Below are 72,089 nucleotides of genomic sequence, written 5' to 3' on the forward strand. Positions count from 1 at the left end.
CATGCATTAAAACTACTTTTGACCATATAAATTTGACATGCAAGCTCAATAACAGGGTCACCTAAGCAGCAAAAATATGCAATGAATAAAGCACTAGAACAAAAACTAATTGGACCATTGGAGGAGTCACATATCAAAGAACCATCCCCAAAGCAGTTTTGTGAATGGAGCTTTGAGCAAGGAGATCGAAAATTGCAGCAAGATGAGCTTGGACTCAGGTTTGAGCTAGTTAGTGATGTTTTTGGGAGGAAGAAGGAGTGTGTTGTAGCTGGAATAAGTGGAGGGGAGCCACCATGGGCCCACGAGGCAGGGGGCGCGCCCAGGGGGTAGGGCGCGCCCCAGACCCTCGTGGCCAGGTGCTTTCTCCCCCTGTTGTGTTCTCAGTGCCAGATATTCTCAAATATTCTAGAAAAAAATCATATTTAATTTTCAGGGCATTTGGAGGACTTTTATTTTCGGGGTATTTTTTATTGCATTGATAATTCAGAAAACAGATGGAGAAATACTATTTTTTCTTTATTTAATATAAATAACAGAAAGTAAAAGAGGGTACAGAGAGTTGTGTTTTCTAACTTCATCCATCGCATGCTCATCAAAAGGAATCCACTAACAAGGTTGATCAAATCTTGTTAACAAACTCACTCCGAATTGCATGAAACCGGAGAATTTTCGAATAACACTAGGTTACCTCAACGGGGATATGCATGTCCCCAACAATAAGAATATCGTATTTCTTCTTGACAGTAGGAAGAGGAAATTCAAAACCTCCAATAGTAATGGTTGAATTTTTTCTAATAAAATTGATACTGTGGACTTGAGGTTGTTTCCTCGGAAAGTGTACCGTATGCTCATTACAATTAACATGAAAAGTGACATTGCCTTTGGTGCAATCAATAACAGCCCCTGCAGTATTCAAAAAGGGTCTTCCAAGAATAATAGACATACTATCGTCCTCGGGAATATCAAGAATAACAAATTCCGTTATAATAGTAACGTTTGCAACCACAATAGGCACATCCTCACAAATACCGACAGGTATAGTAGTTGATTTATCAGTCATTTGCAAAGATATTTCAGTAGGTGTCAACTTATTCAAATCAAGTCTACGATATAAAGAGAGAGAGTCATAACACTAACACCGACTCCAAGATCACATAAAGCAGTTTTAACATAGTTTCTTTTAATGGAGCATGGTATAGTTGGTACTCCTGGATCTGCAAGTTTCTTGGGTATTCCACCCTTAAAAGTACAATTAGCAAGCATGGTGGAAATTTTAGCTTCCGATATCTTTCTCTTATTAGTAACAATTTTTTCATATATTTAGCATAAGGATTCATTTTAGGCATATCAGTTAAACGCATACGCAAAAAGATAGGTCTAATCATTTCAGCAAAGCGCTCAAAATCCTCATCATCCTTTTTATTGGATGGTTTAGGAGGAAAGGGCATGGGTTTCTGAACCCATGGTTCTCTTTCTTTACCATGCTTCCTAGCAACAAAGTCTCTCTTTTCATAACATTGATTCTTTGATTGTGGGTTATCAAGATCAACAGCAGGTTCAATCTCTACATCATTATCATTGCTAGGCTGAGCATCAACATGAACATCATCATTAACATTATCACTAGGTTCATGTTCATTACCAGATTGTGTTTCAGCATCAGAAATAGAAATATCATTAGGATTCTCATGTGTGTCTACAACAGGTTCACTAGAAGCATGCAAAGTCCTATCATTTTTTTCTTTTTCTTCCTCTTAGAAGGACTAGGTGCTTCTACATTAGTTCTATGAGAATCTTGCTCAATTTTTTTAGGATGGCCCTCAGGATACAAGGTTCTTGAGTCACTTTACCTCCTCTAGTTGTGACTCTAACAGCAAATTCATTATTTTTACTATTCAATTCATTGAGCAAATCATTCTGAGCTTTAAGCACTTGTTCTACTTGAGTGGTAACCATAGAAGCATGTTTACTAATAAGTTTAAGTTCACCTTTAACACTAGCCATATAATCACTCAAGTGTTCAATCATGTAAGCATTATGTTTCAATTGTCTACCAACATAAGCATTAAAATCTTCTTGCTTAACCATAAAGTTATCAAATTCATCCAAACATTGGATAGCAAAGTTAGCAGGAGGATTTCAACTTTATCATATCTATAGAGAGAATTTATCTTTACTACCTGTGTCGGGTTATCAAGACCATGTATTTCTTCAATAGGTGATGAATTAAGACCATGTATTTCTTCAACATGAGGTAAATTATTAACATCTTCAGCTTTTATACCTTTTTCTTTCATAGATTTCTTTGCCTCTTGCATATCTTCAGGACTGAGAAATAGAATACCCCTTTTCTTCGGAGTTGGCTTAGGAGTTGGTTCAGGAAGTGTCCAATTATTTTCATTAGTCAACATATTATTCAATAGCAATTCAGCTTGATCAACTGTTCTTTCCCTGAAAACACAACCAGCACAACTATCCAGGTAATCTCTGGAAGCATCGGTTAGTCCATTATAAAAGATATCAAGTATTTCATTTTTCTTGAGAGGATGATCAAGCAAAGCATTAAGTAATTGGAGAAGCCTCCCCCAAGCTTGTGGGAGACTCTCTTCTTCAATTTGCACAAAATTATATACTTCCATTAAAGCAGCTTGTTTCTTATGAGCGGGGAAATATTTAGCAGAGAAGTAGTAAATCATATCCTGGGGACTACGCACACAACCAGGATCAAGAGAATTAAACAATATCTTAGCATCACCCTTTAATGAGAACAGAAATAATTTAAGGATGTAATAGTAGCGAGTTTTCTCATCATTAGTAAACATGGTAGCTATGTCATTTAATTTAGTAAGATGTGCCACAACAGTTTTAGATTCATAGCCATAGAAAGGATCAGATTCAACCAAAGTAATTAACTCAGGATCAACTGAGAAATCATAATCCTTATCGGTAATATAGATAGGTGAAGTAGCATAAGCAGGATCATATTTCATTCTAGCATTCAGAGATTTTTCTTTCAGCTTAGCTAATAGTTTCTTAAGATCACTTCTATCATTGCAAGCAACAAAGTCTCTAGCAGTTTCTTCATCCATAACATAACTCTCAGGAACAACAGGCAATTCATATATAGGGGGAGAATCTTCATCATCACTTTCATCAATATTATCAGTTTCAATAATTTCATTCTCTCTAGCCCTAGCAAGTTGTTCATCAAGAAATTCACCAAGTGGCACAGTATTATCAAGCATAGAAGTAGTTTCATCATAAGTATCATGCAAAGCAGAAGTGGCATCATCAATAACATGCGACTATCAGAATTAATAGCAGAAGCAGGTTTAGGTGTCGCAAGTTTACTCAAAACAGAAGGTGAATCAAGTAAAGAGCTAGATGGCAGTTACTTACCTCCCCTCGTAGTTGAGGGAAAAATCTTGGTTCTTTGATCTTTCAAGTTCTTCATAATGATAAGCATATATAAATCCCAAGTGACTCAAAGAATAGAGCTATGCTCCCCGGCAACGGCGCCAGAAAATATTCTTGATAACCCACAAGTATAGGGTATCACAACAGTTTTCGAGGGTAGAGTATTCAACCCAAATTTATTGATTCGACACAAGGGGAGCCAATGAATATTCTCAAGTATTAGCAGCTGAGTTGTCAATTCAACCACACCTGGAAACTTAATATCAGCAGCAAAGTGTTTAGTAGCAAAGTAATATGATAGTAGTGGTAACGGTGACAAAAGGTAATGGTAGCAAAAGTAATATTTTTGGGTTTTGTAGTGATTGTAATAATAGCAACGGAGAAGTAAATAAGTGAAGAACAATATATGGAAAGCTCGTAGGCATTGGATCGATGATGGAGAATTATGCCGGATGCGATTGATCATGTAACAGTCATAACCTAGGGTGACACAGAACTAGCTCCAGTTCATCAATGTAATGTAGGCATGTATTCCGAATATAGTCATATGTGCTTATGGAAAAGAACTTGCATGTCATCTTTTGTCCTCCCCTCCCGTGGCAGCGGGGTCCTAATGGAAACTAAGGGATATTAAGGCCCCCTTTTAATAGAGTACCGGACCAAAGCATTAACACATAGTGAATACATGAACTCCTCAAACTATGGTCATCACCGGGAGTGGTCTCGATTATTGTCACTCCGGGATTGCCAGATCATAACACATAGTAGGTGAATATAGACTTGCAAGATAGGATCAAGAACTCTCATATATTGATGAAAACATAATAGGTTCATATCTGAAATCATGGCACTCAGGCCCTAGTGACAAGCATTAAGCATAACAAAGTCATAGCAACATCAATCTCAGAACATAGTGGATACTAGGGATCAAACCCTAACAAAACTAACTCGATTACATGACAAATCTCATCCAACCCATCACCGTCCAGCAAGTCTACGATGGAATTACTCACACACGGCGGTGAGCATCATGAAATTGGTGATGGAGGAAGGTTGATGATGACGATAGCGACAGATTCCCCTCTCCGGAGCCCCGAACGGACTCCAGATCAGCCCTCCAGAGAGAGTTTAGGGCTTGGCGGCGGCTCCGTATCGTAAAACACGATGAATCCTTCTCCCTGATTTTTTTCTCCTCGAAAGTGAATATATGGAGTCAAGGTTGAGGTTGGTGGAGCTTCAGGGGGGCCACGAGGCAGGGGGCGCACCCAGGGGGGCAGGCGCGCCCCCACCCTCGTGGACAGGTGGAGGCCCCCCTGACATGGATCTTTCTTCCAGTATTTTTTATATATTCCAAAATAATTCTCTGTTGATTTTCCGGTCATTCCGAGAACTTTTATTTCTGCACAAAAATAACACCATGGCAATTCTGCTGAAAACAGCATCAGTCCGGGTTAGTTCCGTTCAAATCATGCAAGTTAGTGTCCAAAACGAAGGGCAAAAGTGTTTGGAAAAGTAGATACGACGGAGACGTATCAGAAAGGCATAAGGAATATTTCCCTTACAAGGAAAGCAAGACTAGGATTCCACTTGTAATAGAATAGTCCTGATCCTACTAGGACTCCACATGTAACCCGCCCCTTCAACTTATATAAGGAAGGGTAGGGCACCCCAAGAGGACAAGTTTAGACAGACAAACAAGTCTTAGACAAGATCAAAGTAGATGCTCTTGAGATAGAGGTAGCGAAACACTTCCCTTGTAACCGGGATCGTCATCATCATCAATATCAATCAAGAAGGATGTAGGATTTTACCTCCACCGTGAGGGGCCGAACCTGGGTAAAATCTTGCGTCTCTCGTCCCGCTCAACCCCGTTGAAGCTACCAGTTAGATGTGTTGGCCTCACGACTAAGTCCTCACACTAGGATATCTGTCGTGACAAAACTACGACATATACAAAAATAAAGATCTCAACTACATGGAACAAATTAGAATATATCATCTCATGTGCTAAAAGTCAAGTGGAGGACCTGGCTTACTCAATATGAGTTAGTGCAATCTTGACTATGTTGTCTTTGCCCTGGACTACACAAGAATAACAAGAATCATTTGTTGGTAGCACCATGCCTACCCAAGTTGAAATCCTAATGCCGACCACCGTCAATGTGAGGGGTACATGCTTGAAAATCAAGGGTCGTGGAGACAATGAAAATGTGGTAGGGCCAAAGAAGAATGAATTTGGGGTTACTCTATGCAGCCCACACACTTGCAGGACACATAAGGAAATCATTTTACATGACAGCCGTGTTTGGCACAAGAGAAAATGAAAATGTTTGCCTAAAATGGTTGTTAAATGGTTCTGTTCTTATGGTTTGTTGGCATGGTTGAAATTATGGTTCAAAGGACAAAGTGTGTTTGCCATCACACATTCTAAAACTGGACTAGTACATATGGTATAAATATAATTATTCCATTTTTTGTTGACGTAGTAATATCAATTGGCTGGTACAACTTCTAATACTATTGTTAGATGGATCTAAGATGCCTTTGGGTGTCTTTATAAAAAAAGATAGAATTTGGAAATGGAACGTAGAGGTTAATAATATAGAGTATAATTTGAACATAGATGGATACTGAAGTAACCAACATTTGTACCGGTGGTTCTAGAAAAACATATAAGTGACGGTACTGGATCACATGCAAAACTATTAGTTAAAACAGAGGGGGGTTTTGTGCAAAAATATTAAGCGTTTCAGTCTTGCTTGATCTGTACCATCCCTTGTAAAGCCAACTGTCCAAGCAGCTAGATCGAGTGATCTCACGTGAAGTGTTGATCCTACTAGTCTTCCCCTCACCATTGAGAAAATCCGCCTAATAATATGATTGCGTGCATCATGTGATGTAGAGGCCGAGGTAATCCCGTTTTTCAAAAATCATTGAGAAAATCCGCCTAGGTTTAGGAAAATAATGCCGAGCTCCGGCTAAAACACTTGGTTCGACCAGTAGTTTAGACTACCATGGAAAAAGATGCTTCATCTTTGAGCTGGTCTTCCGAGTTCCAATCCTCCTCGAGTTCGGCCATCGCGATGGAGTCGACATAGCTCTGTCATATTCATGTCATCTCATTAGAACAGTGAGGTTAGGTTTTATTGTTGTTGATACGTCTCCAACGTATCTATAATTTTTTATTGTTCCATGTTATTATATTATCTATTTTGGATGTTTAATGGGCTTTAATATACCTTTTTATATTATTTTTGGGACTAACCTATTAACCGAAAGCCCAGTGCAAATTGCTGGGGTTTTTTTTTGCCTATTTCAGTGTTTTGTAGAAAAGGAATATCAAACGGAATCCAAACGGAATGAAACCTTCGCGAGGATCTTTTTTGGAACAAACGTGATCCAGGAAACTTGAAGTGTACGTCAAGGAAGCAGCGAGGGAGCCACGAGGCAGGAGGGCGCACCCCCCACCCTCGTGGGCCCCTCGCAGCTCCACCGACTTATTTCTTTCGCCTATATATACTCTTATACCCTAAAACCTTCGGGGAGAGCAACAAAACACCTTTTCCGCCGCCGCAACCTTCTGTACCCGTGAGATCCCATCTTGGGGCCTTTTCCGGCACTCCGCCGGAGGGGGATTCGATCACGGAGGGCTTCTACATCAACACCATAGCCTCTCCGATGATGTGTGAGTAGTTTACCACAAACCTTTGGGTCCATATATAGTTATTAGTGCTACGTCTTGAGTTTGCGTTGGTTTTCCCCGAAGAGGAAGGGATGATGCAGCAGAGTAGCGTAAGTATTTCCCTCCGTTTTTGAGAACCAAGGTATCAATCCAGTAGGAGCCCACGCTCAAGTCCCTTGTACCTGCACAAAGCAATAGCTACTCGCAACCAACGCGATTAGGGGTTGTCAGTCCCTTCACGGTCACTTACGAGAGTGAGATCTGATAGATATAATATTTTTGGTATTTTTGGTATAAAGATGCAAAGTAAAAAGTAAAAGCAAAGTAAAAAAGCAAAGCAAGATTAAAGTGATGGAGATTGATATGATGAGAATAGACCCGGGGGCCATAGGTTTCACTAGTGGCTTCTCTCAAGAGCATAAGTATTCTACGATGGGTGAACAAATTACTGTTGAGCAATTGACAGAATTGAGCATAGTTATGAGAATATCTAGGCATGATCATGTATATAGGCATCACATCCGTGACAAGTAGATCGAAATGATTCTGCATCTACTACTATTACTCCACTCATCGACCGCTATCCAGCATGCATCTAGAGTATTGAGTTAAAAACAGAGTAACGCCTTAAGCAAGATGACATGATGTAGAGAGATAAATTCATGCAATATGAAATAAACCCCATCTTGTTATCCTCGATGGCAACGATACAATACATGCCTTGCTGCCCCTTCTGTCACTGGGTAAGGACACCGCAAGATCGAACCCAAAGCTAAGCACTTCTCCCATGGCAAGAACTACCAATCTAGTTGGCCAAACCAAACGGATAATTCGAAGAGACTTGCAAAGATAACCAATCATACATAAAAGAATTCAGAGAAGATTCAAATATTATTCATATATAGACTTGATCATAAACCCACAATTCATCGGTCTCAACAAACACACCACAAAAAGAAGATTACATCGAATAGATCTCCACAAGAGAGGGGGAGAACTTTGTATTGAGATTCAAAGAGAGAGAAGAAGCCATCTAGCTACTAACTATGGACCCGAAGGTCTGAGGTAAACTACTCACACTTCATCGGAGGGGCTAGGATGATGTAGAAGCCCTCCATGATGATGGCCCTCTTCCGGCGGAGCTCCGGAACAGGCCCCAAGATGGGATCTCGTGGATACAGAAAGTTGCGGTGGTGGAATTAGGTTTTTGGCTCCTGTTCTGATCGTTTGGGGGTACGTGTGTATATATAGGAGGAAGAAGTACGCCGGAGGAGCAACAAGGGGCCCACGAGGCAGGGGGCGCGCCCCCCCTAGGGCGCGCCCCCCACCCTCGTGACCGCCTCTTTTGTTCCTTGGAGCAGGGTCCAAGTCTCCTGGATCACGTTCGGTGAGAAAATCACGTTCCCGAAGATTTTATTCTGTTTGGACTCCATTTGATATTCCGTTTATCTGAAACACCGAAATAGGCAAAAAACAGCAATTCTGGGTTGGGCCTCCGGTTAATAGGTTAGTCCCAAAAATAATATAAAAGTGGAAAATAAAGCCCAATATAGTCCAAAATAGTAGATAATATAGCATGGAGCAATCAAAAATTATAGATACGTTGGAGACGTATCAGGCATCCCCAAGCTTAATTCCTGCTCGTCCTCGAGTAGGTAAATGATAAAAAGAGAATTTTTGATGCGGAGTGCTACTTGGCATAATTTCAATGCAAATCTTCTTAATTGTGGTATGAATATTCAGATTATAAAGATTCAAGACAAAAGTTTATATTGACATAAAAATAATAATACTTCAAGCATACTAATAAAGTAATTATGTCTTCTCAAAATAACATGGACAAAGAAAGTTATCCCTACAAAATCACATAGTCTGGATATGCTCCATCTTCACCACACAAAGTATTCAAATCATGAACAACCCCGATGACAAGCCAAGCAATTGTTTCATACTCTAACTTTTTCAAAACTTTTCAATCTTCACGCAATACATGAGCGTGAGTCATGGATATAGCACTATAGGTGGAATAGAATGGTGGTTGTGGAGAAGACAAAAAGGAGGGGAAGATAGTCTCACATCAACTAGGCGTATCAACGGGCTATGGAGATGCCCATCAATAGATATCAATGTGAGTGAGTAGGGATTGCCATGCAACGGATGCGCTAGAGCTATAAATGTATGAAAGCTCAACAAAAGAAACTAGTGGGTGTGCATCCAACTTGCTTGCTCACGAAGACCTAGGGCAATTTGAGGAAGCCCATTATTGGAATATACAAGCCAAGTTCTATAATGTAAAATTCCCACTAGTATATGAAAGTGACAACATCTGAGACTCTCTATATGAAGAACATGGTGCTACTTTGAAGCACAATATATGAGACTCGCTATATCATGGTGCTACTTTGAAGCACAAGTATGGTAAAAGGATAGTAGCATTGCCCCTTTTTTTAATTTTTTTGGGCCTTCTCTTTTTCTTTGGCCTTTCTCTTCTTTTTATAAGTGCATCTAGTGCCCCTTAGTGATTTTGGTGTATTGAAGACTTATAGGTTAAGGGACTAATGCGTGTGTGAGTGTACACAGGTCTATAAGTCTATGAGGAGTTTGATATTTACAGGAAAAGTCGACCCCTAAAAATGAATATCTTCGACTGAAGATTTTGGTATTTCTGAAGACTTTCATGAAGACTTTGAAAGTGAAGAAATTGGTGTGTCCGTGAAGACTTGATATTCATGCGAGGAATATGAAGCTTGAAGACTTTCATTTTCATAGTTTTGTTTTTCTCTTTCTTGAGTCATAGGAAACACCGTACTGTTAAAGGGGGTCGAGGAAATACTAAGGAAAAATTTCCATGTGATGCTCAACTCAAAATCCTACACCTACCAATCCCTTCGAGTGAAGCCATTGGAAATCTCATACAGTTCAGTCAATTTCTTCAGTGACAGAGACGAAGTTCTTCTGGTCTCTGAGGAATTTTTCCTGACTGAGGAGTTAGGAATTCGCCAATGCGGATTGCCTACACAGTGAGGAACATGATAGCCCTGAGGATTTTGCTACTCAACATTCCGACCGTTGCTGTGCTATGCGCCAGCTGTTCCAAAATATCTATCCACCTAACGGTCATATCATTGAAGGGCATTTATGTCTTATCATGTCGGGTTGCTCCCTAGGTTATAAATAGCCGCCCCCTACAACCACTAGCTGTTGGCTGCTCTGAGAGAAACTGACACTTGTCATTTGAGGGAAACCCATCCTCCGCGGACTTTGAGCGAAAATCATCAAGTGAGGAAAAAACAAAAACCCAAACACCTACAAACCCCAAGTGATTGAGCATCACTGAAGAGATTGATCCTGAGTGGATCCAACGCTTGTTACCTTTGAAGACTGTGCTTCTTCCAGACGGTTAGGCGTCATGGTCTAGAGCATCCAAGAGGAATTGTGGATCGCCGGGTGACCAAGTTTGTGAAGGTTTGGAAGTCGCCTGAAGACTTACCACGAGTGATTGGACGAGGTCTGTGTGACCTTAGTTCAAGGAGAATACGGTGAGGACTGGGTGTCTTGGACTAAGTGTCCTTGACTGGGTGTCCGGGACTGTGTGTCCTCGAGTTTAAATACTCAGCCGCTCCAACCAGACGTACAACTGAGACAGCAGTTGGAACTGGTCTACCAAAGCAGTGTCTTCACTGAGCTTACTGGTTCTATTTCCTCAACTCTTTTCATTTTCTCATAACTGTGCTGTATGTTGTTCATATCTGTGTTAGAAGACCTTGACTGAAGACTTTCTCAATTTCCTCAGTTCAATTTCTTCAGTCTGTTTGTCTTCATCCTGTGTTATCCTGTGATTACGCTTCCTGTACTCTGTGCCTGTCTTCATTTCATCATGATGACTATGCTTGTATTCTATTATGTTTACCTTTGAGTACTTATTCCGCTGCTAGTAGTTCTTCGCTAAGGAATTTCCTCACCGGCAAATTCCTCAGTGAAGAATTTCATAAAAATCGCCTATTCACCCCCCTCTAATCGATATAACGCACTTTCACTTTTTTCAGAGCAAGGTACTCCCTTGTTCTATGTGATTTTGGTTTAAACGCCTAGGGTTTTAGTTATGTCGACCCCAGGTATGAAGAAAGTGACATGCCCCATCTTTGATGGTCATGATTATCCCAAGTGGAAGGCCATGATGAGGAAGCGCCTCATGGCAATGAACAGCGAGCTGTGGACCGTCACTGAGATTGGTCTTACCGGTCTATGCAAGATGGCGGACACTGATGATATTCGCAAGTACACTCAACTTGACATCATGGCGAAGGATATCATTTGTTCCTGCCTATCCAGTGATGAATTCAGGCGCATTATGCATCTTTGCAATGCGAAGCTTATCTGGGACCGAATCTCTGACGTCTATGAAGGTCATCAAACTTGTCATGATCCCTGGTTTGAGGATTTCAAGGAATCACTCGAATGTTCAAATCAGCGCATCTCAGGAAGAATTTGTTCCTCCATGCTTGAAGTGCATTGAACGTGAATCTGCTAATTCTTCACCTGAATGTTCAAATGCTGCTAATGTTTCACATTCTTCACATGCCTCTGCTATCACTAATTCCTCATCTGAGGACATTGCTAGTATCACTGACGATGCAAGGCTGAAGGAATTGTACACGACAGGCATGTACAAAAGCCTCAAAGGGCATCAGGCTCTTTGTGATGTGCTTAAAAAGCAAATCCTCAACAGGAACCCTAGGAAAGAGGGTATCGCCTTTGAGAGGAAACTCAATGCTGATGATACATATTGGAAGCCTGAGCAGTACCCCAAAACTACATGGGTTGCTGCAAAGGGACCTCCAGTTGATCCATCTAACTTATCTGGATTTGCATGTGAATCTCCTCATTCTGATGATGAGTCAATTGACTCCAACTATAAGCTATTCAAAAATCAGAATGGTGAAGTATTTGCTAGATATGTTGGCACTAACTGCAGGAACGACTCCCCTATGAAGAAAATCTGGGTTCCCAAAAGATGCCTTGAAAATCTTCAGGTGAATGTCATCATGACGCCACCTATGAAGAATAGGAACCCCGGATCAAATTCTTCATATGGATCAAAGTCCTCATATGAACATCATCGTGCTAACCCGTCTGTTTCGCAGGGAAGATCTAAGGATTATGGATATGTGCATTATTCTTCAAATCATTATGTCCATAAGTCCTCGAAGAATTTCTCTGCTTACTCTTATGCTTACTCTAACCCCTCTTATGTGAAACGAAATGGACTGGCTTCTATGCCATCCTTCTCGTATGGAGCTCGCAGAATGATGAACTCTTTGCCACCCCTTCAGATGTGGGTGGTGAAGAAAAAGAACTAATCTCTTCTGCAGGGTCAGGTCTCTAGACGCACGTAATCATCTGAAGAATTTGCTGGAGACCTGAGCTTGCCTGAAAGGACGCAGGCTAATCATGAAGAAATGAACTTTCATTTCTCACGTCCTCATATTGCTTTATCAGTTCTTTTACTTGATGAAATTGATCTGATGAATTGATGTCATATTCTTCACTGATGAAGTATATGAGTTTGTAAGCTGCACTAATTCATCTGCAGGATGATCAACCCAAAGCCACTGAGTGTGTCGTGGTATTCTCACCGGGGGCTTGCGAGTCGACAGATGCCACAAGGGCTTAGTGTGTGGGTAAGACTGCTGCTGATAGGACCGGGAGCAGGTATGCGAGTAGCACGCGGTGGTTTACCCAGCTTCGGAGCTCTCCAGAGAGATAATACTCCTACTGCTGCATGTCTGAGTGTATCTATCTGGGGTGTACATCGGGCAATACAAAGTGCTCCAGGAGCTGTATCTGGGATCAGTGCCAAGTGCATCTGATCTGGTATATGCCTATGTGAGGCATGCTAGTGGCCGGCCATGCTCATGGCCGTGAGCATATGAGTGCTCATGCGTGAGTGTGTGTGAGTCCATCCCCTGATGGATGGATGGATGGAGCTAGCTTTTATAGTGTGAGGTAGGCATGGGTGGTGGTAGCGTTGGTTGTAAGCTACCTTGGGTAGCTTACAAACCAATCTATGTAGTGGCATGGCCTAGGCATGGTGCATGTCATGCTTGCCCCCTAGGGTACTTTATAAATCAGTATCCAGGGGACACGGTACACTGTAGATGACGTCGCGGTATGGTTGTCTTGTCCGCGGTATGGCCGTCTCGTCGGGGTCTTGGCGGTGTCGGGTCGGGCTGTAGTCGGCAGCCGGCTGGTTGGCGCAGTCGGCAGCCGGCTGGCTGGCGCAGTCGGACTGAGGGGCTTTGCTAGCCCCGATGTCTTGAAATATCGTCTTGCCATCCTTGGGGTACCCGTGGTCGATTACTCCGACAGTAGCCCCCAAGCCTCCGGGCAACTTGGCAAAGTTGGGCAGAGGTTTTTTGGCGAGTGTTCATGGAAATGATCATGAAAAAAGACAAAGTTAGTCCATGTGGATATATCAAATGTTTGCTTTTAGCATTGCAAGTTTTATGCGGAGGGTGCCGACTCGGTTTCGTCCGAGCCCCCTTAATCTTTTTCGTGTTCCCTCCGCTTTTTGGCTTGTGCTCTTGCTTTCCGGACAGCCGCTCTGCGGTCTGTGGCTAAGAGTGGGCCGCGAAGTGGAGTGTACAGTACTCAGAGTCTAGGAGCAGATTCAACCGAGTAGATACTTGTAAAGGAAAACGGCCGGGTCGCCCGAACCGTTTTTCTTCCCGAACGTTTTTCGCGTGGGTGGCCTCCAGCATTCACCCTTGCTAGCCCGACAGCCGCTCTACGGTCTGTGACTAAGAGTGAGCCTTTGGTACTGCGCACGCTACTAAGCCGTCTGCGGGAACTAACGTCTCAGGCCAAGCGGCCAGCCCCTGGGCCAACTCTGGCTAGCGCCGGGGCGAACAGTGATGCAACTGTAATAAAAAATGCGGAGATAGCACCCGAGCATCGCTCGAGGTTATCCGTGCTTGCGTGATGCAAAAATATGAGGGCGAGGAGCTCACATTGATTTTTGTGTAATCGCGGTCATCGAAAACAGCCGGCGCGACTCGGCGCTCGCGGAGCGCGTCGGCGCACCCGCTGGGTGTAGCCTTCGAGCCCCCAGGTGCTTGAAGGGGGGTTCCGGCCGGTCAGGATCGACCGGCTAGGCGGCGAGGCGTCTTGCAACATCCTTTTTCTTCTTTTCTGTCGGCTGGGGGAGCCGGACAGAACTCTTCTCTTGTCTGCAATCTTCGCGGGGGCGCGCCAGCGCACCCGCTGGGTGTAGCCCCCGAGATTCGGGCAGACTGCTGAGCAGTCGGGTCAGATCTCCCGGCAACTACTTTGTCTTCTTCTTCGCGGGGGCGCGTCAGCGCACCCGCTGGGTGTAGCCCCCGAGATTCGGGCCGACTGCTGAGCAGTCGGGCCGGATCTCCCGGCGACTACTTTGTCTTCTTCTTTTTCTTCTTCAGCCGGCTGGGCAGGCGGACTCCGACACAACAGTCGGGATTTTTACAGCCGGCCAGGCAGCCAGTGGTCGAACACACATCTGGCAGTCAGACGCACATTTCTTTCATATTTTCTTTTATTCCAGCCGACTCTCGGGCAGCCGACTCTCGGGTAGCCGGCCATCTCAACCGGTCACCCTTTTTTTTACACATCCGGTTTGACCAGCCGGGTTCTTTCTCTTTTCTTCTCTGCATGAGCAGCAGGCAGGAGCGGGACGCGGCAGAAGCCGGCGGCCGGGTCGCGGCAGAAGCCGGCGGCCGGGTTGCGGGCAAGCCGGTGGCCGCGGCGCGGCAAAAGGCGAGCCGGACGGGCGCTGGGAGCCGGCGGCCGGGTCGCGGGACGCCGGACGGAGCCGGCCAGGGGCGAGGCAGCAGAGGCCGGCCGGGACGGCAGGGAAGCCGGATGAGGCCGGACGCGGCCAGGCAGGGGAGGCCGGCAGCGGGGAAGCAGGTGGCGCCGGGACGCGCATGGGCGCGGGGAGCAGGTGTAGGGCCGGACCCGGCAGGCGCGACCCGGCCGCGGGCGGAGGCAGAGACGGACGGGATCGCGACGACGGTGCAGGGAGTTGCGCGGAAACGGCGGCTTGACGCGAGGGCGCAGACGCGCGGAGTCCGGGCCGCGGGACGGCGCACCCGACGACCGGGTGAGCCGGCTAGCGGCGAGCCGGAGCGAAGGACTGGCGCGCGGTCAGCCGGGGCAGAGGACCCGTCCCGGGGGACCCGGCGCGTGCTGGAGCCGGTGCAGAGGACCCGGCCAGCGACGAGCCGGACAGGCGCGACGACGGCGAGCCGGCGGGCGCGCGGGGGGAGCAGGCGGTGGGGAAGCAGGCGCCGGGTCGGCGCATGACTGCGCGGCCGAGGAAGCCCGGAACGGGGGTCGGGTCAGCGCGAAGGCGGCCGAGGCGAGGCGAAGCCGGCCTACGGGAGCCGGTCGAGCGGGCGAGAGCTGGCAGGCGCAGGAAGAGGCCAGGCTCGGGGGCGGTCCGGAGCGGCGACGAGGCGGACGGGCAGCCGGTCGAGGTAGGTCCGTGCAGGCGATCTTGGGTGTCTTGGCGGTCAAAGCAGGGGAGCCAACCCGCGTCGGGGCACACCTGGATGTGCGGGGGAGGCGGCGCGGAGTGGAGCGGGAGAGCGCCCCGGGCGCAGCCGGCGCGGGCGTGCTCGCGAGAGGAGCCAACGCAGTGAGCGGGAGGCCAGAGCCGGCGGGCGGAGGAGCCACCCGGTGTTGGTGTGGACGAGGCACGCCATGGACTGCAGCAGCAGCATGATGAGGCGAAGATGGTGAGGAGTTGCGAGAGGACGGAGCCGTAGCGGCGCGTGGAGCAGCATGGAGGGAGCTGAGGGCGGACGCCATGGCCGTGATGGAGCTCGCGAAGGCAGAGCCGCTGGCCGGAGAGAGCCTCTGCATGGCTAGTGTCCGGGCAGCGTCTTACACTTGCATCTGGAAAATGCATCCGGCAAATGTACAGGCAGATTATGGGCATTATCTGACTAGTGTACGACGTAGTGTATGGCTAATGATGGTTAGTATCTGGGTAGTGGTATAGCTAATGGTTTGACCATTGTTGACTAGCATCTAGCTAGTTCGCAAAGATGACATGTGGAGAAGCTAATGCGCGTTCCGGCTAGAGCAAGGCGTAGCACGGAGAGGAGCAAACGCGAGCGGCGCGTGGGTGGCCACGGCCGACCGAAACGAGGCCCCGCGTGCGGCACGCGCGAGGACGGACGGTCAGCGTTGCGGTGGTGGTGATGACGAAGGCGGCGAGGCCGACGACGAGGATGCGCCGCCCCTCGCGGCCATTCCGGGGGCGTGTCGATGTCGAGCCCCAGACCGCTATCGGAGAGACGGCGCGACGGCGCGGTGGTGAAGACGAAGAGGACGACGGCGAGGACGCGCCACCCCTCGCGGCCGCTCCGGGGGCGGGTCGATGTCGAGCCCCCGAGCGCTACCGGAGAGACGGCGAAACCAGCAGCAGCGTGGTAGCATAGTAGTAGTACCGCCCCACGGTGGGCGCCAACTATCGTGGTATTCTCACGGGGGGCTTGCGAGTCTACAGATGCCACAAGGGCTTAGTGTGTGGGTAAGACTGCTGCTGATAGGACCGGGAGCGGGTATGCGAGTAGCACGCGGTGATTTACCCAGCTTCGGAGCTCTCCGGGGAGATAATACTCCTACTGCTGTATGTCTGAGTGTATCTATCTGGGGTGTACATCGGGAAATACAAAGTGCTCCTGGAGCTGTATCTGGGATCAGTGCCAAGTACATCTGATCTGGTATATGCCTATGTGAGGCATGCTAGTGGCCGGCCATGCTCATGGCCGTGAGTATATGAGTGCTCATGCGTGAGTGTGTGTGAGTCCATCCCCTGATGGATGGATGGAGCTAGCTTTTATAGTGTGAGGTAGGCATGGGTGGTGGTAGCGTTGGTTGTAAGCTACCTTGGGTAGCTTACAAACCAAGCTATGTAGTGCCATGGCCTAGGCATGGTGCATGTCATGCTTGTCCCCTAGGGTACTTTATAAATCAGTATCCAGGGGACACGGTACACTGTAGATGACATCGCGGTATGGTTGTCTTGTCCGCGGTATGGCCGTCTCGTCGGGGTCTTGTCGGTGTCAGGTCGGGCTGCAGTCGGCAGCCGGCTGGTTGGCGCAGTCGGCAGCCGGCTGGCTGGCGCAGTCGGACTGAGGGGCTTTGCTAGCCCCGATGTCTTGAAATATCATCTTGCCGTCCTCGGGGTACCCATGGTCAATTACTCCGACAGAGTGGGTCCTTGATAGTGGATGTACAAACCACATGACTGGTGACAAGAATCTATTGATGGATGCTCCATTATCACCGTCGCATCTGAAGCATATCATCTTTGCTGACAAAGGCAAAAGTCAGGTATTGGGTCTAGGTAAGGTTGCGATTACAAAGGATCGACACATGGACAAAGTCATGCTTGTTGAGTCCTTAGGATACAACCTTATGTCTGTCTCAATGCTTTGTGATCTTGATATGGTTGTTGTCTTTGGCAAGTACCATTGTGTTGTGATTATGGAAGCTGACAATTCCAAAGTCTTCAAAGGCTTTAGGAGAGGAGACCGGTATATTGTTGATTTCTCTACAGGACCACAACCAGCCGTGTGCTTACTTGCAAAAGCTTCAGAAGGCTGGCTCTGGCATCGACGACTTGGTCATGCAGGCATGAGGAATTTGCACACGCTTGCGAAGAAAAAGCATGTCATTGGCATCGAGAATGTCAAATTCCTCAAGGATCACCTATGCGGAGCCTGTGAAGCTGGGAAGATGACCAAGGCCAAGCATCCAGCAAAGACTATCATGACCACCACTCGCCCATTTGAATTGCTTCACATGGATCTCTTTGGTCCTAATCATTATTCTTATATCTCAAATGAAGCATCTCAATATGGTTTTGTTATTGTTGATGATTATTCTCGTTACACATGGGTATACCTTGTTACTTACAAACATGAAGTGCAGGAAGTCTTCAAACGATTTTCCTCGAGGGCTTCAACCAACTTTGGTGTGAAGATCAAGCACATCAGAAGTGACAATGGCACTGAGTTCAAGAATTCTGGTCTCGATGACTATCTTGATGAACTTGGTATTACTCATGAGTTATCTGATCCTTACACTCCTCAGCAGAACGGCGTCGTGGAGCGCAAGAACAGGACTCTTGCTGAGATGGCTCGCACTATGCTTGATGAATACAAAACGCCTCGTCGTTTCTGGACTGAGGCAATTGATACCGCGTGCCACATCATCAACAGAGTATATCTTCACAAATTCTTCAAAAAGACTGCCTATGAACTCCTCACTGATAAGAAACTCAATGTAAGTTATTTCAAAGTCTTCGGTGCTAAATGTTGGATTAGAGATCCTCATCACAACTCAAAATTTGCACCGAAAGCACATGAAGGTTTTATGCTTGGTTACAGAAAGGACTCGCACACCTACAGAGTCTTCAACAACGTTCTTCACAAAGTTGTTGAAACTGTAGATGTGCGGTTCGATGAAACTAATGGCACGCAAAGAGAGCACCTACCTACTGTGATAGATGAACCAGCACCTGAGGAAACTATCAAGTTCAAGGCTACTGAGGATGTCATTCCTACTGAAGAATATGCTGAAGAATTCATTCCAGAACATGAAGAACATCGAGCTAATGCACCTGAAGAAAATGGTGCTGAAGAAAACGCTGATCAAACTCTTCAATGACAACCAGCTCATCCTCGCATTGCAAAAGAAGTGCAAGTTGAAAAGATCATCAATGACATCAAAGCGCTAGGTCCTCTCACACGCTCAAAAGCTTCACATTTGTCTAACTTTTGTGGGCAGTATGCTTTTGTCTCTATTACAGAGCCCACTAAGGTAGATGAAGCATTTCTGGAGCCTGAGTGGATTCAGTCCATGCAAGAAGAATTACATCAGTTCGAGCTCAACAATGTCTGGGAACTGGTCAAACATCCAGATCCTCGCAAGCACAATATCATCGGCACAAAGTGGATCTACCGCAACCAGCAAGATGAAAATGGCCTTGTTGTGAGGAATAAGGCACGGCTTGTAGCTCAAGGCTACACACAGGTTGAAGGAATTAATTTCGATGAAACTTTTGCACCTGTTGCTAGACTTGAGGCTATTCGCATATTACTTGCTTATGCTAACCATCATGATATCACTCTATATCGAATGGATGTGAAAAGTGCATTCCTCAATGGTAAGCTTGAAGAAGAAGTATATGTTGCTCAACCCCCAGGTTTTGAAGATCCAAAGAATCCTGACAAAGTCTTCAGACTCAACAAGGCCCTCTATGGCCTCAAGCAGGCCCCACGGGCTTAGTATGATACTTTGAAGGAACTCTTCATGAAGAAAGGCTTCAAACCCGGTTCACTCGACCCTACTCTTTTCACTAAATCTTATGATGGTGAACTGTTTGTGTGCCAAGTATATGTTGATGATATTATCTTTGGCTGTACTGACCAACGTTATAGTGATGAATTTGCCTATATGATGAGTGAAGAATATCAAATGTCTAGTATGGGAGAGTTGAAATTTTTCTTAGGTCTTCAAATTTGTCAACAACACAATGGCATATTCATATCTCAGGAGAAATACCTCAAGGATGTACTGAGGAAGTTCAGCATGCAAGATTGCAAAGGCGTCAAAATTCCTATGCCCACAAATGGCCATCTGTGCACTGATGAAAATGGTATTGACTTCGATCATAAGGTATACCACTCCATGATAGGTTCCTTATTATACTTATGAGCATCTAGGCTAGATATAATGCTTAGTGTTTGCATGTGTGCCCGATTTCAAGCTGCACCGAAGGAATCACACCATAAGGCTGTGAAGCATATTCTTCGATATCTAGCTCACACACCAACACTTGGATTATGGTACCCCAAGGGCTCGGCTTTTGATCTTGTTGGATATTCTGACTCTGACTATGCTGGTGATCATGTGGATCGCAAGTCAACATCTGGTACATGTCATTTCCTCGGACGATCTTTGGTCTGTTGGTCCTCGAAGAAACAGAACTGTGTATCACTATCTACTGCTGAAGCTGAGTACATTGCCGCTGGTTCTTGCTGTGCCCAATTGCTATGGATGAAGCAAACTCTCAAGGACTACAACGTCAACATGAAGAATGTGCCTCTCTTATGTGACAATGAGAGTGCCATCAAGATTGCTCACAACCCAGTTCAGCACTCGAAGACAAAGCACATTCAGATTCGTCATCATTTTTTTCGTGATCATGTGTTGAAGGGCGACATTTCTATTGAGCATGTGAAGACTGAAGAACAGCTAGCCGATATCTTCACAAAGCCCTTGGATGAGAAGAGATTTAGCAAGTTGCGGTGTGAGCTAAATATCCTAGAATCTTCGAATGTTCTTTGAAAAGGACACTCATCCTGACACTTCTGCAAAATTGATGACTTAGATGTGCAACATATGAAGAAACGTTTTACTTCAATCAATGAAGAATAACACTCTTAGTGTGAAGAATTTGATTCTCAGAACCCTACGATAATTGTACGCGGTGTCTGAAATCATCATTCTTATACGGTGGGTCACGCCACCACCAAAAGTTGAAATTCCTCAAATTATTCATATTCTTCAACTTTGCATAGTCTTCACTGGTTCCGTTGTTTTTCTTCATTGGCTATATATATGAGTTTATGTCCTCTACAGCATTCACTTATTGCTATTTCTTCAAGTTGGTTTTCTGCTAAGTGAATGTGATCGGACCCTTCCCCTCTATGCTATACTCAACCCAATCTGTTCACAAATTCTTCATGTGCGTTCTATTTGAAACTCGTTCAAAATCTTCACTGTGTCCTTGTTAGCTGAAGAAATTGAGAACGAAACTTTAAAACTAATCTTATCCAAATTTTCGGTTTTGCCGCTCAAATCGTTCTGCATCCCACGATAAATTTTTTAATTCACCCATGATCTTACACGATCACCACTACACAGTACGTGGGTGACACATGTCGTGCGAAGGAAAAGGGTCAGGGGCATGTTCGTCCCAAATCTTCGGGCGAACAGTTTTTCACTGCTACTATAAATACCCCCTCATCCCTTCCTCACTTCCTTTACTCCGCTCGATCTCTCTCTCCCACTCGAGCTTCCCAAACCCTAGCACCGTCGCTACTCCATCGTCGCCGGTGAGGAAGAGCTTCACTGCCTCGACCTCGTCGTCGTCGTACTCGCGCCGACCGCGGAAATCTTCACCTCCGCCGCCACCGTAGACGTCTTCCTCCGCCAAGTTAGGGCGTGGAAGATCTACACCGACGAACTCCACTGTTTCACCTCACTGTTCATCGTGTTCTTCATTCAGGGTACACATGTCAGCTGTTGAATCACTAGGTTCTCATCAACTTTACTCATTTGTAGCGTTCCTCGAAGAAAAGTTACATACTTCTTCAGAGAATTCGATTGTTCAAACTTCCGGGCGGGACCCTTTTTCAGAAAAGTTACATACTTCCGGGCGGGACCCTTTTTTCGAAGATTATAACCCATATGACTCTGCTCGCATTAGGAAGAGGCGTTTCTGGACTGCTAGTCAAGCCAATTTCTATTCCTCAGTGTTGTTCAACAAGGAGAAGATTTTCTACCATGAGCATATTCCTCACATGGATATGGAATCTCTACCGTGCTTCGCAGCAGTCCTCAGTGTTCTTCACGATGCTGGACTGCTCAATTTTTGCTCTGACATCTGCGATTGGAATGAAGAACTGATTCTTCAATTCTATGCAACGCTGCACATCACCGGAAATGCTGAAGATGTGAATTCATGGGTGCTAGACTGGATGTCTGAAAACACTCACTACACTGCACCAGCCTCTGAATTGCTTCGTGCTCTACCACTCAGTCCTCCCCTTGAAGAAGCTCGCTGCATCTACAGTGAACCTGAGCTCACACATCATTACATGCAAGTGCTGATGAAGCCTTTGAAACCAGGTCAGGCACCACGAACAAAATTCCTCGTGAAGGAATTGCTGTACGTGCCCAGAACTGTCTATCGTATTCTTACGAGGACAATCAGTCCCATCAAAGGCCACGACTCATCTGATGAGGAAATTGTTGGCATCATGAAGAATCTGGTATTCAACATCGTTCATGGCATTCCTGTCAATTATCACGATTTCTTCATGAGGACTATGGCAAATGTTGCACTGTCTCTGTTTGAGCTGAAGCCTTATGCACCTTGGATTATGAGATTCCTCGGGGCAAGGTCTTCACTCAACTACAAAGCTGATTTCCAGAATCACCTCAGCTACTTGCCCCCAATTGAAGTTCTCAAGTAGACATATTCCTCAGTTGATGGAAAGGGCAAGGCACCAGCTGTAATTGATGAAGGCATTCGTCCATTGGATGGTCAGTTTCGCAAAGCTGCATCTTATTCCACCAATGATGACTCCGCCACACATGACTCTGCCAATGCTCCCAAGTCCACTCCTCAAGCCACTGCTCCGCGCGTGATGACAGACCGTGAACTTCTGTTTAGTCTTCACCAGAAGGTGGATCGAAATCACAAATGGGTTAAGCGTCAGTTTGGTTCACTTCTTCACAACATGACTGCCACACACAATGCAGTGAAGAAAAACCACTACTACGTCCATCAAGTCTTCGGTCGCACCTGGGCAATCCTGTCACATCTGTAGGGTGAAGAAGATCTGAAGAACATGGGTCTTAATGAAGATTTTGACTGGTCTGCACCTCCACCGAAGAAATTCAAGAAGCTAAAGGTTCCTTCTCTGGTGACCAGCTCATATTCTTCATCGCGCGACACTGATGAACATGAATATTTAGACGACACTGCGGCAGGCCCTACATCAACCAACGACCCCAACAACGTTGGCGCTCCTTCATTAACTTGATTATCTTCAGGGGCGTTAGTCCTCAGTTTCGATCCTTTTGGTCATTTGATGACAAAGGGGGAGAAATTTGAGTTAGTCTTCAAGCGGGTCTATTTTATCGCCCATATACAACTTTTTTTTGCTAAGTTACAACTCTCGTTTTTTTTGAAACTTTATTGGATCGAGTTGTAATCTTAAACCCGAAGGTGCTCTGATACTTTTGATGCACTATGCTCTGATACTCTTTTCTGCATGCTTATTCCTCGATTAATATTATTGCACGCATGCTGAATTTCATCAGGCACCATATTTCATCATGCATTTCAAATTCTTCATATTATATGTTAAATGCGTGTATGAATTACAAGATATAGGGGGAGATCTCCATGATTCAACTCTTCAAGTGTGCATTGCTTCAAAAGCAAATTCCTCACTATGCACATCTACAGGGGGAGTTCTTCTATATCTTGCAATCAAATTCCTCAATATTAGTATTTACACTTCATATGTTTATCCCCGTTGAAAACTTAACCTATATTGTCATCAATCAACAAAAAGGGGGAGATTGTAAGTGCATCTAGTGCCCCTTAGTGATTTTGGTGTATTGAAGACTTATAGGTTAAGGGACTAATGCGTGTGTGAGTGTACACAGGTTTATAAGTCTATGAGGAGTTTGATATTTACAGGAAAAGTCGACCCCTAAAAATGAATATCTTCGACTGAAGATTTTGGTATTTCTGAAGACTTTCATGAAGACTTTGAAAGTGAAGAAATTGGTGTGTCCGTGAAGACTTGATATCCATGCGAGGAATATGAAGCTTGAAGACTTTCATTTTCATAGTTTTGTTTTTCTCTTTCTTGAGTCATAGGAAACACCGTACTGTTAAAGGGGGTCGAGGAAACACTAAGGAAAAATTTCCATGTGATGCTCAACTCAAAATCCTACACCTACCAATCCCTTCGAGTGAAGCCATTGGAAATCTCATACAGTTCAGTCAATTTCTTCAGTGACAGAGACGAAGTTCTTCTGGTCTCTGAGGAATTTTTCCTGACTGAGGAGTTAGGAATTCGCCAATGCGGATTGCCTACACAATGAGGAACATGATAGCCCTGAGGATTTTGCTACTCAAAATTCCGACCGTTGCTGTGCTATGCGCCAGCTGTTCCAAAATATCTATCCACCTAACGGTCATATCATTGAAGGGATTTATGTCTTATCATGTTGGGCTACTCCCTAGGCTATAAATAGCCGCCCCCTACAACCACTAGCTATTGGCTGCTCCGAGAGAAACTGCCACTTGTCATTTGAGAGCAACCCATCCTCCGAGGACTTTGAGCGAAAATCATCAAGTGAGGAAAAACCCAAAACCCAAACACCTACAAACCCCAAGTGATTGAGCATCACTAAAGAGATTGATCCTGAGTGGATCCGATGCTTGTTACCTTTGAAGACTGTGCTTCTTCCAGACGGTTAGGCGTCATGGTCTAGAGCATCCAAGAGGAATTGTGGATCGCCGGGTGACCAAGTTTGTGAAGATTTGAAAGTCGCCTGAAGACTTACCACGAGTGATTGGACGAGGTCTGTGTGACCTTAGTTCAAGGAGAATACGGTGAGGACTGGTTGTCTTGGACTAAGTGTCCATGACTGGGTGTCCGGGACTGTGTGTCATCGAGTTTAAATACTCAGCCGCTCCAACCAGACGTACAACTGAGACAACAGTTGGAACTGTTCTACCAAATCAGTGTCTTCACCGAGCTTACTGGTTCTATTTCCTCAACTCTTTTCATTTCCTCATAACTGTGTTGTATGTTGTTTATATCTGTGTTAGAAGACCTTGACTGAAGACTTTCTCAATTTCCTCAGTTCAATTTCTTCAGTCTGTTTGTCTTCATCCTGTGTTATCCTGTGATTACGCTTCCTGTACTCTGTGCCTGTCTTTATTTCATCATGATGACTATGCTTGTATTCTGTTATGTTTACCTTTGAGTACTTATTCCACTGCTAGTAGTTCTTCACTAAGGAATTTCCTCACCAGCAAATTCCTCAGTGAAGAATTTCATAAAAATCGCCTATTCACCCCCCCTCTAGTCGATATAACGCACTTTCACTTTTTTTATTGGGACAATTCTCTATTGAATGATGATCATCACACTTTTATTTATTTACAACTCAATGATTACAACTCATTTCTAAAACAAAGTATGACTCTATATGGATGCCTCCGGCGGTGTACCGGGATATGCAATGAATCAAGAGTGACAAGTATGAAGAAATTATGAACGGTGGCTTTGCCACAAATACTATGTCAACTACATGATCATGCTAAGCAATATGACAATGATGAATGTGTCATGATGAACTAGGTGGTGGAAAGTTGCATGGCAATATATCTCGGAGTGGCTATGGAAATGTCATAATAGGTAGGTATGGTGGCTGTTTTGAGGAAGGTATATGGTAGGTGTACGATACCGGCGAAAGGTGCGCGGTATTAGAGAGGCTAGCAAAGATGGAAGGGTGAGAGTGCGTATAATGCATGGACTCAACATTAGTCATAAAGAACTCATATACTTATTGCAAAAATCTAGAAGTTATCAAAGCAAAGTATTACGCGCATGCTCCTAGGGGGATAGATTGGTAGGAAAAGACCATCGCTCGTCCCCGACCGCCACTCATAAGGAAGACAATCAATAAATAAATCATGCTCCGACTTCGTTACATAACGGTTCACCATACGTGCATTCTACAGGAACCACAAACCTTAACACAAGTATTCTTTAAATTCACAACTACTCAACTAGCATGACTTTAATATTATCACCTCCATATCTCAAAACAATTATCATGCTTCAATCTTTTCTTAGTATTCAACACACTCAAAAGAAAGTTTCACAAATCTTAAATACCAAGCATATTATTATTAAGCAAATTACCATGCTATTAAGAGACTCTCAAAATAATTTAAGTGAAGCATGAGAGATCAATAGTTTCTTTAAAATAAATCCACCACCGTGCTCTAAAAGATCTAAGTGAAGCACATAGAGCAAAATTATAACACTCAAAAGATATAAGTGAAGCACATAGAGCAAAATTATCTAGCTCAAAAGATATAAGTGAAGCACATAGAGCAAAACTACTTAGCTCAAAAGATATAAGTGAAGCACATAGAGCAAAATTATCTAGCTCAAAAGATATAAGTGAAGCACATAGAGTATTCTATCAAATTTTAATTCATATATGGCTCTATCAAAAGGTGTGTACAGCAAGGATGATTGTGGCATACTAAGACACAAAGACACAAATAATACAAGACGCTCCAAGCAAAACACATATCATGTTGGTGAATAAAAATATAGCTCCAAGTAAATTACCGATGGAAGTGGACAAAAGAGGGGATGCCTTCCGGGGCATCCCCAAGCTTTGACTTTTTGGTGTCCTTGGATTATCTTGGGGGTGCCATGGGAATCCCCAAGATTAGGCTCTTGCCACTCCTTGTTCCATGATCCATCAAAAGAATTCACCCAAAATTTGAAAACTTCACAACACAAAACTCAAAATAGAAAACTCGTGAGCTCCGTTAGCGAAAGAAAACAAAAGACCACTTCAAGGTACTGTAATGAACTCATTCTTTATTTATATTTGTGTTAAACCTACTGTATTCCAACTTCCCTATGGATTATAAACTATTTTACTAGCCATAGATTCATCAAAATAAGCAAACAACACACGAAAAACAGAATCTGTCAAAAACAGAACAGTCTGTAGTAACCTGTATCTAGCGCAAGATATGGAACCCCAAAAATTCTAAAATAAATTGCTGGACGTGAGGAATTTATCTATTAATCATATGCAAAACGAATTAACTAAATAGAACTCTTCAAATAAAAATAACAGCAGTTCTCGTGAGCGCTAAAGTTTTCTGTTTTTTACAGCAAGTTCAACAAGACTTTCCCCAAGTCTTCCCAACGGTTCTACTTGGCACAAACACTAATTAAACACAAAAAACACAACCAAAACAGAGGCTAAATAATTTATTTATTAAATAACAGTAAGGGAAAATATTGGGTTGTCTCCCAACAAGCGCTTTTCTTTAAAGCCTTATAGCTAGGCATACGATTTTAACGATGCTCACAAGAAAGACAAGAATTGAAGCACAAAGAGAGCATCATAAAACATGTGACAATCACATCTAAGTCTAACATATTTCCTATGCATAGGCATCTTATAGGCAAACAAATTATCAAGGCAAGCAAAAAGTAGCATATGCAAGGAAGCGGAAAGAAACAATAGCAATCTCAACATAATGAGAGGTAATTTAGTAACATGAACATTTCTACAACCATATTTTCCTCTCTCATAGTAATTACATGTAGGATCATAAGAAAATTCAATAATATAGCTATCACATAAAATATTCTCAACATGATCCACATGCATGCAAAGTTGGCACTTTTCCGAAATAGTGGGATTAACACTAACTAAAGTCATGACCTTTCCAAACAGACTTTTATCAAAAACTTCATAAAATTGAACATTCTCCAAATACATGGGATCTAAAGTTGACATTCTTCCAAACCCACTTTCAATATTATTGCAAATGTTATAATCAATCTCATATTCATCATGGGGCTTAAATAAATTTTCAATATCATAAGAAGAATCACCCCAATCATGATCATTACAACAAGTAGTAGACATAGCAAAACTAGCATCCCCAAGCTTAGGGTTTTGCATATTATTAGCACAATTGACATTAATAGAATTTATAATAACATCATTGCAATCATGCTTCTTATTCAAAGATCTATCGTGAATCACTTCATAAAATACTTCATCGCACTTTTCACATTCACGAATTTCAAGCAAAACTTCATAAAGATAATCTAGTGCACAAAACTCACTAGCAATTGGTTCAACATAATTGGATCTCTTAAAGAGATTAGCAAGCGGATGAGGATCCATAGATCTTAGGTTCTCTGTTTAGTAATAAATAAACAACTATTCCAACCGTACGAGCAAACAAGAAACGGGCAAAAAGAGGCAAATAGAGAAAGAGAGGGAGGATAGAGAGAGAGAGAGAGAGGGCGAATAAAACGGCAAGGGTGAAGTGGGAGAGAGGAAAACGAGAGGCAAATGGCAAATAATGTAATGCGAGAGATAGGGATTGTGATGGGTACTTGGTATGTTGACTTTTTGCGTAGACTCCCCGGCAACGGCGCCAGAAATTCTTCTTGCTACGTCTTGAGCTTGCGTTGGTTTTCCCCGAAGAGGAAGGGATGATGCAGTAGAGTAGCGTAAGTATTTCCCTCAGTTTTTGAGAACCAAGGTATCAATCCAGTAGGATCCCACGCTCAAGTCCCTCGTACCTGCACAAAGCGATAGCTACTCGCAACCAACGCGATTAGGGGTTGTCAATCCCTTCACGGTCACTTATGAGAGTGAGATCTGATAGATATAATATTTTTGGTATTTTTGGTATAAAGATGCAAAGTAAAAAGTAAAAGCAAAGCAAGATTAAAGTGATGGAGATTGATATGATGAGAATAGACCCGGGGGCCATAGGTTTCACTAGTGGCTTCTCTCAAGAGCATAAGTATTCTACGGTGGGTGAACAAATTACTGTTGAGCAATTGACAGAATTGAGCATAGTTATGAGAATATCTAGGCATGATCATGTATATAGGCATCACGTCCGTGACAAGTAGATCGAAACGATTCTGCATCTACTACTATTACTCCACTCATCGACCGCTATCCAGCATGCATCTAGAGTATTAAGTTAAAAACAGAGTAACGCCTTAAGCAAGATGACATGATGTAGAGAGATAAATTCATGCAATATGAAATAAACCCCATCTTGTTATCCTCGATGGCAACGATACAATACGTGCCTTGCTGCCCCTTCTGTCACTGGGTAAGGACACCGCAAGATCGAACCCAAAGCTAAGCACTTCTCCCATGGCAAGAACTACCAATCTAGTTGGCCAAACCAAACGGATAATTCGAAGAGACTTGCAAAGATAACCAATCATACATAAAAGAATTCAGAGAAGATTCAAATATTATTCATAGATAGACTTGATCATAAACCCACAATTCATCGGTCTCAACAAACACACCGCAAAAAGAAGATTACATCGAATATATCTCCACAAGAGAGGGGGAGAACTTTGTATTGAGATTCAAAGAGAGAGAAGAAGCCATCTAGCTACTAACTATGGACCCGAAGGTCTGAGGTAAACTACTCACACTTCATCGGAGGGGCTAGGATGATGTAGAAGCCCTCCGTGATGACGGCCCTCTTCCGGCGGAGCTCCGGAACAGACCCCAAGATGGGATCTCGTGGATACAGAAAGTTGCGCCGGTGGAATTAGGTTTTTGGCTCCTGTTCTGATCGTTTGGGGGTATGTGTATAGGAGGAAGAAGTACGTCGGAGGAGCAACAAGGGGCCCATGAGGCAGGGGGCGCCCTAGGGGGGCGCGCCCTAGGGGGGCGCCCCCCACACTCGTGACCGCCTCTTTTGTTCCTTGGAGCAGGGTCCAAGTCTCCTGGATCACATTCGGTGAGAAAATCACGTTCCTGAAGATTTTATTCCGTTTGGACTCCGTTTGATATTCCGTTTATCTGAAACACTAAAATAGGCAAAAAACAGCAATTCTGGGCTGGGCCTCCGGTTAATAGGTTAGTCCCAAAAATAATATAAAAGTGGAAAATAAAGCCCAATATAGTCCAAAACAGTAGATAATATAGCATGGAGCAATCAAAAATTATAGATATGTTGGAGACGTATCAATTAGCTAGATGGCTTCTTCTCTCTCTTTGGATCTCAATACAAAGTTCTCCTCGATCTTCTTGAAGATCTATTCGATGTAACTCTTTTTGCGGTGTGTTTGCCGAGATCCGATGAATTGTGGGTTTATGACTTGATTATCTATGAATATTATTTGATTCTTCTCTGAATTCCTATATGCATGATTTGATATCTTTGCAAGTCTCTTTGAATTATCGGTTTAGTTTGGCCTACTAGATTGATCTTTCTTGCAATGGGAGAAGTGATTAGCTTTGGGTTCAATCTTGCGGTGTCCTTTCCCAGTGACAGCAGGGGCAGCAAGGCACGTATTGTATTGTTGCCATCGAGGATAATAAGATGGGGTTTATATCATATTGCTTGAGTTTATCCCTCTACATCATGTCATCTTGCCTAAAGCGTTACTCCATTCTTATGAACTTAATACTCTAGATGCATGTTGGATAGCGGTCGATGTGTGGAGTAATAGTAGTAGATGCAGAATCGTTTCGGTCTACTTATCACGGACGTGATGCCTATATTCATGATCATTGCCTTAGATATCATCATAACTATGCGCTTTTCTATCAATTGCTCGGCAGTAATTTGTTCACCCACCGTAATACTTGCTATCTTGAGAGAAGCCACTAGTGAAACTTATGGCCCCCGGGACTACTTTACATCATATAAGTTTCCGATCTACAATTCTAGTTTGCTATTTATTTTGCAATCTTTATTTTCCAATTTATATCGTAAAAATATCAAAAATATTTATATTATTATCTTTATCAGATCTCACTTTTGTAAGTGACCATGAAGGGATTGACAACCCATTTATCGCGTTGGTTGCGAGGTTCTTGTTTGTTTGTGCAGGTACTAGGCGACTTGCATGTAGTCTCCTACTTGATTGGTACCTTTGTTTTCAAAAACTGAGGGAAATACTTACGCTACTTTGCTGCATCACCCTTTCCTCTTCAAGAGAAAACCAACGCATGCTCAAGAGGTAGCAGTCGTGCATGCAAAATAATATTTGGTGTCATGCGTCTTCGAGTCACTCAAAACCTTCAATGGCGACGACTGCAACTCCTTGGCACTGGTCCTTAGGGGAATGTGCATGAAGAGTTCTCTCGCTTTCGTCAACTTAGTCAGGTCGGCTCCAATAAAGGAGTAGCGACAATGACACATCGACGACCTGTTATGGTGATGGTAGTGGTCATTCAATACTCGAGAGACCTCGATGTAATTGTTATAATGTTTGCAACACTTTGTATGGTGAACCTTTGTAACAACTCTTAGTCCTTTTGCAAAATAAAAAAGGAAAACAACAAGGCAGCGCTACGCGTCGGTCGGGTGATACACGGGTCGCATCACCACCCGGACAGTCGTCGAATGGCAAGCTAGACAGCCACTTGGTCTGTCCCCGCGTCAGTCGTGCGCCCCATCCCGCTTGCAACATGGCTTGTGTTGCATTTGGGGCTTTGCAACACGAGCCATGTCGCGCTCCATTAAATTGTTTTCTACGTTCATGTAAAAAACATTTTAATTGCAACATGGTCTATGTTTTGACATGTGGTCGTGCAACATGTGTCATGTTGCAATCCCACGCTGAGCTTCCACACATGCATGTGCCTTGCACTACCCCATCGTCCTTTGCAACATAGCTAGTGTTGTGATTGCAACATGGGCCATGTTGCAAAGTCTCGGTTGAGCTGCCATAGAGACATGTGTCACGCGCGAGCCTGCGAACAACACCACGAAAATCAACCGGTTGAGCGCTAGCCTTTTACTTTTACTTTTACTAGATAATTGCACGTGCGTTGCAACGAGATATACATATTTTAGTAAATTGGCCCATGATTCACCTTTCATATTAATTTGATTGTGTAAATAAATGTTTATCAAATCCTATCTTACCTATCTAAATAAAATTTAGTATTTTATTTGTTAAAAAAATATTGTCTTACCAGAGAAAACATTATTTAATTTAGTAATACATTAATAAAAGATGATACAGTTAAGACGTTTTTCAAGAAAACTGATTAAAAACCCTAGAGATGGAAGAAAAAAAGAAGTCAAAACAAAGAAAGAGGGATAATTTACGCAAGGTTGGACGAAGCGTTTTGCGTGCCGGAAAAGATAACCTTATGTCTTTTAAAACTAAAAAATAGAGATTATTAATGTAATTATGTGTGTATTAGTGGTCAAGGTCTTACTCGCACAAATAATTAAGCATTTTAAAGGCATATTATTAAGTATTATTATTAATTGAATAAATAAGATGGATTTTTAGCTGCATAATAAAACGTTTCGCCTTTTTTAGGGAGGCCTAAAAGAAGAGAAATTCGCCACCGACCATTCGCGCAGGAATCCCCGAAACGCCCTGGCCTCCGAATCCTCTGCGTTGTGAAACCGTGTGGCATATGCGCGGCGCGTCGCTGTTGCTCGCCCCAGCTGCGCGCACACACACACACCGAAAGGGTCACGAGGACACGCTGGAGCCACACCGCTTAAAACCCAGCCCGTTCTGTCACATTCCCATTCCAGCGACCCCACCGCTCACCGACACGCCCGGGACCACACGGCGGTCACCCGGGCCACGCTGGCCAGCATCGCACCGGCCCGGCTACAGCCCGCGATTTCCGTTACTTCTTAATTGCCTGCCAAATCCGGGCCTGGCCAATGGGACGGCGCCACGTACGCCGTGGAAATAACCCCGTCCGTCTGTCTCGGACCTCAGCGGGTCCGGGCGTGGTTGCGGCTGGCTTCGCGGGTCGGGTCGGGGCAGGGATGGGTTCGGGCGTGCGTTTTGCCAGGCTCGCACGACAAAGTCAACAGCTACCGCCTACCGACCACGCAAGCGAGCGAGCCACCACTTTAGCGTACATGTATGTACTGTACTCTGTAGAATTCTTTGAGTCTAAGCCTCAAAGGTGCAACTTTAAGTCATTTCAAGCTCGAATGACCTTCGTACAAGTCGTTCTCCAGTGGATATAGTCCTGAGAGTCGATGTAATGAGCTTAATTGGCTCGACATAGTCAGTGTAGTTTCTAGCTCGAGCAGCGTTCATGTAAGTTCTCCCGTCAAAAAAAAAAAAAAGAGAGAAGAAAGAGTCCATGTAGGTACAAAGATCAATCGAGGGAAACGTTTTGTTTATCTATGACTCCGAGTTCGGCTAGAGTTATGTCTTAATCAAGATTGGATTAAAATTTGTATTCTTTTGGTAACCTATCACTCTTATTAAATCGGGTGCGGTGGCCCATCAATATATGCGCCAGACATGTATTTGTCGGTTACGACAATTTTTGCTCTGTGTATGACCCTCAGTTCGGCTAGGGTTTTGGCTTGGTTCGAACGGAGTTGAACTTGTGCTCGATTAAGGGTTCAAACTCGGATCAAGAATGAACCAGGACTAGTATTCTCTTGTCAACCTACCTCTCTTGATAAATCGGATATTGTAGCCTATCAATATAATTGACAGATAAATACGGCAACTATTTTTTACATGAAGACCAGATAATTTTGCTAGGGAGGTGCCACACTAATAGTGTTAGTGATACCGATACGTTGATGGTTGCCGAGATTGGACGTCACAGAATTAATGTTACTACGACACCCTACATTTCCATCTATAAAAAATTCCATTTCACTAGCTACCATCTTAGGGCAACCACGAGGTGTATGTGTCCACGTCTGCCTTCTTTCACTTACGTCTCTAGCCACCTGCTCAACCATGATGTACCACCGCTGTAACAAACATCAACGATGTATGTTGCTTTTTTTGGGCCTCCCTCACTTGTCTGCATCCAACACACAACCAAAACTTTTCACTCGGTTGTTATTGGTTTTCAACAACCTCTCAGCTTGACTAGGCGCCAACATTAACCACCTAGGAACCAAGGTTGAAGGCCACCAACAGACCACACCTCATAGTCGCTAAAATGTAGACATCTTTCGCTAGATCATACCTCATAGTCGCTAAAATGTAGACATTTTTCGCTAGATCACACCTCGTAGTCGCTACAGGGCGGGGCACTCCTATGAGCATATCAAAGAGTCAAGTTTACCGAAAGAAGAAAAGTGTCATGTTTATTTACATGAAGTTCATCTAGGGGATTTTTTATTTTTAGTTGATAAAGCTACCGCTTTATTTCCATGGATAAATCAAGAAAGCATAGAGCTAGAAGTGTGGTAGAGGGGGGGGGGGGTCTAGATGACTCGGAAGGAAAAGGAATGGGAAGCATCACTGTCAGACTCAAACTTTGGAAAATCTCGAGACAAAAAAATCAAAATTGATAAGAGATAGAACCAAAAGCGTCCCGTCCTCCATTCCCTTCACTTTCTCCTCCATTAATGCACATAATATTTTGTTTAAATCAGGTGCTATACATCCCCGGTCATTTTTAGTGTCCCTAAGATATATCGTCAAAGAGCACTAGAGAATACATTTAACAAATATCCCGACATAGATTTCTAGAGTATCAGATTCATTATTTGTGTTTAAGTAAATTAGGACAATGCCCGTACATTGTAACAGATATACATACTCTAGTATGTTAGCTTGTGATTTACTTGCTCATATTAATGTGATTGTGTAAACAAATTTCATCAAATTCTACTCGTGATTTACCTTATATTTTGATGAAAAGTTTGGTCAGCAAATTAAAGTGGAATTGGTTCAGAAGGTGGGTACATTAAGTTGATTGATTATCATACTGGGAATGTTGGATGAAGGGCCAGTGGGAAGAAAAGTGAAACATGAAACATGAAACCTTACATTCTTTATAAGTAGTAGAGATATAATCCTATTGACATGGATAATTATTTGGGTAATATGTATTGAATTTCTCAAGTGGATATATCTATGAAGTCAATGAACTTAAACTAGCTCAACCAGGTCAAGCTGGTTTGTGGCTCAAGCAGAGTACATGTATTTCAAGGTCGATGCACCAGTAACATTTGCATAAGATTCATTGGGCAACAAAGCTACTAATCAAGAAAAATGTGCTTTTATCTATGAGCTCGGGCTCAGCAAGTTTTTTTTTGGTTTGGCTCGCACAAACTTGAACATGAGATGTATATCGAGCTTGGCCAGGGGTCGAACTCGGATCAAGATTGGATCCAAAGACCTTCGTGTAAGTTGTTTCCGTGGGGATATAGTTGTTTTTTGTGACTATTTGTGCGAGTGTGGTTATGATAGGAATACGGTGAGCCCGACCTCAACTAAGTCATTCTACTTTATGGCTCAAAGGGAGTTTATTTAGACTCGAGGTCGATGCACCCATAAAAGTGCTCTATGTATGACCTCGAGTTCGGCTAGGGTTTTGGCTTGTCTTGCATGTAGTTGAACTAGGAGATCAAACTCGGATCAAGATTGACCAAAGATTAGTATTCTCTTGTCAAACTACCACTCATAATAGATCAGATATTGTAGCCTATTAATTACCGGGCTTATGTCGAAAATTGTTTTGCACGCCAAGTAGTCCGAATAATTTTGCTAGCTAGGGAGGTGCCAAACTAATAGCATAAGTGATAATAATACATTGACGACCACGAAGAATTGATGTTGGAGAATTAACTACGACCATGCCATGCATTTTTCATTTGTAAATGGTTTCATCTCGCCACCGACCAACCTAAGGAAACCACAAGGCGCTTGTATCCACGTCTGCCTTTCTCCTCCCCCTTTTCCCGCCACTTGCTCAGCCACGATCCACCGCCTCCCGAGCAATCCTCAACGATTTTCGTCGCTTTCCTTTCCAGCCCTCCTCCCTCATCCCGACACGCAATCCAAACTTTTCATCCGGTTGTTCTCGATTCTCAACAACCTCTCGACTCGACTAGGCCACTAGCCGCCATGACATCGACAACCGCTTAGGAGCCAAGGTTGAAGCTCCCCGACAGATTCATCATAACTAAATTGTAGTCATCTTTCTCTATACCACATCTTGTAATCGCCATATGGTGGGACATGCCTTTTAGCATTTTGAGAAGTTAGGTTTACCAAAAATACATGCCATGTTTTCCCCATGAAGTTCATCCAGGAGAAAGGCTTTTATTTGTAGCCGGTAAAGCTAGGGCATGGCGTTTTGTCTTTGGGGAGTTTTTGCTCATCGTATGAACAACAAAAATCAAAACAAATTAAAGACACTATGATTTTTTACATGTTCATGTCAGCGTTCAGAACGTGCATGATAAATTTTGTGCCAAAAGAAGTTAAATAATTGAGAAATGCCAAAAAATTATCATCCAATTTACCTTTTTGTGCAGATAACATTTAGACATGAATGAATGTATACAAGTCTAAGTTTTTTAGTACAATAGAATTATTTACATTTATAAAAACATTATTGGAAGAAACAAATACTCCAGGGCTAATTGAATATCCAAACAGTGTTTTATTTCCACGGATAATCAAAGTATTACATAAACTTAAACACGCTGTAACCTAGAGGACCCGAAGGAGAAAGGTAACACCTCGGTTAGAATCAAACTCGGCGAAGAAAATGACTAATAGAGTTTTCTATTACACTTAGTAGGAATAATCATGCAATATTTATATCACATGTAGAGATGTAATCTCATTTGTTATACAATTGTGTTATACATCTGTTTTTTAATTGATAACTAATTTTTTTAACAAGTTAAATTGTATGCTCGATACGAAAAAATCATCGACAAAGACGAAACCAAAAGCGTTTTCCTCTAATTCCTTAAATGACTATAGTTTTCTATTACACTTAGTAGGAATACCACACAATAGCTATACACGTAGAGATGCAATGTCATTTGTTATACAACTGTATTGTACATTTGTTTTTATATTGAAAACTATTTTTCTAATGAGCTAAATAGCATGCCGTGAAGATCTAGGAAAACCCCATTCATACATAGATTATTTTGTTCAAACCATGTGCATTATACTCCATCAAAGAGCGCTAAAGAATACATTTTTAGTGTCCCTAAGATATAACGTCAAAGAGCACTAGAGAATACGTTTAACAAATATCCCGCCATAGATTTCTAGAGCATCTAATTCATTGCTTATGTTTAAGTAAAAAAATCCTATTGACATGGATAATTATCTGGGTAATATGTATTCAATTTCTCAAGTGCATATATCTATGAAATCAATGATCTTACACTGTCTCAACCAGGTCAAGCTAGTTTGTGGCGGCTTGAGCGGAGTACATGTACTTAAAGGTTGATGCACCAGTAACATTTGTGTGCAATTCATCTGGGTAACAAAGCTCCTAATTTAGAAAATGTGCTTCTATATATGAGCTTGGGCTTGGCAAGGTTTTCTTTCGTTTGGCTTGCAACGAACTTGAACATGAGATGTACATCGAGCTTGACTAGGGGTTGTACTCAGATCAAAAATTGATCCAAAGACCTTTGTATAAGTTGTTTTTGGTCGGATATAGTCTTTTTTGTGACTACTTGTGCGGATGTAGTTATGACAGGCAATACAGTGAGCCCAACCTCATGAAAGTTTTTTTCTGAGAGCACACAATTGCGTACCATATTTTTATAGAAGAAATAGATTTACAACAATCCAACATCAACGTGGTAACACCGACTCCACACGCTCACACTATCCTATTGTCTCATGAAACGTTGTAATCCTCCTACGCCTTGAAATGCTAACTTCCAATCTCTAAGTTCATCCAGAATCATGCGAGCGCAAGTCTGCTCCAAGGTCTATCAACATCAACTCTTCTTAGCCATTCCCATCTGACCCTAAGCGACATAGCTTGTAGTTTCAGATTTTTTACTCCCAATCCACTGAAGTAGGTAGGCTTGCATATAGTGTTCCACGCGACCAGACACCGACCTCCATTTGCTTTTTCTTTGCCTACCTAGAAAAAAGAGCGCATCCAAGGAATTATTGAGAACCAATGCCCAATATGGGTGGAAAATTTGTCATTGCCTAGTAGAGAGGGTTCATTCAAAGGGACAGGCGACTTATGCTAGTAAGGTCCGTTATCTCAGCCAGACCGATTCACCAGCTGTTGATCTTGGACGCTCCAGTCTGGGTCTTCGATGACATAAACCTCAAGAAAGTCATTCTACTTTATGGCTTAAAGAGAGCTCATTTAGGCTCGAGGTCGACTCACCCGTAACTCTCCGTGACAAGGCTCTCAATTAGGAAAAGAAGTGCTTTACGTATGACTTCGAGTTTGGCTTGTTTCACATGGAGTTTTTTAAACACTGTTCCGCATGGAGTTGAACTAGGGGATCAATCTCAGATGAAGGTTGAGCCAAATATTAGTATTCACTTGTCAAACTACCGCTCTTAATAGTATTCTCTTGTCTATTAATTGTCGAGCGTGTACCCTACAATTGTTTTGCACATCAAGTCCGGATAATTTTGCTAGGGAGGTGCCAAACTAATAGCGTAAGCCATAACGATACATTAACGGTCACCGAGACTTGATGCTGCAAAATTAATGTTACTACCATGCCATGCATTTTTCATTTATAGAAAGCTCCATTTCGTCATCGACCAACCTAGGGAAACCACAAGGCGTTCGTGTCCACGTTCACCTTTCTTCCCACGTTTCCCGCCACCTGCTCAACCACGATTCACCGCCTCCCCAACAATCCTCGACGTTTTTCGCCACTTTCCTTTCCACCCCCTCCCTCATCCCGACACTCAACCCAAACTTTTCATCTAGTTGTTCTTGATTTTCAACAACCTCTTGGCTCCTCTAGGCGCTAGCCACCACGGCATAAACAAAACCGCTTAGGAAAGGTTGAAGCCCCCACGGGAGACCCATCGCAGTTAAATTGTAGTAATCTTTCTCTACACCACATGTTGTAGTCGCCATAGGGTAGGAGACTCCTTTCTGCATTTCGAGGAGTTAGGTTTACCAAAAAAACATGCCATGTGTTCCTCGTGAAGCTCCTAGACTTTTATTTCTTAGCCGGTAAAGCTAGGGTATGGCGTCTTGGCTCCGGGGAGCATTTGCTCCAGCAATAAACAATAATTTTAAATAAATAGCAATTAAATTTTAAAATCACGTTTTTTCCGCACATGTTCATATTAGCGTTCAAATCACACATGCCAAATTTCATGCGAAAGGAAAAAACAACTATGCTCCATTAATAAAAAAACAAAGTTAAGTAGTTGAGAAATGCGAAAATCTCACTGCTCAAGTTGCTTTTTTTTGAACGGATCGAAATGCTTGGACTTTTCCGCCTAAACATTTGCAGATAACATTTAGACATGAATGAAAACGTAGATGCCTAAATTTTCTAGCATTTTTTTACATTTAGGACAATATTTTTGACAGGCAAGATCAAATGCTTCCGAACCCAAATTGAATGTCTAGTGTTTTATTTAGGCGGATTGAAAAGAGGTGAGACCCCAGCGCGTCGCATTCTCCCCGACCTCCCACGTGGCCACAACCATGACTCAACAAGGGTGGCGAGGGTTTGCCGCCTCCTCCTTCCTCCACAAAAAGTTAGGGTTTCCGCCTCCCGCCGCTGCCGCAGGTCCGCCTCCTCTCCGGTGGCCCTAGAGCCATGAGGGCGCGGTGGATCTCGGCAAGGGCTGGCGGGAGGGTTCCGTTTTTAGTCGTTTCTTTCAGTTTTGCTAGGGTTTGTGTCCTGCTCAGGAAGACGAGACGGCGGCGGCTCCCTGAAGATGGAATAAAGATCTCCCCGCCTAGCCCCGTTCCGGCGGTGCGTCTAGCACCATTGGTGGGCGTGTGGATGTGTGTCTCCGGCGGATCTATCTTTGATGGATTTGCTCGGATCTCGTCGTTGTTCGTCTACGTTCGCGTGTCTTCGGATTGGATCTTTCTGATCTACGTTATTCTTCATCTGCGGCGGTTTCTGTTTTGGTGCGCTGGTCCTACGGGGCCTTACCACGAGACTTTCCAACCGTCTATTACAACAAGTTGTGCCCGACTCCGGCGATGGAGGGGCGATGACGGCGGCGCGCCTTCGGCTCGCTTCAGTGCTGGTACTCGTCGCTAGGTAGTTTATGGATTTGAATGTAATTTTTATTATTTCTGATGTTCGTTGTACTGCCATGATTAAAAATGAATAGATCGAAAGTTTTCTCGTAAAAAAAGGAAAGAAAGAAAAGAGTTTGAGACCCAAACCCGCTAGAACCCAAAACCCGGAGGAGAAAGGCGAGCGCCGCGGCCGCGGCCGCGGTCAGACCCAACTCGCCGCAAGTAAACGGAAAAACTCCACGCGAAGAAATCAAAACACCAGAAGAAGAGACAGAAAAAGCGTGCCCCCCCCCCCCTCTCTCTCTCTCCCCATTCCCTTCCGCAGCAACATAGAGAGAGAGAGAGATTTGGGAGGGGCAGACAGCGCACGCCGAAGCAAAGGCAGCGCCGCGGCACCACCGCCCACCCCCCAGCCGCTGCGCGCAGCAAAGCGGGAGACAAAAGCCAGCGCCGCACGAGGGCGGCGGCGGCGTGTGGGGGGAGCCGACGCGACGCATTTCGTCGGAGCCAGGAGAGATTTGGGAAGGCAGGGAGGCAGGGCGTCGCGTGCGGAGATTCGGAAGGACGCGCGGCGGAGGAGCCAGCGACCGCGGTTCGCGGGCGGTGTTGGGGAGTAACCCCGATCTCGGCGTCCCGTCGGCGTTTCGGGGCGGCGTCTCCTCCTGCCTGCGGGGATTGGATCTCGGCGGCGCGGGGCGCCGGACTTGGCAGGATCTCGCCGGCCGCGGGGTCATCTCGCCGCACCCCCGGTTCCTCTAGGGGTCAGCAGCCGTCACTGCTCTACTCCTCCCGCTGTACTGGGCTGGACCGGAGATCCGCTGCTCTCAACTTCTGACCGATGGTAAGGGAGCCCTAGCTTGCTCTGGATTGCTGTTCTAAGCGTGTTCGTAACTCTCTGTTACCCTAGACTAGTGCTACCGGCAGCAGTTTTTCCCCTGAAATTTCGGGGGTTCACCGTTCAACTGAATGAATCCCTATGCTCCCCGTGCTAAGCCTAGCCCTTGGAGAAATGGGCATGATGGTTGCGGCAGATTCTGGTGGCGCAGGCGTTGACCTGCTTGTTGATGTCCTTGTGATTGTTTGGCCCGGTGCACCGGCCTTGTTCGCGCCAGAAAATCGTTGATGGATGTCTTATGCTGGTGTGTGTTATTTGTTTCCACGTAGCGCTGCTATGATTAGCGCATTCCGCGCGCGGGGCAACATTTTAGGAAATATGCATTTATTCAGGGTTGGCGATATGTGGCTAATTGGTATGCCTGTTGCTGCCCGCGCCACCCTTTTGATTGTTGGGTTCGTCATACCGGCCTTGTTCGCGCCATAAAATGGTCGATGGATGTCTTATGCTGGCGTTTGTTATTTGTTTTGAGTTGACGTAGCGCTGCTGTGATTACTGCGGAATGCGCGGGTGGCAACATTTTAGGAAATATGCATTTATTCGGGGTTGGCGATATGTGGCTAATTGACCTGCCTGTTGCATCCCCCGCCACCCTGCTGATTGTTGGGTTCGTCATACCGGCCTTGTTCGCGCCAGAAAATGGTCGATGGATGTCTCATGCTGGTGTGTTTTATCTGTTTCCATGTAGCGCCGTTATGATTTACCGTGGAATGCGCGGGGGGCAACATTTTAGGAATATGCATTTATTCAGGGTTGGCGATATGTGGCTAATTGACCTGCTTGTTGGGTTGTCATACTGGCCTTGTTTGCGCCAGAAAATGGTTGTGTTCTCATGTCTGCGTACATATGTTGGCGCTATATCGAAACAAGCAACCTACGCAGACAAAAAAGAGTTTTCATGTCTGCGTAGGTTGCTTGTTTCGATATAGCGCCGCTGGTGGTTAACGCCGAATGCATGAGGGCCAACATTTTAAGAGACACATGTTTTTTCAGAGTAAGCAATGCGTGCCTAGTGTTTAATGTCACATCTATTCATGCAGGCGGCTCAAGCTTCCATCGCGGTGGGATCCCAGGTTTGGGTTGAGGATCCTGACGAGGCCTGGATTGACGGGGAGGTCCTAAAGGTCAATGGAGACACGATTACGGTCAAGTGCTCCAATGAGAAAACAGTAAGTTGTTTGTATGTATTGTTAGGATTCGGCCATCTGGCCAGTTTATTCTGTGTGGATTATTAATGACAAAACTGCTTAGAAATACCATGCGAATCTGACCTTTCATAAAAGCCTAGCCACGTTGAAAAGGGTGTGTTTGCACTATGTTCTAATTTGCCCCCCCCCCCCCCCCCCTTCCCAGGTTACAGCAAAAGCATCTCATGTCCATGCTAAGGATCCCGAGGAATCACCATGTGGAGTTGATGACATGACAAAACTTGCGTATCTGCATGAACCTGGGGTTCTTCAAAATTTGAAGTCTAGATATGACATGAACGAAATCTATGTAAGTCAGGATCTCTTTGTATAACTTATTACTGTAGTCCGACTGTCCGACACATATACTTTCCACTAATATTATGTTAAGAATGTCATTCATTTTTCTCATTTATGCCTTCCTTATTTCTTTGTTTGAAACCAGACGTATACTGGAAGTATTCTGATTGCTGTAAATCCTTTCCGAAGACTGCCTCATTTGTACGATATTCAGATGATGGAACAGTATAAAGGAGCAGATTTTGGTGAATTAAGCCCCCATCCTTTTGCTGTTGCAGATGTTGCATATAGGTAGGTTCATGTTGAGATCACTAGGTTTTTATAGTTGAAGCAGGCATTTCCAAAAACAGGAAATGAACAGTTTTTTTTCCTCTCTTCCCATTTTGACTTGAGGAAAAATCTTGATTAATGTCGTTACAGGTTGATGCTAAATGAAGGAATAAGTCAGTCCATCCTTGTTAGTGGAGAAAGTGGTGCTGGTAAAACAGAAAGCACTAAAATGATCATGCGTTATCTTGCTTACATGGGTGGAAAGGCTGCCTCTGAAGGCCGAACTGTGGAGAAGCAAGTTCTTCAGGTAGTTAATTTATAGACCCACCTTGTCCTGAGTAACTATTTCTGTGACCATCTGGTGTTTTTGTACGGCTGATTAATCTGCATCCCTCCACAGTCAAATCCTGTTCTTGAAGCATTCGGAAATGCAAAGACTGTGCGAAATAACAATTCAAGGTAAGAGGCATTCTTTATATGATTGTTGCAATTAGTGTTGTGGGTAACTGTTGGTTCACTCAACCAATTTCTTTTTATCTGTCATCACTGCAGTCGCTTTGGTAAATTTGTCGAGATCCAGTTTGATCAGAAGGGGAGGATATCAGGAGCTGCTGTCAGAACTTATCTTCTCGAGAGATCTCGTGTCTGTCAAATATCGGAATCAGAGAGAAATTACCATTGTTTCTACATGATTTGCGCTGGCTCACCTGAGGTGCTGCCCCTTACCTGTCCATTCATGCCTGTTTTTTACTAGACATATTTATATAAAATTTAAGATTAAACCTGAGGAGTTATTCGTATTTTACCAATTCTTGTGGCATGCACTACTTTATTGAAATTCAAGAATTCTACTCTCTGTCCCATGACATTTTCCCCTCTCCTAATTGTTTGTTACTGTCACAACGGGAGTAGCAGAGCCTTTGTGAATCAAAGCTCTCTACACGGAAGCTATTCAATGACATGCCCCTCTGGCTACCATTTTGCTAACATCACTGTATATCAGGGCACTAAACATCATAAGCTTCTGCTTTAAATAGCTGTATTTCATATTAGAAAGCAATGTATGGTTAAATTATGCTATTTTACATACCAGGAACGGGAGAAATACAAATTAGGGGATCCCAGTACATTTCACTATCTTAATCAGTCCAACTGCTATAAGATTGATGGCCTCGATGAATCGAAGGAGTATCTTGAAACTAGAAAGGCCATGGATATTATCGGGATCAGTTCTGAAGAGCAGGTACATATTTGGTTCTGTAATGATCTCCTGCTACTCCTTTTTGATCACTTGAGGCCTCGTTGACTTAACCCCTTGCTTTGTTTGTTGCTTTTAAATTTAGGAAGCAATTTTCCGGATTGTTGCTGCTATTCTCCACTTGGGAAATGTTGAGTTTGCAGAAGGGGATGATGTGGATTCATCGAAACCTAAAAATGAAAAATCTATGTTTCATTTAAGGACAGCTGCCGAGCTCTTCATGTATGTACTCTGTATAGCTTCTTTTTAGGAACTGTTGAATCCTTATGCATTTCACGAAAATCTCAAACTTTGGTCTTGTAGGTGCGATGAGAAAGCACTAGAAGATTCACTGTGTAAACGTATTATTGTGACTCGTGATGAGAACATAGTAAAAACTTTGGACGCTGAGGCTGCCAAGGGTAGTAGAGATGCACTTGCTAAGACCGTGTACTCACGATTGTTTGATTGGTGAGTTCATTTTGGAGTTATACACCGATTGCTATTCCAGTTCAAAAGCAGCTGCTTGACTGTTCTACAAATGTTTCCTTTTGGTTCTTATCTGACAAATGTCCTTTGATCCTAGGCTTGTGACTAAGATAAACAACTCTATTGGTCAAGATCCAACTTCAAAATGCTTAATTGGTGTGCTGGATATCTACGGGTTTGAAAGCTTCAAGACAAACAGGTGCTTAACTGGTACACTTTTATAGATTTATTGTGTGTTGGATGTGTCTTGGTCAATTTGATTGACAGAATGACAATGAGAGAAAACTGTCAGTTGGTTTGGGCCCGCTTTAGTTCTAGGTGAAAGAGGGGCTATTTGACTGCAAACCCTTGCAAACCCTTTAGTGATCATGACATGATCACTTCTCCATCTTGAGGTTCTTGTTCACAGCTGAGCTGCAGTTCTCTTTTGTTGAAGAACTGAACTCAGTCCACTGATGAAAGGTGCCACCGTGCTAGGCCTTTCTTTTCACCTTTGATTACATGCTAGACTCATCAGTTGGATTTTCCTCAAGATCATCACGTATTGCCTGTAGTACATGGCAGAAATGTAACATTTGGTACAAACTACTTGGATGCTGCTTTTTCTTTTAAGAACATTGGCTATTGCTTTTTGCTTGTTTGATGTGAACTTACTGTTTTTGTTCCGGTGATCATGAATTATGATCGCACCATCAATTGAGTGATATTAGTTGAACAGTAGGTGTGTGCAGGTCTGCTTGTGCATCTGTATCTGTTACTCTTAGGACTGTCATCATGAAGTTTAAGGTTTCCTTCAATTAACTAAGACTAACATTCTATTTTTGTGCATACCGTATTTTGTCATTATTATATTTTCACAAATTTTGTTTCCTCACTGATTCATTTCTATTGTTAATTTTTACCTACTAGTTATTATGGACTTCTTATGTGTAGTTCTCAGATCTGATGCACTTTTTTTGGCTTTTGATAGCTTTGAGCAGTTCTGTATCAACCTGACAAATGAAAAACTGCAACAACACTTCAATCAGGCAAGTTTCTAGCTTTCTTGGGTGGAGCCTAACCCAGCAGCTTCACTGTTATGGAGTTCTTTTATTTATAGAAGAGTTGTTAACTCTGAAGTTCTGCTTTTCTGCAGCATGTCTTTAAGATGGAGCAGGAAGAGTACACTAAAGAAGAAATTGACTGGAGTTACATTGAGTTTGTTGACAATCAGGATATTCTTGATCTCATCGATAAGGTATCCCCCTGCCCTCTTTCTTTGTTATTTTGCTGTAGGGTTGGGTTTGTCTCCTTGCATGACATGATCTGGTATCTGCACAGCCTGCTGTTTGCCTGCCTAAAATAAACAAGTTCATTCAAATGAGTGTGTGTAATTGTGTATATTGGAATGCCCCCCCTACATACCGATGTTTGATGAGTTCATGAGTGCCCATTTAATCTTTTGGTGTTAGTAGTAATTATCCACGGTTAGTGATTTCTGATCAGCAATGTCAAATGGTCACTACTAGCATTGGTTACTAGTGATCAATAGTGGTTCATTGTCGATTGATTACAATATAAGCACTGATTGTTACTCCCTCCTATCCATAATAGGGAGTAGTAGTTCTTATGTTGATTTTTTTTATCTATGTGGACAATTCGAGGTTTCCATGCCATACATCTTGTCAATGCAGAACGTACCTAGTCAAAAAAGTAAAGCTGCTTCTACCACTTTGATACTTAGCCCCAATTCTTACATAGACATAACTTATGTCGGTATGTTATGTTGCTTTATTGTCTTGTCGTGTTCCATCTAAGCACTCAATTCTTCCTTTTCAGAAACCTGGTGGAATTATTGCCCTTCTGGATGAAGCTTGGTATGGATGAGTGATAAGATCTCATTTTGTTCACTAGTTTTCTATCATAGAAAAATTCAATCTTACAAATAGTTTAATCTGTGCACATATGATTTTGTGTTGCAGTATGTTACCAAGATCGACACATGAGACATTTGCTCAGAAGTTGTACCAAACTTTCAAAAATCACAAGCGCTTTGTGAAGCCAAAATTATCTCGGTCAGACTTTACAATATGTCATTATGCCGGAGATGTAAGTATGAACTGCCTTTGCTCTATTAGTTACAGTTGTTTTTTAATAAATCTGATGGAAGCATTGATGTGTAGGTCACCTATCAAACCGAGTTATTTCTGGACAAGAACAAGGATTATGTTATTGCTGAACATCAGGCTCTCTTGGGTGCTTCAGGATGTTCGTTTGTTTCAGGCCTTTTCCCGCTTCTTTCTGATGACTCCTCAAAGTCGTCAAAGTTTTCATCGATTGGTTCCAGATTCAAGGTGCATAATGAATTGCTTTTATTATTATAATGATTCAACTGAAATTCTTGTTGCTTCCAGTTCTTCATGCTTCTAATATTTGCAATTTATATAAAAAATGCAGCAACAACTGCAATCTCTCTTGGAAACCTTGAGTTCAACTGAGCCCCACTATATCCGTTGTGTAAAGCCTAATAGTTTATTGAAGCCAGCAATTTTTGAGAACCAGAATGTTCTTCAGCAGCTCAGATGCGGAGTAAGTTTTGTTGTTGTTGTTGTTGTTGGCATTTCCGTTTGCTTCAAACTTCCAACATCAGTCCTAATATTGTTTTTTCTCAGGGGGTTATGGAAGCAATTAGGATAAGCTGTGCTGGGTATCCAACTAGAAGAACATTCCTTGAGTTCATTGACCGTTTCGGTATTCTTGCGCCTGATGTTTTGACTGGAAGGTACTAATTTGTAACTTATAAATGAATAACTGTTCTTGCTTCCTGGTTTAGTTGGTTGAGCCTTTTACTGATCTTGGCTTGTGTTCATTGATACAAGTTCTGATGAGATTACTGCTGTAAGAAGGCTCTTAGAGAAGGTAGATCTGCAAGGTTACCAGGTATGGACATTTGAAGGAAACTTACATTTTTGGTGTTGTTAATCTGTGGTATTTGATAATTTAATGAGCATATTTTTTTCCGATTAGGAACACCATTGCTAATTAACGTGGGTTGATATAGGCTTTTTATATGTGACCTTCGATGGTCCACGTATTTGATACTGGCTGTATGTTGGGGATACATATTGGCTTAATGCTAATTCAAAAAAGTCACCTACGTTATGTATACTTGTATAGACTACAAATTCAAGATGTTCAAAACAGTGTGCAGTATATGCTGTAAGATCACTTTGTAGTTGATTAGGTGAATCAATTAAAATTGATATATCCCCCAGAATATAATTCCTTTCTGAAATAAATCTAGTAATAATGCTATCCTTTTGCATCCTTGGTGTATGGACTAAACTGTATATGCTTTTGCAAATGTTATTATTTAGGTTGGCAAGACAAAAGTTTTTCTTCGTTCTGGTCAAATGGCTGAACTTGATGCTCGTAGAAATGAAGTGTTAGGGCGTTCAGCTAACATGATTCAGAGGAAAGTCCGCTCGTTTTTGGCCAAGAAGAGTTTCATTGCACTACGAAGATCAGCTGTACAAATTCAGACGGTTTGTCGCGGTGAGATTTTTGTTCTTTCGAATCGTAGTCTGTTTGGCCCTACTTAATTAGCTTTATTCATGCAATGAATTTCTGACATGGCTTTTATTGAATATTTGAAGGAGAGCTTGCAAGAAGAGTTTACCAGGGTCTCCGCAGAGAAGCTGCTTCTCTCAAAATCCAGACTAGATACCGCATGCATAATGCGAGAAAGGCATACACTGAACTTTCTGCTTCCGCGCTTACCATTCAATCATCGTTACGTGGGATGGCTGCACGTAAAGAGATCCACTTCAGACGTCAAACAAGAGCTGCTATCATTATCCAGGTAACATAGAATTAAAATAACTTGTTTTATGTGCGTGTGTAAATACAAGCAAATGGACAAAAGTTGGGAATAATAACCGGCATAGGTGTTCAATTTTTCTGTTGATATATAAGATTAATCAGTAGTTATTGGTTGCTCTGAAACTGTAGAGATCATGTTATGTTTTGCTGATTGTATCTCTATTCAGCAGTTGGGTCATTGTCTGGTTGATTGTATCCTTGGTAGAAACTGCAATAAGCCAATACAGTTCCTGAAAGCTAATTTTCTTCGTAATTTCTTTTTTACCATTCAACATTATATATAGAGGGAGTTCTAGATTATGAAGTTTCCTCTTTTGTAGTGAAAGTCACATATTTCCAGTCATCCCAGTTCAGTTTCTTCATGAAATCGAGAGCTGGCTTAGTATGCATAATTATGGGTTGTGGACTATGAATTACAGTGCTCTTTTCTGCTATCTTTCTAAACATGACACATATATCTGGTCTTTTATATTATTACCATGATGAAACCCTACAACTTCGTTGCTACTATTCGTCCATACATTAGCTGTCTCTGAAGTGTACCATTTAGTCCCAAATTAGCAGATCAGATCAAAATGTTCACTTTATAATCCATATTTCTGTTTCAGACTCGCTGCCGTCAATTCTTGGCGAGGTTGGCTTATTCAAGAACAAGAAAAGCTGCTATTACTACACAGTGCTTCTGGAGAGGAAAAGTTGCTAGGAAGGAGCTTCGAAAACTCAAATTGGTATGTTTATGTGTAATAGGCACTTCTTATATTCCATATACAATTTTTTTTACGAATATATCTTGATGTGGGCACTGGAAATTGCCTTGGGTAAAACTTCTCAACATGCTGCCTTTTTCACTCCTGGAGCCACCAGTAATTCGGTGTTACAGGGTATTGTACAATGTCACATTTGCTGGTTTCTTATATACCTGATGGTGCATGATTGCTATAGGCCTTAGTAATGGAATTGGTCTGAAAAGCCCTGGTGGTGAATAGTGCAAATATACTCTCTCATATCAGGGTCCATTCTTTCTTATTCATTTTCATTGCTCACCAGGCTGCACGGGAAACTGGCGCTTTGCAAGCTGCCAAAAATAAACTGGAAAAGCAAGTCGAAGAGCTTACGTGGCGCCTACAGTTGGAGAAGCGCATGCGAGTGAGTATTTTGTTACAAAATTTCTCCATATCATTGTAGCCTTGGGAATACCGCAAGCCACTGATATAACATAATGTGGGTTTATGCACACCAATTTAGATACTGTATGCGAGATTTAACATACTCAAATATGTTGTTAATGGTTCAACCTGCCGTTTGTTGGACTTGTTTTAAAAAGTGCATTTCATAAGATAACACACATCCAACAATAACATTATTGTCTAAAGAAGTGATCTGAGTGAAGTAAAATGTGCTTGTAAGCATTTTGGAATTTGGATTGGAGGTATTTATTTGTTGTCCTGTTCTTCAGTAGAAGTAAAATGTTGACACTTGATTAGCTGATCTGAGGATATTGTACTATTGCTTAATGCGTGGCTGTTCGTTGTAGGCTGATCTTGAGGAATCTAAATCACAAGAGAATGCAAAGTTGCAAGCTGCCTTGCAAGAGGTGCAACAACAGTACAAGGAAACAAAAGACACACTAGTGAAGGAGAGAGAGGCGGCCAAAAAGGTCGCAGAGATAGCTCCAGTTATTAAAGAGGTTCCCGTTATAGATACAGAGCTGATGAACAAGCTTCGAGATGAAAATGATAAACTTAAGGTGAGACCTGAACATAATCTTGACTGTCAAAGGCCTGTAATCTGTTGGTGCTTCTGTTATAGATTTTAAAAACTGTTATGGTTTGCTTTACTCCTTTTTTTGCGGAGATTTCTTGCCTTCTAGTACTATTCAGCACGATCTGATATTTTTGCAGTTACTTGCTGTGTTTATAACACTTTGCATTTCATGACTACAGACTCTTGTCAGTTCTCTTGAAAAGAAGATTGATGATACTGAGAAGAAATATGACGAAACAAACAAAATCAGCGAGGAAAGACTAAAGAAGGCAATGGATGCTGAGTCGAAAATTGATGATTTGAACATGGCAATGCTAAGGTTGTTCTTTTCCTAACCCAACTTGATAATATAAGCACTTCCGCATGTACGTTGATTGCTGAGAAAACCATAATTAGTATTTATTGATTGACCTTTTTGTTTTTATATTCTGCTTCAGGCTTCAAGAAAAAATATCCAACATGGAAACTGATGAGAAAGTGCAAAGACAAGCGTTGTTGAGCACGCCGGTCAGGAGCATGTCTGAGCATTTGTCGATTCCAATTGTTCCAAAGGTAGGATTGATGGCTTAAAATGATGTTTCTTGTTAATTCTGCTGTTAATGCTCATGCTTCTTTACTCAACTCTTCTGCTTCTTTCTCTGTTATTCAGAACCTGGAGAATGGCTATCATGAGGCTGAAGAGCCAAAGGTTTGGATTTTACACCTTTATATTTCTATTTAGTCTCTTCAACTTCAGTTGCACCCTTAATCTCATGGCAAAAACTGCTATCCTTTTTCAGGAACCCCAAAGTGCACCCCCTGCCCTTAAGGATTATGGGAATGGCGATTCAAAGTTGAGAAAATCTTCTGCTGAGAAGCAACAGGTAAGTCAACACTTTTTAGTCCTTCAACTGCTTCTGTAAACAAGGTTATTTAACACTAATCTTTCTGTAGGAAAATGTCGATGCACTTATTGACTGTGTAGCAAAAAATCTTGGCTACTGTGAGGGGAAGCCAGTTGCTGCTTTTACCATATATAAATGTCTACTTCACTGGAAATCTTTTGAGGCTGAGAAGACCAGTGTTTTTGACCGTCTTATTCAGTTGATAGGATCTGCAATAGAGGTAATCTGAAACCTAAACTTTGGTCTTAATTTTCAAGCCATAAGTCAAAATAGTATAAATGAGTGATCATTGGATTTTTTTATCATTTTGGAGCTGACCATGGTCCATTTCACATCTAGCTGCATGTTAGGAAAACTAGATGTGCCCTTTTATTTTCATAAGTTGTCCTCATGTTAGAAGTTATTTTTTTGCTCTGGAAGCTCAATTTTCTTGGTCTTACCATTGTATGGATAAGCTCTGAACTTTTGATGCCATGTTTTTAGAATTTTGAAAGAATTTGGTTCTGTCCAAAGTTCCACTACTGAAGAAAACAACGATGAGATAGTCATATTACTTCACTATTCTTCAGGCTTACTTTAGACTTTACCTTGTATGTAGTCTGATCATCTTTTTAATGAGCTTGGATATTGGATTCACCTACAATTACAAATTAATTTATTGTTATTTTGAATTTTGAACATGTCAAGCTGCTTTCCCCCCTCCCTTAAAGTCAGTTTACATTTTGGATCTATCTTTGATGCAGAATGAGGAGGACAATGACAACCTTGCTTACTGGCTCTCAAATACGTCTAGCTTGCTGTTCCTTTTACAAAGAAGTCTCAAAGCTGCTGGTGCACCTGGGACTGTTTCACGAAAGAAACCTCCTCAGCCGACATCGTTGTTTGGTAGAATGGCTCAAGTATGTTATTGTCCTTTTCATGCTCATAAGTAAACGGGGAGAATTGTTGAATGTGATAATTGGATCTTGATGTTAATTTATTTGTCTAGGGCTTGCGCTCTGCATCTTTTGCCAACATGCACGTTGAAGCGACTGATGTTGTGCGCCAAGTTGAGGCCAAGTATCCTGCGTTGCTTTTCAAGCAGCAGTTGACTGCTTACGTGGAGAAGATTTATGGAATCATCCGTGATAATATTAAAAAGGAATTGTCATCTTTGATTTCTTTATGCATCCAGGTAACATATCCTCGCTTTAGAATTTTTTTCTATTTGCTGATAGCTGGCATTGGGTCCTATAAGTTTCCAGTTGGTATATGAGCATAAACATATTTGTGATTTACTATTAACCACATGCTCTTGTTAATCACAAGGCTCCAAGAACAATGAAAGCTAGCATGCTGCGAATTTCTGGAAGGTCATCTGGTCAAACTCAGAGCAACCACTGGCAGAAAATTATTGAGAACTTGGATATCCTTCTAAAAATTCTACAAGATAACCATGTATGCATATCTCTCTTTGACCCTTTGTTTATGTGGGATTCGCTTCAGCTGGATGTATATTTAACTGTCATTTTGTTTATCCTCAGGTACCCCCAGTTTTGGCTCAGAAAATCTTTACCCAGATATTCTCATACATCAATGTACAGCTATTCAATAGGTGAGCTTAACTTCTGAAGTTCTGTTTTTTGATTGTATGGAAGCTAGTGCAATACATGCTTACTGTTTGTTCTACAGTCTGCTCCTTCGCCGTGAGTGCTGCTCCTTCAGCAATGGAGAGTATGTCAAAGCTGGCTTAGCCGAGTTGGAATTGTGGTGTGCAAAGGCAACATCCGAGGTGATCTGCCTCCTGTGTGATTCCTTGGTTTCTTTTTGTATTTGATTCAAATTACTGAAGTTTCTTGGTTACAGTATGCAGCATCATCATGGGATGAAATCAGGCATATCAGACAGGCTGTTGGCTTTTTGGTACGGTCCTCTAATTTTTTCAGTTACATGTATATAGTTTTAACAAACGCATTGTGCATATCTGTCTTATTATCATCCAATAACGTAGTCATTTATCGTTGGATTCAGTAAGCTTCATAATTTATAACTTTGGATGACGTAATTCATAACTTTCAGCTCAATAAAGCAAGTCTAGCAGTTGTTTGAATTTCAATTGATCTTGCACTGTGTGGATTGTAACTTGCAAGTACTCATACATTCTTAATACTCCTTTCAGGTTATATTCCAGAAGTTCAGGATATCTTATGATGAGATAGTCCATGACCTATGTCCGGTAAAATCTCAAAACTGTTAACCCACCTTTTGATTTTGTTGATTTTCTCATGCTTTTTCTGGTTTATGTTTTCTTACTTTTGTGAAGTATGAAATCGTCCTGGCCCTAATCAAGGTTCAATTGTTTTCCTTGTGTAGATTTTGAGTGTCCAACAGCTATACCGAATTTGTACACAGTACTGGGACGACAAGTACAATACCCAAAGCGTATCGTCAGATGTGAGCTCCATTTCATTAAAGAACTTCACCGCTTTATTTGCAACTATGCATTCTTATCAGCGAGATACTACTTTCCACACGATATTAAAGGACAAACATAACTCGACCCCTCTAATATTTCAGGTCCTTAGTAACATGCGGGTCCTAATGACGGAGGATTCGAACAATGCAGAAAGCAGTTCATTTCTGTTGGATGATAATTCAAGGTAACATAAGCACCATTTCATCTAATGATGTTTGTATAATTGTACTGATGCACAGCATTCTCAAGGTTCTGTTTTATTTTTTGCTTTGTGTTTCTTTTGCAATCCACAGCATTCCATTCTCAGTGGAGGATATCACCAACGCGATACAGGAGAAGGACTTCTCAGACGTGAAACCAGCTGAGGAGCTGCTCGAGAACCCCGCGTTCCAGTTTTTACAGGATTAGGGCCGAGCTTTATACTACCGCTAGATACCTCATCAGATCTGTTTCTTCATTTGTTGTACATTTTTTCCTACCCTTTTCTGCTGCAGCATTCGTGCGTGCCTTCTTTGGGGGTTACGTTCTCTCCTTTATTATATAGGGTAGTCACTAGGGTTGGGATGGGATTTCCTCCCTTGATAGTAGAAGAAAAAGCCACACCTTTTAAATGGAGGCAAATCATTCTTTGTAGGGCAAGTTGAAGCCAGCCAGTCGGTCAGTCTTTTTTTTGGTTTTACCCAGGGGCAGGGGTCGTTGGGAGAAAAAGTCATTGTAGTAATGTGTTGGTAGTATTCCATTCCCCCCCACAGTTATAGATTGTACAAATTTACAGTGTAAATCAACAGTGCAAGAAGAAAGAAATCCATATACCAAAGTGACATTGTGCTCCGGAACATTTTCCTGTGTCTGTGTTTGTCTACAAAAATGCTGTGTGCGGCACTTGATGATCTCAGTTAGATTATGCTTTTTTTTTTGTCCTATGAGTGTGCCGCATTGTCGAAAGTCTGAAAGCAAATGTCGCTTTGGATTCAAGTTGTGTGTGGAGTGTTGAAAATGACAGAGGATGCCCACCTTATAAGCATCGTTCTCTTCAGTGGTGTGGCATTTCACCTCGGTATATTCTGCGGGTATCAACATAATATTTTTCACTGAAGGAGTGGGTTCTAGGCTGCAATCCACCATCTGAGTGCGGTTTCTTTGCTTGTACTCCCACCGCTCGTAATTAAGCGACTTGATTTTATTTCAAATTTGAACTAAAACTACGTTATTTATTTATGAACGGAGGGAGTAGCACAAAGTTAAAGAAGAAAGCTGCAAGTTGACACCAGGTAGAATACTAAAAACCCACCGATTCAACAACGATTTTAACTTTTCCGCGCAAATCTGATTGAGATTTGTTAGTTTTGACCTTGAGACCACCCACAGATATAGATGCTGATTTCGAACTTGCAGCAGCAAAGCAATGCTTTATGCTTGCGTCCGGACCACGCGACGCGAGGGTGGCCGCAGCGGCGGTAGAATTTGGAACCCTCTGGCGCCAACCGTGACATTCCCCCGAGCCGAAAGCGAAAAAACAAAGACGGGCGGGCGGGTGACGTTCCCGAATCTACCCCTCCTCTCTGGCCTGCGCACGCACGCGTGGGAGGGCATTCCCGTACAATGACCTCAGCCGCTGGAAAAAGTGGTGAGGAATGAATGAATACGGCGGAACCGAATTGAATTGGAGACCAAAAAAAGGGTAAAAAAGAGGAAGGCGAGCGAGGGGAACGCTGCACGAGAACCCGCCCCTGTCCCTCTCCGACCCCGCCCTCGCCCCCGGAATTCCGCCGCCGCGCCGTATCGAGGTAATGGGCTCCTTCCTCCCTCCCTCCCTCCCTCCCTCGCCATCCTCTCCGCCGTGGCGTTCTCGGCCGGCGCGTGGCCTCCGCGCGCGCGTGCCAGCGGGAGGCGGTTGGCGCCTGCTGGTTTATTCGCCCTGTTTGTTAGTTTGGTGGCGTGGAAAAGGGATGGGGGCAAGGAGCCGTGCCGCCGCCGTTATTGGCCATTTCGCTCCGGCGGGCCCGGTTTCCAACGGGATTCGGTTCCGGGTGGAGTTTCTGGCGTGTGCGGAATTGGGGTTCGCTGATGGGTTCGGCGTTCGAGTTGTTTCTGTAGGTGTCCTGCTGGTGCTGGGGCGATTAGGGTCGGGGACAGCAGTCCCATGTGCGTTTCAGTTCGATTTTTGTCCAGTGCTGTACTATGCGGTGGGTTCTCTGTTTAGACGGGGGAATCGATTCCCTACTGTTTGATGGATGGGGGAGTGCTGCCTTAGCTTTACTTGTTACTGATGGAGACTTGGAGAGTTGGGAATAGGTGGGCATGGGGTTACTAGTTAGCATCTTCTCATTTCTGTATGGAGAGGATAGGCCGAGGCTCATGCCCTCATATGTCCTAGTGTTGATTGGTCTGCGACGAAACCCCGATTTCTCTTTCCACCAAGTCCAGGAGATTAATCACAGTCATCGTTTTCTTCTGTTATTACGCAGGCTCGCTCGAGCAGAGGTTTGGCGCGGTTCGAGATGAGCGCCAGCATCACCGTGACCTACAAGAGGAAGCGTGGTTCGTCGCGCCCCCAGGCGGCTGATGGCGCGACTCCAAAGTGTCCTCCTGTTTCTAGCAGTGGGGTTGCCACCACAGAAGCCCCGGAAGACGGCGCGGACGCGGATAATGACCAGTCGAACGGATATGTTCATGTAAGGAACCTTGAGTGTTCTCTCTCTTTCCTGTTCGTCGTCATAGAGTTATTGATTTTTGATGTTATCTCTATTGCTTCTGTCTGTCCACGTTAGTTCTGCCGGTACTGATTTTCCCGCCTTCTAAGATGGTGGATTTTCGCGCCATTTTTAGGAGGGCACGTAAGTTGCTGCGCCAACCGGTACAATATGATGCAGACATAGCTCCTCCTTTTGGTTTGGCTGGTTTCGCATTGGCCGTGGAGCTGATGTCTGTAAGATAAATACTTAGTAGTTGCTTTGCGTTGGTAGTAGCTTGTACTAGGTTCTGAACCATATGGTTTCTATAATGGAAATCAAAGGGGGTGGCCCTTCTTTTAATAAAATAAAATGATGCAGACATTTATATCTGAAAATATCAATAGCTGGATGTTCTGAGAATATTCTATTTTTTTATGATAAGCAGTATATAGAATATTACTCTGAATGTTTATTTTGCCATAAATTCAATGCTTTATGACATTTTAATTCTATATCCATATGTTCATCATCTACCTTCTTTTGCATCTTATTATACCTTTTCTCCTCTGGAAAATTGACAGCCTGCCTCTACACAGCAACAGCATGTCTGCAAGTCAATGCAAGAAAGCGCCATAGAAGAAACACCTAAGCCATGTGCACATGCACCAGAGAAAGAACAAAAGGAAATTCCATTGTGCGAACCATTGCCACGGATGGAGCAACCTGAGATTTGTTCTGTCACCACTCTCCCAATAGCAGAGGCGTGTAATGGTAAATTACAATGCACCAATGATGCAGTTAATCCCATCCCTGCCTCCAGTTCTCTATGCTATCTCAGACATGCTGATGGGACAACTAATCGAGCAGAGGATTCTAATAACTCTGCTCATGTGGCAATAAATTCTCATCAAGGCCCAGAAGATACTATCAGACCTAGTCAATGTAAGAACAGATTTAGTCCTCAGCTCACCTTCCGGAGGCGTGTTAAAAGGAAAATTGATTTGGACGAGGCAGCAGAGGGAAATTATATGAATAACGGCAAAGGGTACTCAACACTGGCATGTAGCCCAGCAAATTTGTCAGTTAATGCTACAGCCTCGCTCGAAGTAACTGATGCTGATTCTTTGGATATTGCAGATAAGGTATGCTTTCTCACTCGTCCTACCGTACTCTTGTACTGTGCTGCAAAAATGGCATTGTTTTAATTCTTTACTCATATTCATGATGCTATGGTTTTCCTTTTACATGGCTATTTGCTTAAGAACTTGGATTTGAATATGGTAAGTTAACAACAAGGCTAATATTGAAGTTCAGATTGAATGGAAAGTTAATTCAGTTGCCTTTGTACCCAACTGTAATGATCTCCTTACTTACTGCTGTTTTTTTATCTACTTTTGAAGCATGATGTTATCAAGCCATAATAATAATTTTGAAAGCATATATTCTGTATCTCGTTTATGCTGATTATATATTTTTTTCTTTGTGAAAAGGGACTTCACAATTTTTACCCAGCTGACAAACAAGAATAATGTGGCTATTAGTTTCTTTATTACATAAAAAAATGGGTGCTGAGATCTGAGTGCTATCTCAGTGGCCGGAGTTCAGGTTGTTGAACCCGCCCATCAGCGTTCGAGTCCTCACGGGGTCAGTGGAGCCGCCGTGGGGATTCAAACGCTGGTGTGCGCGTTCAACAGCCTGAACTCGTGCCACTGAGCTAGCACTCAGTTCTGACTAGTTTCTTTATTATATGACTGCATAATTTATATATGGAACAACCAATCAATATTACATGCAAGAGATTTGCATCGTAACTATGACATAGATGTGCAGATGCCAAAGAAGTCATGCATCAACAAAAGAGAATTTCATATATGCTCCACTGTATGCAAGTTGATATTGCCCTACTTATCTCGCTCTATATGGTAAAATTATCAGTGAAAGAGAACATAAACATATCAAATACTTGAATACTTCACCAGTGCCAGTAAATGGTGTACTCCGTGATGGCTAAAGGTGTCCAAAATTATAATGTAGCATTGACTCTGTCACATATTCTGTGTGCAGGTAGCTACAGAAGGAACAAGTATTGGATTAACTGTACCAGCTCAATGCTTGCTTGAACGAAAAAGGTAACAAAATTGTGTTTGTTAAGTGCTGTGATCTGATATCAGAGTGATGTTATTGCTAGACTTACATGTTCGAAGGACTAATTCAATTCTTCTTTTGTAGTTCATGCATGCTAAAATCTAAAGTGCAGCATACGGTTTCCACACAGCATTTTGAAGATGTAAACCAAGCCTTAACTTCAGAACGGGATGGCACACCAGTTTCAGAATTTACTAGCGTGCAAGTGATCAGTGAGCCAGATGTAAGAGCGGAGGACTTGAGCAAAACTCTAGGTCGTGTTAATGAAGCACCAAAAGTTGTTGAAATGAAGGAGTTACATGGTAATGGGCTTCTTCATAGTCAGCAAGGCAAAATAAATAAATTTAAATAGGTTGAAACTGACCAGTGTATCTGTGTACAGATGATCCTCCAGAATCCCAAGGTTCAACAAAACATATTCCAGTAATTATCTTGGATGGTGATAATGATGAGAGGGCCAGGGGTAAACTGCTGGAAAATTCAAAGGTTCCTGATCAAGTTATCCAGGAGGAAAACAAAAGCAGATTTAATTTTGGGAAGTTCAACCTGAATTCGGTTGAATTATCTCAAGAGAGGCTTCTCAATCTGGATGACTCGTCTGTTCAAAGGCTGCCAGATCAGGTGAGAATGACAAAATCACATAGTTGGCTCATGTTTTAGGAAGTGCTTCATTGGTAGTTTTGGCTTGCGTCAAGAATTTCTATGCCTCACCCGCTTAGAGGATTATTTTCAGTCAGTAAAACCGTTTTCCCTTCCCAAATCGTATGTAGTTCTGCCCTTTGTTTCAAACGAGTTTGTTTTTTTCTTGATATTTTATCAATCTGTGGATGGTTTTACTAAACTGTATTTAATTCTATCTGAGTTTACAGGCTTGTTGGTACATGTATTATACTGCCTCATATATATCCATGCATTAAACATTTTCTACTGCTTACAGGATCATTTTGGTACTGAACAAAAACAAGTTTCTCAACCAATTGAAAGGTTATTTTTTACAAAGGAGAAAGAAACCGTCCATGATAAAGAACAACATCAAGAGGGAACCTCAACATTGCATACATTGTACCCCAATTTTTATGACCCGGCTCTGTCATGGAAAGCTGGGAGTTCCAAGGAACCAAAGAGCATGCCTTCAGAACTGAAATTCAGAATAATGGATAGGGCTCCTGAGTCCAGTTTGGAACTCCGCTTGGATAGTTTCCAAGACAGTGGCATGTCTGCCCTGAGTCACGATAAGTTATTTCATGGAGGCAAGTCCAGTGGATCTCATGTACTGACAGAAAGGGTCGGCACATATTCCTACAGAAGACGTCAGGTTACCTGGTCGGAAGAAGAGTTAGATTTTCTGTGGATTGGAGTGAGGAGGTATGGAACGAATAACTGGAACGCAATGCTTAGGGATACACGGCTACGGTTCTCAAGCTCAAGAGTGGCTGAGGACCTTGCTAAACAATGGAACAAGGAGCAAAAGAAACTTCTAGGCGTAGATCTTCAATCAATAAGAGCATCTGCTTTAGGATCTGCACCGCCTCCCCATATAGCAGAAGATTATGCTGGAAGCAGTTCGTGCACTGGATGCTCAAAGCCTCCATTTCTTGCAGCCCAATCAGACCTTTCCTTGGGCGACGTGCACCTTCGGAATGCTCACTCTTCAGATAGAGGCCAACATTATTTGTCAAACCTTGGCAGGTTTAACCTTCATGGAATCGACAATGTGCCGAGAAATTTGTCTCTGGGAGGCTTCCCTGGAGCTTCTTCCTCACAGGGGAGAACTGGGAGCAGGCGTAGGAAGACAACCAAGCTTCAAAAGCCATACTATGACAACAGGTCGCACTGGTGCCAAGAACTACCACAGAGGATGCCGGCTCAGTTCCTTCCCATCAACCAACAGCCAATCAACAGCCTTCCTCAGTGGCTTACCAAGGGCGCCGAGACCGGTAAAAGCTGGCTCAACCCGGAGATGTGGTCGAGCGCGTTGCAGGCGCCAGGCCATTCTGTCGCAGATCCACTGAATGACAGCCTGAGGGCTGCCGCCTTTCTGTTCCCCGACGACAAGAAACCACATGCCATGCCTGACGCCTCTTTGAAGCTGGCGCTGAAGAGGAAAGCGGAGTGGCGCAGTCTAGGCAAGAAGCTTTTCTGGACCAGTGGTGACACCTTGGATCTAAACCAGAGGGCCGCTGCTATGGTGGCAGGGCCGAGCGGCGCCACCCCGAGCGACACCGGCGCGTCGTCTGAAGAGACGGTGTCAGATAGCTGAGCTATGATCTTGCGCATGTTAGTCCCCTCCGTTGTGTCTAGTTAACAAACTTGTTGTCTTCGATGCTGAAGTTGGTGGAACACTAGTTGAGTAGCAGGGAATGTTTTGCTGCATTTGCCTTTAAAAAAAGATTCTAGCATAACTGGAAATGATGGTTAATGGACGTAATACAAGCTATCTACATCCCCAAGCGTTGTGTCGTCTTTTGCTAAAGGAATGAGCTCCGGGATGGCCATTGGGTTAGGTTCGTTTAAATCTATTCGGCGATCTGGTCCTTTGAGGGCAATGACGGAGAAATTAGGCTTTGCCAGAGAGCGGATTGATATGAACATGGACGTATGTCCTCTCCTCTGTCCGGTTCAATTATATTTCTTTTAAGAGTACACCAAAGATGTATCATATTTTTATATAAGGTAGAAACATAATTACAAGGAGTCTATCATAAATGCGAACATACGGGTAAACATGAGACCCTCTCCTTATTCCAACACTGTGCCAGGAAACCTAAGGTAACCTCTCACAAAACGGTGCAAACCACCAACACCAACGCCCGCTTGCCTTCACTCGGCAACCTCGCTCAACACATGAGTAGATAGCCCCATCGGTGTTCTTTGATGATCTACCCATTGAATACCCGCGCATTGCGTTGCTTTCAAAGGGACCAAGTGACAACAATGATCAAAGTGTCGAAACCTCTCCTGCCGCCCTTCCGAAAGTTCCTCCTTTCGCTCAACCACTACTCCAAGGCTGTGTCCATTGGAATAGGACCTTGCACATTGATGCCAAGTTGGTCCCAGATATTGTACAAGGTTCAATTCTATTGAAACTGTTTTTTTTGCCATCGAGGGGGTTGAGACAAGGGGACTCTCTATCCTCCTATCTATTCTTGTTGTGCGCGGAAGGCCTGTCAAGAATGTTACTATTTGTGAAAGAGGAAGGGGCTTTATCTTGGGTGAGAGTTTGCATAGATGCTCCATGCGTCTCATCTTTTATTTGCCGACGACTCTCTTGTATTACTGAAGGAGAATATGACGAATGTAATTTATCTAAAAAACATTATGAATTCTTATTGCACTTCATCGGGCAGCGAGTAAGTATAACTAAATCTAGCATATATTTTAGCCCAAACATTGTTATCGAAGTCAGAATGGATGTTTGTACTGTTCTCGATATACTCATGCAGGCCCTGTTGGATAAATACTTGGGGCTACCTCTATTGGTTGGGGTGGATAGAAGTGAATGTTTGAACATTTGGTGGAAATGATCATTGAAAGAATTAATGGGTAGAAAGAGAAGATATTATCTGCTCGAGGTAATTAAGTGCTTCTGAAAGTGTGGCAGAAGCCATCTGGACATATGTGATGTATGCATTTAAGCTTCCGAAAAAAATGTAAAGGAATTTGATATGTCTTCGTCGTATATACTTTTCCAAACACTTTTGCTCTTATTTTGGACTCTAATTTGCATGATTTGAATGAAACTAACCCGTACCGACGCTCTTTTTAGCAGAACTACCATGGCGTTGTTTTTTGTGCAGAAATAAAAGTTCTCGGAATTGGACGAAACTTTTTGAGAACTTTTATGGAATATATAAAAAATATTGGAGCTAAGACCCACCAGAGGGCCCCTCCTGTTGCCCACAAGGCAACATGGCGCGACCACCCGCCCAGGCATGCTAGGTTGCCTTGTGGGGCCCACAGGGCTCCGCTAACCCTAATCTCAAGCCTATAAATTCCTTTTCCCTGAGAAAAAAATAAGAGAAGAAGTTTCATCACGTTTTACAATCCGAAGCCGCCGTCACCTCCTATTTTTCATCGGGAGGCCAGATCTAGATTCCGTTTGGGGCTTCAGAGAGGGGGATTCGTCGCCATCATCATCACCAATTACATGATGCTCACCATCGGGAGTAAGTAATTTCTTCGTAGGCTTGCTGGACAACGATGGGGTTGGATGAGATTTATCATGTAATCGAGTTAATTTGTTAGGGCTTGATACATTGGTTTGCCTGGTGGAAGGAAGGAAGGAAGATACATTGGTTTGCCTGGTGGAAGCTTTGTCTTCCAAAAAGGAGAGGTGGTTTGGGTTTTCGCGATTGTTAGGACTCGAGTGTATCAACTAGAGGGGTGCGGGGGGGAGGGGGTCGGGGTGAATGGGAGATTCAATTTTTCTCTCGAAATGTTGAATACTCTCAACACAACACATCAGATAATAAACTAAACATTTTTAGTTCTACGAAAGTAAACCATTTCCGAAGCAAAACTAGTTCTGAAACAAATCTAGTTCCGAAACAGAATTCGTTCTGAAACAAAACTAGTACGGAAACGAAACTATCAACATAGATAGAATTGTACACATGAAACATTTGCACACATCACAAATACAAAACATGCACACTACTGTGAAATGACTATCAGAGTAGAATGATTAGGTAGAACCATATGAAAAGCAAATGAACATAGAGACAAGCAACCTTAAGCGCCGCGAAAGAAAAATGCAATGGAAAACTGTCACAGTACTGAAAGGAATGCTTGGAAGATAAAGTATCACTGTACACAAATAGATACTATCAATGGAAAATAGCACCAGAAATAAACTACCGAAATAAATGCCGTAGGATAGAAATTAGTGGTGCTCGATGGCGACAGATGATTTGGTAGACCAGTTCACTCTTTTGCAAAAGAGCTATGTCTAGTTGGAGGGACTTGTGATTTGATACGTCTCCATCGTATCTATAATTTTTCATTGTTCCATGCTATTATAGTATCAATCTTGGATGTTTTATATGCAATTACAAGCAATTATACATCATTTTTTGGGACTAACCTATTAACTTAGTGCCCAATGCTAGCTGCTGTTTTTTGCCTGTTTTAGTTTTCCAGAATATCAGTACCAAACGAAGTCCAAATGCCACGAAACTTTTTTGAGATTTTTTTGGACAAAAGAGACCTTGGAAGCTCCGGGAGAGGGCTAGAAGATGAAGGAGGGGCCCACAAGGCACCATGGCGTGCCCGGGGGGGGGGGGGGGGTGGACACGCCCTTGTGGCTCATGGGGCCCATGTTCACCCGTTTGACCTAATTCCGCCTCTATAAATTCTCTAAAATCAGGAAACCAACAGGGAGCCACCCAAAATACTTTTTCCGCCGCTGCGAGCTTCTGTTCTCGAGAGATCCCATCTAGAGGCCTTTTTCGGCACTTTGCCAGAGGGGGAACCAACCATGGAGGGGCTCTACATCAACCTTGCCGCCCTTTCGATTATGTGTAATTAGTTTACCATAGACCTACTGGTCCATAGTTAGTAGCTAGATGGCTTCTTCTCTCTCTTTGATCTTCAATACAATGTTGTCCTCGATGTTCTTGGAGATCTATTCGATGTAATCACTTTTTGGGGTGTGTTTGTTGGGATCCGATGAACTGTGTTTATGATTAGATTATCCATGAATATTATTCGAGTCTTCTCTGAACTCTTTTATGCATGATTATTATAGCTTGGTATTTCTATCTGATCTATTGATTTGGTTTGGCCAACTAGATTGTTTTTTCTTGCAAGGGAGAGGTGCTTTGTGATGGGTTCGATCTTGCAGTGCTCAATACGAGTGATAGAAAGGGACATGAAACATATTTGTATTGTTGCCATTAAGGATAAAAAGATGGGGTTTATTCATGCATGAGTTTACTTTGTCTACATCGTGTCATCTTGCTTAAGGTGTTACTCCGTTCTTTATGAACTTAGTACTCTAGATGCATGCTAGATAGTGATCGATGTGTGGAGTAATAGTAGTAGATGCAGGCAGGAGTCACTCTACTTGTCTCGGACGTGATGACTATATACATGATCATTGCCTTGGATATCGTCATGATTATTCGCTTTTCTATCAATTGCCCAACAATAATTTGTTAACCCATCGTATGCTATTTTCAAGAGAGAAGCCTCTCGTGAAAAATATGGCCCCTGGGTCTACTTTTATCATATATTAAAATCCAAAAATACCTTGCTGCAATTTTTCTTTTCTTTATTTATTTTGTCTTTGTTTATCTATCTATCACTACAAATTTAATCTTTGCAATTAACCGCCGAGGGATTGATAACCCCTTGTTCGCGTTGGGTGCAAGTATTTGTTATTTTGTGTGCATGTACTGCTAATGAGGTGTTGCGTGATTCTCCTACTGGATTGATAACCCTGGTTCTTAACTGAGGGAAATACTTATCTCTACTGTATTGTATCATCCTCTCCTCTTCGGGAAAATTCTAACGCAGCTCACAAGTAGCAAGATGATTGAACACAGAAGATAAACTCTCTTCGTCCTATTCTCCTCAGCGTGAAGTTCCTCGAACTTCAGTTGATTTCACTTGTGGTAGATCACTACTAGGGAAAAGCCTAGCAGTAGCACTGGTTTTTGGCCTAGCAGTAGCGCGTGGTGCCGCACTACTGATAAGGCGCTACAGCTATACCTACTTAGTAGTAGTGAGTTTTTGGTAACGCGCTACTAGTAAGTACTAGCAGTGCGCCTCTGGGCCCGTGCTACTTGTCATAGAATTGTCACGGTGGATGTCCTAGCGGAAGGACTTAGTCGTGGAGCCATCACAACTAAGTTAGATTAAAGGGGTTAATCGGGACAGGGGACACAGAGAATTTATACTGGTTCGGCCCCTTGCGGTGAAGGTAAAGGCCTACTCCAGTTTGGGATTGTATTGCTTGGGTTTCGATTACCAAGGAGCGAATACACTTGACCTAGTTCTCGAGCTCTTGTCTCTTTTCCTAAGCCACCGCCAGGTCATCCCTTTATATACACAGGTTGATGCCCGGCGGTTCATGGAGTCCTGGTCGGCTCATACACAACATGTCCGGCTCGGTGACTAACTATGCTTGCCTTACAATACAAGTCATACATACATGGCGGTTCATCCTCCTGGGCCTTAAGTCACCTATGGTTCTTGAGCCGTCACCAGGCTCGTATGATCTGCCATCTTCATTGGTAAGCCGTTAGTGGTATGACCTGTCCCCTCCTGGGTGGTTCATATCCAGTAGTTATATCCCCAACATTAGGCCCCAAGTTGATTTGAACTTGTTCATGTCAATCTTCAATGTCTGACTTGTCAAAATCTTGCATCGCTTGTCTGATAAACCTTGTTGTAACATGCCATGACGTCAGCTCATAGAATTTTCTTAAACCGCCATGATGTCATTTCACATTAACTTCGCACGAGGCTCAGAACATCTTAACTGATCCTTATCTTAATAAACATCCCGAGAATCGAGGCATCCATATAGCCACATGATGATTTTGACCTCCTCGATTCTCGCGCATGCCTTGTATCCACCCCCTTATAAATAGGGTCAAGGGTCCTTTATCATTTCCCCCTCGTTTCCTCCTTCGTCTTCCTTCCTTGCACAGCCGCACTAGTACTCGAGCTCCACCGCCGTGACCTCCGATCACTGCACCAACCTAGGCCGCTGCATCGACCTGATCGGACCAGAGAACTCCGGTGCGCCACCCCTGCTGCTCATCACCTGTAAGTGCATCTCCCCCTTTCATCTCAGATCTGTATTTAGGGTTCAGGCCGTTTGTCGGTGTTCTTGCCGTTCTTGCGTTGTTTCCATCCACTTTGATAGCTTTCAATATGGATAAGTCCTAAGCTTTGCGCGGAAGTAGTTTTAACATTCATTTTCATCATCAGAGTAACATATCTCCATAGAAACCCTCATCAGAGCATCACAACCTTCCGCTGCCGCCACCTTAGGTTTACTTTTATTGCTTTTCTGAACTGCCATAGATCCAAAAATATAGCTTGAACTTGTGAAATATGTTTTTCCACCACCTTAGCAAAATTTTCTTTCGACCAATCTGAAGCACCAACACTGTCATGGCGGCTTACACTACTAGGGAAAAGGCTAGCAACAACGCAGGTTTTAGGCCTATCAGCAGCGCGGGTACCCGCGCTACCAATAAGGCGCTACAGCTAACTCTTAGTAGTAGCGCTGCCTGTACCCGCGCTACCACTATTGACTATAGCAGCAGCGCTTTTCAGGAACGCGCTACTATTACTTAGCTGTAGCGATTTCCCGGTCCAGCGCTACTGTTATATCTTTCACCATTTCCCCATTCCGGCTTCGATAAGCTGCAATTTCCAGATACTAGGTACTACTAGATATCAATTTCATAAAGCATTATAGGTACTAGGTAGTACTCCCTCGGTTCGAAATTACTCGTCGTGGTTTTAGTTCAAATTTGAACTCAAACCACGACGAGTAATTTGGAACCGAGGGAGTACTAGATAACAATTTCATATATACTCAACATGCATCCTCAACCAGTACAAGGTGACATCGACGACAATCATCATATTTAGTTCTAGATGATATCGACGGCGATCATCATATGTAGTTCTACATGATATCGACGACAATCATCATATGTAGTTCTAGATGATATAGCCACATACACATATGTAGTTCTAGATGATATCGACGACGATCATCATCCTCAAGCCTGGGCGGTGGGTGTTCCTGATAGTAATTAGGATGGCCTGTCCAGCACGAAGATTCTTGCCAACGAGGAATCTCTTCCACCCAACCGAGTTCAAGTGTGTGCGACCATCTGTGCCCATGCGGTAAGTACATGTGGTGACGGAGCCCCTTGCGGTAAGGCGTAGTCCAACTGAGCCTTCTTCATCAGGCTCGATACCACAACTCACAGATAGGTTCTTTGGCAATCTCTGAATAAGAAAAACATATCAATTAATAAATAGCCTAAGCATGTGATTAGACTCTACACTAAAGTATATCATCGACTAGATTTGTAAGTATAACAATACAACATGTATATATCATCAAATTACTACATGCAGTACGTATAACATACCATTTCATGCCGATCGACCATGGTACTTGTCAGGCGGGTCATGAATGGCACCCCGACAAAGTCATCACGTGGCGGAATTATGTCCCATAGGTTGCACACCTCCTCCTCGCTCAGCCTCATTCTTTGAGCTATGATGGCTTCATGAAGTGGGTTCTCATCACCTTCATTGAGTGGGTCCTCATTATCTTCATCATCTTCGTCATCTTCATCATCTTCCACCAGGTTGATATAAATGACAACCAGCTTGGGTCTTTCTGCTCTGAAGGAGAATCTGATCAACTCACCACCAGTAAGACGCATGCGAGAGAGGAAACGGGCCCATCCATCTCCTCCAATCTGCGACATATTGCGTCCTTTCTCGACCTCCATAGTGTACGCCCCCCAGGAGCCTCAAATGTCACAGTGTCTCCTGTCAGCTTGTTGAATTTCAACCTCACATTGCATGGGACGATCTGTGTAAGAAAAGCAAAATGACACAATGCAGTAATGCCAACACTAAAAATAAAATAGTTGTTACATTTCATCTAATTTCTTACCGCCGCATGACGAAAACTCGGATGGAAGTAGATGCCGAACAGCTTGCCAGTTGCAAGGCTGCTGGCGCACCTTGACTTGCACAGTCGACATAGTGGTGCTACTGGTGGCGCCATTTTACTAAATCAACTAAATCAAAATGTTCTAAATCAACTAGCCTACTAAATAAACTAAATCAAAATGTTCTAAATCAACTAAATCAACTAGCCTACTAAATCAATTGAATCATATCAACTAAATCGACTAAATCAACTAGCATACTAAATCAACTAGCATACTAAATCCACTAGCATACTAAATCAACTAAATCAAAATGTTACATATGAAAGCCTACTAAATCAAAATGTATCAGGGAGGAGGGACAAGGAGGGGCGACTCGAGGAGGGAGAAGATAGTAGGATGGAGGAGGAAGGCGGAGCGAGGAGGGGCTGGCCGGCGGCGAGTGGAGGGAGGACGGATCGAGGAGGAAGGCAGAGCGAGGAGGGGGCAGCCAGTGGTGAGTGGAGGGAGGACGGAGGAGGATGAGGCGACATCGGCGCAGATCGGGGGAGGGGCGACGAGGGAGGACCGGCGGCGCGGGGGGTGAGGAGGAGACCGTGAGTGTGTGTGAGTGTGATCTGTGGATGAGGCTAGCTGGTGAGATCTGTAGTTAATTTAGCAGTAGCGATTATTGCCTGAATGCGCTGCTGCTACGTTACGTAGCAGTAGCGCTGTCTATTTTAACGCGCTGCTGCTATAACTGGCCTCGCGGCGGCGTCGTGGGAATTTTAGCAGTAGCGCCGCTTGGAGTGCGCGCGCTACTGATAAACTTGTTTCAGCAGCGAGTTTCCACAGCCCGCGCTACTGCTACTTACCACCAACGCCTGATTTTATAGCGCGCTGCTGGTAAGATTCTGTGTATAGGCTTTTCCCTAGTAGTGTTATGACATAAACCGTAACCTATTATATATCATTAGGCCCCGTTTAAGCCGCCATCATTTACCTTAGTCAATAACTTATGTAATATCCTTCTAGTTTTAACAATTGCATACTTTGAACTATATCTCCATAACCATTAGCCTTGTACAACGAATTGAACAATAATTTGTAAGTCACCATATATCTGCCGGTTTAATAACATCTTGAACCACCTTGTGTAGGCTGTGCATCCAACCATGACTAAGACCATCACATCATGTGATTGGGTCCCATCCATTGTTACTGAGGCAATGCTCCAGGAGTACGTCAAAATTGGCTTCTTACCAGCAAAAAACATCATTCAGTGGCGTATTCCAAAACCAAACGAAGTCAGACCTCAACCACAGGATGGTGAAGTGATTGTCTTTACTGATCACATGAACCGGGGATTCTCACCGCCCGGGTCAAAATTCTTTCATGACGTTTTGTACTTTTTTCAACTTCATCCTCAAGACTTTGGACCCAATTCCATGTCAAATATCTGCAATTTTCAAGTCTTCTGTGAAGTATATCTTCAAGAGGAACCAAGTGTTGAACTCTTTAGGGAGTATTTTTACTTGAACCGCCAAAATGAATTTACTGATGGGCTTAGTCAGGAGCTCGGAGGGATCTCAATTCAACGACGCAGAGACGCCATTTTTTCCTTATGCCAAACTTCCAAGCCATCCCAAGGATTGGAATAAAACCTGGTTCTACTGCAAGGACACGTCTCCTGCTGATGAAAACCCCATGCCCAGCTTTCGTGACCAACGGCTCAACCCAAAACATCCTCTCCCTGACCGTCTTAGCACTGCTGAATGGGCCAAACTTGCGCCTATCTTCTCAAAGGTTAGAGCGCTATTGGGCAATGGATTGACCGGGGTTGATTTAGTTCGATGCTGGGTAGCGTGGCAGATCATACCCTTAAGTCACCGGTCCGGCTTAATATGTACATATACTGGTGACACCAAAGATCCACTGCGCTACAGTTCCACATGTTTGTCTGACAAAGCCATCAATGAAATAACCAATACTCTTCTCAATGAAATCTTGGAGAGCTGCAGCCAAGTGGGGTTAAATCCCTACTGTACACTTAAACCGCCACCAGATGTAAGTCTGTCCGGTTTATATACTTTTCTTCATTGTTTATAGAACCTGGAAATCCCCAATCTTTATTGTAATTTGTTTGCAGGCTAAATCGGCCTTTTGGGATAAAAAATATGATGAAAAATCCACCGCTTCTAAAGATGAGCAATATATGATGAAAAAGCCACCAAGAGGACCAAAGCTGTGAAGAGGAACAAGAAGAAATCCACCGCTTCTAATCTGCTCAATTTAGATGAAGATGATGATGAGTCGGAGGTAGACCTTGATTCCCTTGGCTTTTTTATCCATCTTATTGACACTGATTGCTATCAGGATGATGCGGAAACCAGCCAGGCGGGTGACGATGAGGTAACTATTATTTCCTCTGACTCAGAGCCTTTGTCAAGCCAGGAAATTTGACGAGTGATCCGGAATGTAAGGTTTTCTAACCCTTTAGCTCACTTGGATCCCAACTTTATTTTGAAGCAACAACAACATGAGAACCGGCGCAGAACCCGGACCAGTGGAGGCGAAGAACTTTCCTCCTGTTTGCCCAACACACCAGCCCCACGTAAACGCCAGAATGAGGTACTTCCAAAACTCTAACTCTTATTTATTCTCAGGTAAATTTTATTCATCAAATACTTAGTTATCCCGATTCAAATTACCAGGGAACTTCTCATTCTTCGTCTGGCGACTCATCTCAGACTTTGCTTCCGGCTTTCAAGACTGCTCCTGGGTACCAACTTTATCTGATCTTTCAACATCTTTAAACTCATGCTGACTTTTTTAATCCTCTTGTAGTGGGAAAGCAAAGCCTAGAAAAAAGGTTCTGCACTAGTGCAAGTAATATTTCATTCCAGGCGTACAAGCCGGATCAATAGGGTATTCATAACTATGCTCAATGAGCAGGAAGCCCCCAAGTATTTTGTAATCATGGTGTACAAGCCGGATCAAGAGGGTAGTCATAGCTATGCTCAATAAGCAGGAAGCCCCCAAGTGATTGTATGAAGTGACAATAAAGACTCATTATTCTCAGAAATGAAAAGATAGAGGCCCTGACGTAGCAGGGATGCCGACTTTATTATATTCATCATAATATATACATTGTCAAAATATGTACATCATAAGAGCCAGTGGCTCAGGTGTAATAAGGCTGAAGATGAGCAATATTCCACGGCCGGTGGGTCTCCTTCTCCGACATGTGTGAGTCCTTGTGGTCTCAAACATCGATAAGGTAGTATGACCCATTGTTCAGATTTTTGCTAACCACAAAGGGTCCTTCCCAAGGTGGGGATAGTTTGTACATATCAGTTTGACCGCGCATAAGCCGGAGCACCAAATCGCCTTCTTGAAAGGTCTTGGTTTTAACCTAGGGCTGTGATAACGGCGCAGATCCTGCTGGTAAATCGCCAAACGAGCCGCCGCAAGGTCACACTCCTCATCCAACAGGTCAATAGCATCCTGACGTGCTTTTTCATTATCAGCTTCAATGTAAGCCGCCACACGGGGCGAGTCGTGATGGATGTCACTAGGGAGAACCACCTCTGCTCCGTAAACCATGAAGAAAGGCGTGTTACCCTTAGATCTGTTGGGGGTGGTATTGATGCTCCATAACACTGAGGGTAACTCCTCCACCCAACAACCTGGCGTCCTCTGCAAAGGGACCATAAGCCCGGGCGTGATGCCTCTCAAGATTTCTTGATTGGCCCTTTCAGCTTGACCATTGGACTGGGGGTGAGCCACTGATGACACATCAAGTCGAATATGTTCTCGTTGACAAAATTCTTTCATAGCACCCTTGGACAGATTGGTGCCATTATCTGTTATACTGTGTGGAAAACCGAAATATAAGATTGCCTTTTTGATGAATTGAACCACTGTGGCCGCGTCACACTTACTAACCGGCTCTGCTTCAACCCACTTTGTGAATTTGTAAACCGCCACCAAAAGGTGGGTCTCTTTATCCTTGGACCTTTTGAAAGGTCCAACCATGTCAATCCCCCAGACTGCAAATGACCAAGCAATTGGAATCATCCTCAACTCTTGAGCCGGCACATGAACTCATCTTGAGAATTTCTGACAACCATCACATTTACTGACCAAATCCTCTTCATCTGCATGAGCCGCCAGCCAATAAAATCCATGACGAAAAGCCTTGGCTACGAGAGACTTAGAGCCGACATGATGACCACAATCTCCTTCATGAATCTCTCGTAGGATCTCACAACCTTCTTCAGGAGAGACACAACGTTGAAACGCCCCTGTAACACTGCGATGATGCAACTCTCCATTGGCAATAGTCATTGACTTAAACCACCGGGTTATCTGCCTGGCCAAGGTTTCATCTACAGGTAACTCACCCCGGGTCATATATGCCAAATATGGAACTGTCCAATCAGGAATAGCATGAAGAGCCGCCACCAGCTGTGCGTCCGGGTCAGGAATAGCAAGATCTTCCTCTGTAGGCAGTTTGACTAAAGGATTATGCAGAATATCAAGGAAAATATTGGGTGGCACCGGCTTACGCTGGGACC

At 43.3% G+C, this 72,089-nt stretch overlaps 2 protein-coding genes across 5 annotated transcripts; both read left to right on the top strand.

Annotated features, from left to right (window-relative positions):
- Nucleotides 1–39,988: 39,988 nt before the first annotated feature.
- LOC125515441 (myosin-6) lies at nt 39,989–53,892 on the top strand. Of its 2 annotated transcripts, XM_048680909.2 has the most exons (39): nt 39,989–40,553; nt 41,648–41,776; nt 41,961–42,104; nt 42,240–42,385; nt 42,515–42,671; nt 42,765–42,823; nt 42,917–43,076; nt 43,458–43,607; nt 43,708–43,844; nt 43,926–44,072; nt 44,188–44,289; nt 45,061–45,118; nt 45,226–45,327; nt 45,909–45,946; nt 46,052–46,178; nt 46,253–46,423; nt 46,527–46,658; nt 46,742–46,851; nt 46,949–47,009; nt 47,447–47,624; nt 47,726–47,931; nt 48,560–48,679; nt 48,999–49,097; nt 49,486–49,698; nt 49,895–50,034; nt 50,153–50,267; nt 50,365–50,403; nt 50,495–50,578; nt 50,649–50,819; nt 51,343–51,498; nt 51,588–51,773; nt 51,908–52,036; nt 52,123–52,193; nt 52,271–52,370; nt 52,445–52,501; nt 52,758–52,814; nt 52,952–53,032; nt 53,156–53,238; nt 53,348–53,892. In XM_048680909.2, exons 1-39 carry the CDS (start codon nt 40,551–40,553, stop codon nt 53,460–53,462), a joined length of 4,533 nt encoding a protein of 1,510 aa, XP_048536866.1. In that variant the 5' UTR covers nt 39,989–40,550; the 3' UTR covers nt 53,463–53,892. The 2 variants fall into 2 exon arrangements, with proteins under 2 accessions (XP_048536866.1, XP_087385150.1); XM_087529024.1 differs by lacking the exon at nt 39,989–40,553 and having other exon boundaries at nt 41,642–41,776.
- Nucleotides 53,893–54,685: 793 nt separating this feature from the next.
- On the top strand, nt 54,686–60,324 carry LOC125515442 (uncharacterized). 3 transcript variants are annotated; one of them, XM_048680910.2, is made up of 7 exons: nt 54,686–54,841; nt 55,523–55,729; nt 56,311–56,871; nt 57,794–57,858; nt 57,959–58,176; nt 58,257–58,495; nt 58,812–60,324. In XM_048680910.2, the coding sequence occupies exons 2-7, from the start codon at nt 55,556–55,558 to the stop codon at nt 60,132–60,134; spliced, it is 2,580 nt and encodes an 859-aa protein (XP_048536867.1). In that variant the 5' UTR covers nt 54,686–54,841; nt 55,523–55,555; the 3' UTR covers nt 60,135–60,324. The 3 variants fall into 3 exon arrangements, with proteins under 3 accessions (XP_048536867.1, XP_048536869.1, XP_048536868.1); XM_048680912.2 differs by having other exon boundaries at nt 56,326–56,871; XM_048680911.2 differs by lacking the exon at nt 54,686–54,841 and adding an exon at nt 54,958–55,440.
- The last annotated feature ends 11,765 nt before the right edge of the window (nt 60,325–72,089 follow it).

The sequence above is a fragment of the Triticum urartu genome, chromosome 6A (assembly GCF_056163025.1).
Source record: "Triticum urartu cultivar PI428250 chromosome 6A, HENAU_Tu73, whole genome shotgun sequence".
NCBI classification, from domain to species: Eukaryota; Viridiplantae; Streptophyta; class Magnoliopsida; order Poales; family Poaceae; genus Triticum; species Triticum urartu.

Bases quoted from the DNA above. Each gene is read 5' to 3' on its own strand.
- LOC125515441 (XM_087529024.1), top strand. From the start codon at position 41,642: ATGCAGGCGGCTCAAGCTTCCATCGCGGTGGGATCCCAGGTTTGGGTT. The intron at 50,579-50,648 runs GTAAGTCAACAC...ATCTTTCTGTAG, and splicing joins CTTCTGCTGAGAAGCAACAG to GAAAATGTCGATGCACTTAT. The intron at 52,194-52,270 runs GTGAGCTTAACT...TTTGTTCTACAG, and splicing joins AATGTACAGCTATTCAATAG to TCTGCTCCTTCGCCGTGAGT.
- LOC125515442 (XM_048680910.2), top strand. From the start codon at position 55,556: ATGAGCGCCAGCATCACCGTGACCTACAAGAGGAAGCGTGGTTCGTCG. The intron at 55,730-56,310 runs GTAAGGAACCTT...GAAAATTGACAG, and splicing joins AGTCGAACGGATATGTTCAT to CCTGCCTCTACACAGCAACA. The intron at 58,177-58,256 runs GTAATGGGCTTC...ATCTGTGTACAG, and splicing joins TGAAATGAAGGAGTTACATG to ATGATCCTCCAGAATCCCAA.